General features: G+C 37.3%; 6 protein-coding genes and 1 pseudogene across 6 annotated transcripts; 1 reads left to right on the top strand and 6 right to left on the bottom strand.

Moving 5' to 3' along the window:
* Window positions 1-3,568: 3,568 nt before the first annotated feature.
* LOC106547076 (olfactory receptor 14I1-like) lies at window positions 3,569-4,495 on the bottom strand. Its single transcript, XM_014064112.2, has one exon. It carries the CDS (start codon window positions 4,487-4,489, stop codon window positions 3,569-3,571), a length of 921 nt encoding a protein of 306 aa, XP_013919587.2. The 5' UTR covers window positions 4,490-4,495.
* A 5,499-nt stretch (window positions 4,496-9,994) lies between these two features.
* LOC148046167 (olfactory receptor 14A2-like) lies at window positions 9,995-10,933 on the bottom strand. Its single transcript, XM_087714563.1, has one exon. The coding sequence runs from the start codon at window positions 10,928-10,930 to the stop codon at window positions 9,995-9,997; it is 936 nt and encodes a 311-aa protein (XP_087570689.1). The 5' UTR covers window positions 10,931-10,933.
* A 4,439-nt stretch (window positions 10,934-15,372) lies between these two features.
* On the bottom strand, window positions 15,373-18,336 carry LOC148046168 (olfactory receptor 14A16-like). Its single transcript, XM_087714564.1, has 2 exons — window positions 17,438-18,336; window positions 15,373-15,475 (listed from the first exon to the last, which is right to left on the bottom strand). The coding sequence occupies exons 1-2, from the start codon at window positions 18,331-18,333 to the stop codon at window positions 15,373-15,375; spliced, it is 999 nt and encodes a 332-aa protein (XP_087570690.1). The 5' UTR covers window positions 18,334-18,336.
* A 5,072-nt stretch (window positions 18,337-23,408) lies between these two features.
* Window positions 23,409-30,756, bottom strand: LOC106547075 (olfactory receptor 14A2-like; annotated as a pseudogene).
* Window positions 30,757-33,832: 3,076 nt separating this feature from the next.
* On the bottom strand, window positions 33,833-34,774 carry LOC148046169 (olfactory receptor 14C36-like). The gene has a single exon (XM_087714565.1). It carries the CDS (start codon window positions 34,772-34,774, stop codon window positions 33,833-33,835), a length of 942 nt encoding a protein of 313 aa, XP_087570691.1.
* Window positions 34,775-53,358: 18,584 nt separating this feature from the next.
* LOC106547074 (olfactory receptor 14A16-like) lies at window positions 53,359-54,291 on the bottom strand. Its single transcript, XM_014064110.2, has one exon. The coding sequence runs from the start codon at window positions 54,289-54,291 to the stop codon at window positions 53,359-53,361; it is 933 nt and encodes a 310-aa protein (XP_013919585.2).
* Window positions 54,292-65,843: 11,552 nt separating this feature from the next.
* LOC148046170 (olfactory receptor 14C36-like) lies at window positions 65,844-66,761 on the top strand. Its single transcript, XM_087711915.1, has one exon. The coding sequence runs from the start codon at window positions 65,856-65,858 to the stop codon at window positions 66,759-66,761; it is 906 nt and encodes a 301-aa protein (XP_087568041.1). The 5' UTR covers window positions 65,844-65,855.
* Window positions 66,762-72,089: the final 5,328 nt, after the last annotated feature.

Consider the following 72,089-nt stretch of genomic DNA (forward strand, 5'->3'; position numbering starts at 1 on the left):
ACTATAACTATAACTATAACTATAACTATAACTATAACTATAACTATAACTATAACTATAACTATAACTATAACTATAACCATAACCATAACCATAACCATAACCATAACTATAACTATAACTATAACTATAACTAACTATATATAGTTAGTTAGTTAGTTAGTTAGTTAGTTATATCTAGTTATATAGTTATGTATATCTTCCATGTATGTTTGTGATGATGGGTGAAAGGGGTGATCCCATGGGTGCTCCTTCTATCTGTTTATATCTTTGTCCATTATGGATGAAGTATGTATTGGTTAGGCAGTGGTTGGTAAGGTCCAGGATGTGTTTAGGGGGGTTGTGGGTTGTGTTTATCTGAATAGCTGTCAAGGCGTCTTTTATAGGCACTTGGATGAAGAGGGATATGACATCGAAACTCATGAGTAGGTCGCTGGGTTGTAGGTTTTGTTTCTTTATTGTTTCTATGAAGTGGAGTGAGTTTTGTACCTGTGAGGTAATGGATTCTGGGTAGGGTTGGAGTTATTTGGCAAGGAATTTGGCAAGATTCTGTAGAGGTGAGCCTATGGAGCTGACTATGGGTCTGAGTGGTGTTCCTTCTTTGTGTATCTTGGGGCAAACCTATGCATGGAACATTTTGGAATTAACGCCTTAGATAAATCTGAACCAAACTCAAACTCTGACTTAAATATGTTGATAACACTTTCATGATTTGGCCACACAGGAAAGAAAATTGGACAACTTCCTCACACATCTTAACAGCCTACACCCCAAAATACAATTCATTATGGAAATAGAAGCAAACAACCATCTTCCCTTTCTGGATGTCCTAATCTACAAAAAACCCAATGGCTCCCTAGGACACACCATCTACTGGGAAAAAAAACACACCAACCACTATTCAAATGCACAATCCCATCACCATTCAGTACAGATCAACTCTGTAGCCAAGACCCTCATCTCCAGAACAAAATGCCTAGCCAATAAAGACCACCTGAAAATCGAATTACACACTCTCACAAATGTATTAGTCTCCAACAGATTCCAAAGAAAAACAATTACCAACCTAATCCAAAGGGAGACTCCCCCCAAAAACCAAGACACAGAACAGGACAACTGCATCGCCCTCCTCCCTTACATCAAAGGCACCACAGATAAAATCAGCAATATTCTCCACAAACACAATATCAAGACAGCCTACAACATTGACCAAAAAATACCCAACATTTTAAGAAGCCCCAAAGACAAAATCCAACTAGAAAACCAAGGAGTCTACAAAATACCATGCAACATACATAGGCAAATGAACAGGAGAATAAATGCACACATTGCAGAACACAAGAACGCAGTAAGAAAAAAAAGAAAAAAACTTCCTCCCTTTCCCAGCACTTTAAAACTACAAAATTAATGAAATTAATTTTGAAAGAACCAGGTTAATCTCCAAAACAGAACACTTCAACAAGAGAATAATTATGAAATAGAGAAACACCGTCACAACATGAATAAACGTGACAATACCTTACCAGACATCTGGAAACCAGACCTAGTCAACAAACGAGCCCCACCACCACCCAGGCCGTTACAACACAAAACAACAATGACACACAGCCAGCACCACTCAGCACCAATCTACCAATCATGATACAACCACATGACCAATCATTCCACTTATTGAAACAAAGCCAGCACTCCACAGACACACACCAAGATTTATAGAAAGACAGCAGCTCCAATCAAACTTTAAGCCCAAAACCCAGCCTGAAGATGGCAAGTCAGATCTCATCAGTGGTGGGTTTCAATTTTTTTAGAACTTGTTCTATAGGTGTGGCCTGCTTTGTGGGAGTGGCTTGCTGGCCATGCGACTGGGTGGGAGTGGCTTGCCAGCTATGTGACTGGGTGGGAGTGGCTTGCCAGCCATGTGAATGGGTGGGAGTGGCTTGCCAGCCATGTGACTCAGTGGGCCTGGCCAACTGTAAAATGTGGTGAAACTCACTTAACAACCTTCTTGCTTAGCAACCACAATGTTGGCTCAGAAACTCTGGCATTTGAAACAAGTATTAAAGCTTTCAAGTTACAAGATCCTTGCACCTCTAACCCTTTAGAAAAAAAAACCCAGGGGTGTTCAAACTTGACATCTTTAAGACTTGTGGACTTCAACTCCCAGAATTCCTCCTTTCACTCTTCATCTTGATGATGTGTGGACGGACGGGGGGAGGGAGTTGGAACCAGTTCTAAACAGCACTGTAGATTTGTGGAACCTCTTCTATAGAAGAGGTTAGAACTGGCAGAACCCACCCCTGGACCTCGCTGAAATGTTGCCAAGACAATCTCAATCTTAAAAGGAAGGGAAAAGACCCAAATACAATAAGACCAGCACACACACACACATGTATACGTATACGTATACGTATATGTATGTATATGTATGTATATGTATGTATATGTATGCATATGTATGCATATGTATGCATATGTATGCATATGTATGTATATGTGTGTGTGTGTGTGTTTGTGTGTGTGTGTGTGTGTGTGTGTGTGTGTGTACGCACGCACACACACACACACACATGCACACAACTTTATCAATAATATTTGAGATAGAAAATTATATGGTAGTAAATGTTAGATGTGCCAGAAAACAGAAATAACATTCTATCAGATATGCCGGATATGTGGGGAAAAAAGCCCTCAAAAGTATTGAAAAGAAATCTAAAGTATAATACAGAAATATTAGAAACTAAATTTGAAAGGAAACCATAATTTTTCTCACTAAGAAAATTTTTGGAAAAATGCATCAAGAAGTATAATATTTTAATAAGGTATATCCTTACAATAGCAACCGTAAAATTTTGTTCACTGTTGGAATTCCAATAAATTCAATCTTTCTGTTAGAAAGCTCTAATAATCTGTGGATTTCCTTCTACAGTCATTCACTATGGATTCAGCTATATAGATCAATCCAAAGCACACTGTAAATGTTTCCTCAAATGGGAACATAACATTTGCAACCAAATCATCAGGCTCAGAGCTCAAACCAACAATATAAATACCAACCCAAGCTACTAATATTCAAAGACATTTTACAGTTGATTATATATAAAGCACTTGTTTGGAACAGTTGAAAACAGCTATGTCTTTTCTAAGTTTCTGATATTTTTTATGTTCAGCTAAATGATCCCAGGAAAATATGCAATTGTTTGAAGAATTGCTGACCAGTGTTTCTTGATTGCCCCATATATTCTGAAATATTCTAAAAATGAATCAATAAAAAAATAGAAAGCACAATGTGACAATGTAATCCACTCCTACATTGAAATGTAGGAATACACATTGAAGAGTGTATTCCTACATTTGTTTTCTTACTTGTAAAGTAATATGTAGAAGGGAAAAAATAAGGTTTTATTTGTTTTATTACAAAAATGAAAAGTAATATTCAATTTGCTTTATTGTCAAATTTTATTATCATAACTTTCCAACTTAGTACAACAAGCTGTGACAGTATGGGATGGCATTTACCTAATCCTATGCTTCAATTTTATATTCTAAATATGCTCCTAATATTTCCCATTTATATAAGTGACCTCAGAGCAAAAATTCTTGAGAGAGCAATATTAATGTCATTGTTTCTCAAGCTATAGATTAATGGATTCATCATGGGTGGAATAATGGAATACATTACTGTAATGGCAAAATCAGAGTGTTGTGGTTTCTCTGATATAGGACGCAGATAAGCAAAGCAGCCAGTAAACAAAAAAATGGAAAAGACGATTAGGTGTGGCAGGCAAGTAGACAAAGCCTTTTTTCTTCCTTGGACAGAAGGAATTCTTAGGACAGCAAGGAAGATCTCCACATAAGTAAAAACAATGAAGACAAAACAACCAAATGCTAATGTAATGCTAAATACTACAACTCCAATTTCAGTTGTGTATAAATCTGAACATGCAATCTTCAGTAAATGTGGGATTTCACAATAAAACTGATTGATAATATTAGAGCAGAAAGGAGTAAGAAAAGTCCCAGTGGTGTTTAATATAGCATTGAACAGGCTGGCAATCCACACGCTGCCAATCATTTGGGTGCAGGCCTTCCTGTTCATTATCATTTCATATTGTAAAGGATTACAGATAGCAACATACCGATCAAATGCCATGACAGTAAGAAGAGAAATATCAGAGTCTACAAAGAATAAAAATAAAAGAACTTGAGTTACACACTCAGAATAAGAAATCCATCGTCGGTTCATAAATGAATTGAAAATGGACTTGGGAATAATAACTGAAACTGAACCAATGTTCTGCAGGGCTAAATTCATTAGGAAGAGGTACATTGGTGTGTGAAGGTGAGAATCAAAAATGATTGCAGAGATAATCAGGAAGTTCCCAGTTAGTGTAATTAAATACAAAATCAAAAATACAGAGGCATAAATAATCTGAAATTCCCGAATGTTTGATAATTCCAGGAGAAGAAATATAGATGTGTTGTTATCCATTTTTGGTCACAAATATCACAACCTTAAAAGAAGAAAAAACACTGTTAAGATATTTTCCATTCATTTTCATTTGGAGAAGTTTTGTATGATTTCATTTGTATGATTTCAATGAAGATCAAAATAAATGTTGATCTTTCCAGTTTGGATAAGTGTTTTTAAGCATAAATATAACATCCATATTACTTCAATTTTCTTGTATTAATTTAAAGTTCCAGGGTATGGTATCAGTTGTGACTCTTCAGTAAGGAAACATGCCTTATGATTGCAATCAAGATAATCATAGTTAGGCTAAAATGTGTTTTAGTAATTAGAATCTTTTTTTAAAAAAAATCACATTTATACATGTGAAATGAATTTACAAGACATTAAAATAACAGTGAGACAGAAAAATAAAAGAAATATTTGTACGGTTGGTTGAACAGTCAGCCAGATACCTATTGAATCCTTCCAAGGACTTGGTATGATGATAATGATGATAATTAATGAAACATTGTATCTCCTGCATGGGATTTGTATTTAAATTGCCTTCTGATCGAACATGGTTAAAATGTATGCATCTCAATACATGTAAGCAGCTTTCTTTTTTCTGCCTGTCATCTCAAAAAGTAGATATATATTCTTTTGCTATAATACATAGCAAAAATAAAAGGTGGGGTGGAAAAATTGAGAAAGACACAGGAATAAATGGATAAACATATTTAGAATATGAAGGATGGATAAACAGCAAAATGGAGGAGATCATTGCTTACTTTCTTCATTAATTCTCATTTTAGATTTGTTAGGTATTTATCTGTTGCTTGAAGTTCTTTTATTTCTCGCATGAAACTTTATAGAGTTTTCTGATAGCTTTACCAAGTCTTCTTTAGCTTTGCAGAAACTTGTTTAGTCCCCAGGAGTCATTCACTGCTTATGAGAAGAACCTCTAAGGTCTTCTCACTTCCCCTTGACTTTTGATTTTGTTTCCCTAATTAACTTAATAAACTAAAAAAAAACCACTACAACCCATATAATTTAGGAAATAGTTATGCCTGTCTAAAGATTAAATTGGAGATTTTTTTAAATTGAAAGTTAAACATATCTTTATTATCTCTATATATTTTCATATACCACAGGAACTATTGTTTAATGACATGTATGTTTGGAGAAAGAAAAATGAAATCAGTCCTTTAAAGTTCTCCATATTCTGAAAGTCACATCTCCTTAGCAGAGTAAATTTCCAGTACAATATAATGTAAGTTGCTTGAAAATATAACTCCAAAATGTGAGGTGTCTATGCAATCTAACCATAAGCAAATAGAGATGGATCTTCTCCAGTGTGCTTTAATGCCCTTACATTAGATCTACTGGTATGAAGATTTCATGGGGCTCTTTATTTGCAGAGATGTTGGCCTTGTACATATAGGGTAGTAGAAACACCCGCTCATACAGTGTCCTTTTTATGATGTCCCAAGATCTGATCTTCTCTCCCAATCATTTCCAAATTTGAGAGTCATACTGATAAACTATATGTTTATTACTTTTTAAAGGATTCTAACTCCAGATTCATGTATCAGGTGGCCAATACCTACATCACATTATGTAACTGTGCAAAAAATATAATTAGACATGTCATTTTATTGTTGTATCATTCCCCCCCCAGTAATAAATTGTTATATTAAATTATATGGACAGGCCTTTTTCAGTGACCCCAATACAACTATAATGATATTGGCCTTTTAAAAGATTAACAAATTAACTAAAACTTGTGAAGTTTATTTTAATTATTATATGACTAATCTTCATAGTCAGAAATTGGTAAAAAAAAATATCATTCAAGTCCTAAGCAATGACTTAGGAATTATTAAGGCAAAATTTCAGGATATAAGCAATTTTTAAAAAAGGATATTTTTTTGTAAAATTAGATGGTTCAAGTCTGATAAATTCAAAATGTCCAAATATCAAGGTTTTTTTTTAAGCTATCGCTTAGGATACTAATTGCAACTGGTTCAATAATTATTTTCTTTTGAATTGAATAATATTTTTATCCAAATAATTTTGGAATTTCCAGTTTACATTTTCTTTTCCTTTTAAATATATTTTTATTGTTTTTGTATTTAAAATAGTGCAGCACAGCAAAGCCATTATGGCCATACAAACACAGTACATACACATAATCTCATCTATTTGTTGTCAATCTACATTATCCATCTTTCTATCCAATCATTATTTACAATTTGTTCCAGTCTTGTCACCTTGTCTTATACCAATAATAAAATCTGTTCCAAACTTCATAATATTCCAAATCTCCTTTATTTTTTAATTCTAGGGTAAGCCAATCTGCTTCCACACAGGCCAGTATTTTTCTAGTTATGTTTAACTCTGTTGGGATACTTTCTTTTTTCCAATACTGCATGTAGTATTCACGCTGCAGTAAATACATGGATAACTAAATAAAACACATCCTTCTTATACCCTTCTGGTATTATGCCTAAGAGGAAAATTTCTGGTTTGAACAGAATTTGCTCTCCCACCATTTGTTCCAGCCATAATTGTATCATTCTTCAATATCTTTTTGCCTCGCTGCATGTCCACCACATGTGGAAAAAAAATGCCTGGTGGTTTTTTTTTTTTTTTTTTTTTTGCACTTCCAACAATTTGGAGCCAAACTTTTAAACATTTTGGAGAGCCGTGTTATGGGAAGATGCAGTTTACATTTTCTGAAGTACATATTTCCTTACTGTTATCAGAAACTGATAATAGCATGTGTTGCATTGGACGTAGGAAAAAGTGAAATAATGAACTGTTCAGTCATTGAAATTATTAGGAATATAATTCTAATGGTTGGGTTGGCAATATATAAATCATGTAACAATGGTGTAACTGATTCTTTAAAGCATACTGTAAAATGTGATTGGGTGCTGTTTTTCCTCAACCGGCCATAAGAGGGAGCCAGAACAACTGTTAGCTCTCTCTCTGTGTTTGTTAGATGCTGGGCTGATCTGATCTGAGTGCCATGAGCTATTGTAAGTTTTGCAACTGTTAGCAAACTTTGGTTACCAGACTGATTATATGTTACTGGACTATATTATTTGATTATCCCTTAACTGAAAGACATTGATGACTGACTGACTTATCCGTGTATGACTTGGACTGTTTGATGGACTCTGATACCTCTATTTAAAAGCCTATTTAAACTGCAATGTCTCGGTATGCTGGTTTGTCTTCTCCAACACAACTCTCACAACACTTCGCTGAACGTACTCGCTCTCCCAACAGGGAGCTTACCTGACAGAAATCTCTTTTAACTTTCTTGAGATATAATCAGATTAGATGAGGGTGTCAAACTCAATTTCATTGAGGTCTGCATCAGGGTTGTGTTTGATCTCAGGGGTCTAGGGTGTGGGTGGCCATGGTGACCATGGCCAGCTCTATATCATTCATGTTGTAGGGGCACAGCCCACCCGAGCTCCATTTTCAATGGCAAGGCACTGCGGGCTGGTCCTTCACTGTTTCCAGAGGGACACTGAGAGCCTGTGGGCTGGATTTGGATTGCAGGCCTTGTGTTTGACATCCCTGCATTAGATTATAATATATGTTGTTTGGCTGACATGTATCAAGGATATTCAGTGTTAGACATTAGAAATATATGTGGGTCAGTATTAATAATTTATGCAAAAACCAGGAGAAAGAGCTTGACTTTTGAAATAATAATGTACAGACATTTGGATTCCAAGGAGAGGAAAGTGGTTTTGATACCCTTCATCATGTATGTAGCCTCTATGGGAAAAACAAACAGACTAGATCATTATACAAAATACAGAAAAACTTGTAATCTATTTGTTTGTTTTCCTTGAAGAAAACCTCATGAGAGACAGGATTTCTGGTGTGGCTGTTGATTGTTTTTTAAAATTGTGGTGTTGTGTTGTCCATTGTCTTTCTCTGTCCCCCCCCCCCCCGACTTGGTTTGTGAGCCACCCAGAGTCCCTCTGGGAATAGGGTGGCATAGAAATACAATAAAATCGAAATCGAAATCGAATTCATTTCCATAAATATCTTAAATAAGCTTCCTAGTTTAAAATAATGAGTTATGAGCTGTAGGGACAGAGGGGAGGAAAGCTAAGAACATACACACAGAGTGAAAAGACAGTGCAAAGTGTATTTATAAGACTTGAAGTGTATAAATATTTTTATACATAAACATTTGTGTTTCTCTCTGCATATGTATGTCTACTAAATATAAATATGTATGCTAATGCTTTCTTTAATTTAAGGATTAGAATTTAATTAAATAACTTAATTATTACTACTGACTACTACTACTACTACTACACACACACATCAATGAGCTTATGACTGAACTACTGCTGCTGCTGCTGCTACAACAACAACAACAACAACAACAACAACAACAAAAGGATAAAAATTGAATAATATGTCTGTCCAAATAATTTTGGGATTTTAAGTTTACTTTTTCTCAGATGCATATTTCCCAATCTATTACTGGAAACTAAAAATGACATTATTTGTACTGGACATAGAAAGAAGCATTATGAAATTAATGATTTATGTAGAACGCTTGAGGTTCAGAATAATAATGTGCAATATTTGGGTCCAAAAAGGAAAAAAAAACTGTTTCTACACTTGCTCATGTATATAGGTCCTATTGAATATACACAGAATATACATAGAATTGAACACATATGCACAAAGCTAATAAGTGAAAAATCCTGTTTATTACTATACATAGTACAAAATATATTTGTAAGAATTTGTCTGTACAAATACTTGTATACATCTACATATGTAATGTATATAAAACCATTTATCTGGGTGTGTGCTTTGTGTATGTGTGTGTGCGTGCGCGTGCTCGTGTACATGTATGTATGTGGTAAATATAACATCAATATTGAGAATTTAATTAACATTCTAACAGTTTGTTTATGATACAAAAAAGGTTCACTGCTAATTTCTTCCTCCATATTACTTACCAATAGTCTTAGGAATGTTAACAATCTCTCCATTATTACCAGGACCTAAATGGAACTTGCTCTACCACCTTCTAGAATTGAGAGTCACATGTCTTTCTACTGGCTGTTCTTTGGCTCTTTTTTTCATTTCAGGGAGGAAGATCCTTAGGGATCTTCTTGCTTCTTCTCATTGACAATTGATCTTTTGGTTTCTATATCACCAGCCATGGCTTCCTCTGCTGTAACCTTTCTCCATTCACTTCTCATTCCAACAGCATCTCTTGCCACATTTAGAAGACTCCTGTCCTATTTCTTTGTTTACCTGCTATAGCTTATTTTATAATTTTCTTTAGAAATGCCAGCTGCATGCCAGTTTATAGGGATTCTAATTTAAATTTTGCTTCCCATTTTCTTTAAATGTCTATCTGGACAGCTGAATAACCTCCAACCTTGACGGTTGCATATAACATTCTTTCAATATGAAGACACTTCAATCAACTCACAATATGAAACTATGAGATAGGCTTCATTTTATACTGAACTCTTCATATGTCTGCTCCTAATTCTTGCTAATTAAAATATGGGTCCTCAGACCAAAATGTCTTGAAAGAGCAATTTTGATATCCTTATTTCTAAAGCTGTATATTAATGGATTTAACATAGGTGGAACAATAGAATACATGATGGTAATTGCAAAATCAAACTGTGATGGGGTATCAGATGGAGTTCTCAGGTAAGCAAATGAAGAAGTAAATATAAATAAGGAGAAAACTGTGAGATGTGGGAAACAAGTGGAGAAGGCTTTTTTTCTTCCCTGAACAGATGGGATTTTTGAAACAGCAGTAAAGATCTCTATGTAAGTAACAAAGATAAAAGCAAAACAACCAAATGCTAATGTAAAACTGAATATTATGCCAGCAATTTCAATTACAAATGCATCTGAGCAGGCAAGCTTAAGTAACTGAGGGATTTCACAGTAAAACTGATTAATCGCATTAGAACAGAAATGAGTAGTAAAAGTTCCAATTGTGTTTAATACAGCATTGAGAAAGCTAGCAATCCATACACTGCCAATCATTTTGATGCAAGCCTTCCTGTTCATTATCATTTCATATCTTAAAGGATTGCAAATGGCAACAAATCGATCATATGCCATGACAGTAAGAAGAGAAATATCACAATCTATGAAGAAGACAAACAAGAGGACTTGGGCGACACATCCAGAATATGAAATATATCGTGCATTAATAATGGAATTGATAATAGATTTGGGGACAATGAGTGAAACAGAACCAATGTCTTGTAGGGCTAAGTTCACCAGAAAGAAGTACATGGGGGTGTGAAGGCGGGATTCAAAAACAATTGCAGAGATAATGAGGATGTTCCCTATTAGGGTCATTAAATACAGAATCAGAAATATAGCTGTGTACATAACCTGTAGTTCCCTAATCGTTGAGAATTCCAGTAGAAGAAATACAGATGTGTCATTATCCATTGTTTTGTCATAAATATCAGAAACCTATAGTAGAAGAGAGTGATTGATTAAAATGTTTCTCTTGCGAACATTTGAATAGCAAATTCCATACATTCAGGGAATATTTAACAAAACATGCTTTTCCAAAAACCTATAAACAGTCCAAAACATATGCATCTTTGTTTTACTACTTAGTTGTCTTACACTAATTTAAAGTCTAGGGTTTTGGAGTCTATTAATTTTATCAAATAATATTCATGTCTCATGTCAGCACTTATAATTCTGAATTCAGTGACATTGGAGAAACTCATTTAAATAATAAGTAAGATAACTAAAAATGAAAAGCTATAGGAATAAATTATTTCTCACCTGGTTATGTATAAATTAATGAAATTAATAAATCACATCATCTTAATAATCTTCAACATTTCTCCATAAACAGTTTTGAAAAGACTTCAGAGAAAGAAAATGGTGTTTTTTTATTTCTCTGCATCTGATTCATAGGATAATGAAACATTTATAAAAATATGTAGATTCAGATTTAATAAAATCCATATCCCACTGGAGTTCCTAATATATAAAACAGAAAATATCTCTAAAGAGAATAAATATATAATGTATGTAATCTAATAATACAGACAGATAGACAGACAGCCATAGAATATGAATATATGAAGAAGGAAAGGAGACAAAGGGGAAAAAGAAATCAGCTTACTTTCCTATTCTAATTTGATTTTCAGTTATTAGGTATTCATTTTGATATGTTCCTGGAAACTCTTATATGTACTTTCCACCTTTAAATATCTCTTTTAAATAATTTTCTGAATCAGGATAGTTTTATCAGGTCTTCTGTGCCTAATCAGAGTTTAACTCCCCAGGGATCCTGCACAGCTGATTAAAATAACCTCTAGGGGCATTTTTCCTTCACTTTTCATTTTTCATTGTTTTTCCTAATTAATATAATACAGTAGAATCAATATAATTCTAGAAATAGTTCTTCAAGTTATAATTAGGATTTAGCCAATTCAGTCAGGAAACTATTGTATCTTCCTGAAGGCTAAGCAATTGCCTGCCATTTTATTTACTATTTAAATGACAGCACTATAGAAGCACGGAGATCTAAACAGTGGAATATTTTACAACTTTTGCTGAAACACACACACACACACAGACACATTTACAAGGCTATTCTAGGAAACAGTGAAGATGGGTGAAGGCTCCTCTTTGGTTACAAGCTTCCCCCCCACTCCAATTTGGAAATTCCTTTAGTTCTTTTTTTTCTTTTGATATTACCCAAAACCTTGAGTATTCTCCTTAGTTTCTATTCAATTGGAAATTGAAATTACTCTATTCCAACCTGCCAACAGAAACCAATTTTCATAAGAAAATTCTATTATAGGTAGTCCACTACTTGTCACTGATTTCTTTATGCTTTTTTTGAAGTTACGATGGCCATGGAATTAAAGCTCTATGACCTTATGGATGGTTTTAAAAAACAGATCATCTTATATGTTTATCCTGACCCTCCATTATATGACTGTGTTTGGGTGGGTCAGTTTTACTACTAGTAGAGTGGATTGTTCCTGGTTCAACCCAGATTGGGTGAACTGGTAGTATTGGTGGCAGGAGGCTCCGCCCACCTGCCTGTATGCATCTGTGCCAGAGGTGGGTTCCTACCAGTTCGCACCAGTTCGGTAGAACCGGTTCATCAAATCTACCGAACCAGTTAGAAGTTTCAATGGACCCAGAAAGCAGGCCACACCTACAGAAGAGGTTCCAAATTTTTTTGAAACCCACCACTCATGCACACACACACACACAAACACACACACACACACACACACACAGACTCACACAGAGAGAGAAAGAGAAAGAGAAAGGAAGGAAGGAAGAAAGAAAGAAAAAAGAAAGAAAAAGTGAGAGAGATGAAAGAAAAAAGGGAAAAAGGGACAGAGAGACAAAAGGAAGGAAAGAGAGAGAAAAAGAGAGAGAGAGAGAGGGAGAGAGAGAGAGAACACATGGCAGGCAAGCCACTTCCACCAGGTCACATGGCCAGCAAGCCACTCCCACAAAGGAGGCCACACCCACAGAGTAGTTTCAAAAAAATTTTGAAACCCACCATTGGTCTGTGCATGCAAAGAAGCATCGCACGTAAGAGAGAGTGCACCTAAACCAGTAATAAAAAAATCACAATCCACCACTGACTACTAGTCACAGGTTTTCATAGTTATGTGACCATGATTTCCAATATTTTTCTGCCATTTTGTAAAATGTACATCAGCTGACAAAATTGGTATTTGAAATAAAAGCAACAAAATTCTCAGTAAAATATTCATTTTTATAACTGAAATGTTGAGGAAAAAATAGCAATTGTAATATGTGCCACCTCATTAAATCTCCTTTTAATTCATTAAATGTTTTAACATTAATTACTCTGAAACAACATACAATTTTTATTAGTCACTCTAATTCTCCTTTCCTTTCAATTTTAAAACCAGTCTTTATCATCAACAGCTCTGGAACTTATGCATTCATTTTTGTGACCAACAACTTAGTCTTCTGTTTATTAATCTTAGAAACAGTCATTCTGCCAAATTCCATCACTTTTTATTAGATGATTCATAAAATTTATAGGATAGCAATAGCACTTAGACTTACAGTATATATCACTTTATAGCCCTCAGTAAATGGTTTAAAGAGCCAGCATATTGCCCCTAACAATTTGGGTCCTCATTTTACCCACTTCGGAAGGATGGAAGGCTGAGTCAACCTTGAGCCTGGTGAGATTTAAACTTCCAAATTGCAGGCAGCCGGAAGGCAGCAAAAGTAGCCTGTAGTACTGCACTCTAACTACTGAGCCGCCACACCTCTAAAACCAAAATTACTAAAACCAAATTCTCAGTATCAAAAACACTTTATAGCTCTCTTTTTTAATCAGTCACTTAAGGAACCCCTTAATTTTGTCAACTTGTTTATTATCTCTATCTAATATTTCCAAAATTAAACTACAAAGCAAAGATGATTAACGGAAAACTATATTGCACAATATTAAGTTAGATTACCATTAATGATGATATTAGCTTTCTTTAATATACAAGTATAAATATAATTTTTATTATCATTGTACTTAAATACAACCAAATTGGTTTTAACCTCACTGGTGCAAAATTATAGCAGAAATGAAAAAAGAAAGAAAGAAAAACTAGCATGTACATGGAGCGATTGTGGTTGTATTTAAAACTCTGACAGCCCAAGGATAGAAACTTTAAACCTACTTTTTCGGCTGGCTATACTTTGATGTTCTTCTGCCGATGCTAGAAGTGCAAAGAGACACTGACCAGGATGTGAATCATCTCTGAATATCTTCCTTACTCTGCTAAAGCAGCGAGATCTGGCGATGTCATCCAGTCGTTTCAGAGGGCAACCAATGGTTTCTTGTGCTGAATTGATCACTCTCTCTAGTGCCTTCCTGTCCGCAGCTGAACCAGCATACCATACTGTAATGCAATTACATATATTGTAAATGAATAAAATCCCTTCTAAAGAAAAATCAGCCAAACACTTGAAGGCCTTTTATATGGCTTTAAAAATATGACTATGTCACCAAGGACACAAATTGTTGTTGTATTCGTGTCTTTTCCCATATAAGATTGAGATTGTCTTGGCAACATTTCAGCGAGGTCCCATTCACCATACCATCTTCAGGCTGGTGTTTTCAGCTTCATGCTTGTACGATTAAGGCATGGTACGAGCTGTCGTCTTTCTATAAATCTTGGTGGAAGTGTGTAGAGTGTTGGCTTTGTTGCTGTAAGTGGGTTGATTGGCTGTTTGTTTGTTGATTAGGGCTGCTTTCCAGATGTCTGGTAGGTGAGAGGTATCATCACATTTATTCATGTTGTGGGGATGTTTCTCTATTTTGATGACTTCCATAATTATTCTCTTGTTGAAGTGTTCTGTTTTGGAGATTAATTTGGTTCCTTCAAAATCAATTTTATGTCCTGTAGCTTTAAGGTGCTGGAAAAGGAAGGAAGGTTTTTTTTTCTTTTTTCCGGCTGCGTTCTTGTGTTTTGCGATGCATGCATTTATTCTCCTATTAGTTTGTCCAATGCATGTGGCAGGGCAGAGATACTAGCTGTGTGCCAATTAATCTTTTGTGTTGTAATGACCTGGGTAATGGGCTGTGTGATGACATCCTGAGCTCTAGTGTAGTGATATCCTGACTCCTGTGCTGCAACATCCTGGGAAGTTGGCTGTGTTGTATCATCCTAAGTCTTTGCATTGTAATGTCCTGAGTTCTGTGATGAAATGTCCTGAGCAGATGGCTGTGATGTAATATCCCGGGATTTGGTTTGGCTCTGAGTTTGCGGTCTGGCCATGTGTTCATGGTGTGTGTCAGTTTGCTTTGTGTGACATACTTTGCATTAGACATGGGAAGAAAAATCTTTAATTCCATTAAGTTCCATTTAAGTCTCTTTTAAAATATTTGCAATAAAATCAGGTTCAGAGGTGGTGCACCAGTTTGTGTGAACCAGTAGTGGAGATTTACTGTTGGTCACCAAACTGATAGTGACTGCTGGTGGGCCATGCCCCTGAACTGGTCACCTGGTTGATGCTCATTAACCAGCCCACCAGCTTGATGCTCTCTCACCCCATCCACCGACTAAATGCTCACTTGCTTCGTTCACCCGTTCGATGTTCATTTACCCTGCCTGCCATTCCCCAGCTCCAGCCTTGACCTGGATCTGGGGCCAGCCACCACAGCTGGGAAGTGGCTAACAAAGAAGCCTCCCAGGTTCCGCCTCTTTGAGAGCTGCTTTGTGGCTGTGGTGGCTGGCTGCAGGCCACTGAAATCTATGGAGGTCACTGAAAAACCTGCTGCCAGCGCTGCCCTGTTCTTTGCACATGCACATCCCATTGCCTGCTGCATTTCTCCACTCAGACTTGCAAAGCAATGGGATGTTCATGTGTGAAGAACAGGGTGGCAATGGCAGTGGCTTTTCCAGTGACCTCAGGTATTTTTCAGTGGCCTGCAGCCAGCCACCACAGCCACAAAGCAGCTCTCAAAGAAGCGATGTCTGGAAGGATTCTTTGTCAGCCGTATCCCAGCAACAGCAGCTGGCTGGGGGCCACCGAAAACTATCATTTGTCTTCCAGAGTCTGGAGAAGCCACCAGGGGAGTAAGGTAAGCAGCCCAAACAAGGAAGCAGTGGTACCAGAGGAAGCAGGGATATGGCAGGGGCCACTAAACAGGGGAAATGGGGTGATGTCTGCAACTGACAAAGGGGAGGCAAGGCAGCATGCTAGTAGACAGGTTGAAATTCAAAAAAAAATCCTACCTTTTTTGTGGCCATGGCTTGGTGGTGCGGTCATGTGACTGAGTGGGCATGGTCATGAGTGATGTCACGTTGCCCATGTCCACTCAGTCACATGCCATTCCCCCAGAAAAAGGTAGGAAAATTTTTGAAACCCACCACTGATCAGATTAGATTATAATATTACTTTGACAGATATTTATCAAGGATAAATGCTATTAGATTTTTAAAATAAATATGGCTCAGTGTCATTAATTTATATATATAGAAGAATATAAAGAATTTGAATTTCAGAATAATAAAGTGTAGCCATTCAGATCCAAGGGGGAATTGGTGATTTATGATATAATTAATCATGTGTGTAGCTTCTGTTGAAAAAACAAATCCCCAAAAATTACTAAAATGAATTCACTAAATTGGAACAATATGAATTATCAGATTGTAGAAATGGATAGGAACATAGCCAAACATATACATACAAAGCCAGCAAGTGAAGTCATTGTTATTTATTACTATATAAACTTAGTACAAGTTTATTCATGAGACTTTACATATGCAAATGATTCTATACATCAATCAACATCTCTCTCTCTCTCTTTCTTTCTCTCTCTCTCTCTTCCTCTCTCTCTCTCTCTTCATGCATGTGTTTGTCTGTGAGTATAGTAACCAAACATAAATATGTATACCAATATCAAACAGTATGAAACTTAGAATTTAATTAAATCACTTAAAATTACTTTGTTTGTAATAATAATAAAAAGTTTCATTGCTTGTTTCTTCCTCCATATTTACAAATTTAAATCTGTTAATCAACAGATCTTTCGACAGATTTAGTAATGCACATAGCTTCTCTTCTTAATACTCACTGGACCACTTATCCAGCACCAGAGCCATGTAAAACTAGTTGTACCATCATCTATAATGCAAGACTATATATTATTCTTCTAGCTGTTTTCTGCAGACTCTTCTTTTGCTTCAGTGATCTTAGGGACCTTCATCCTTCTTGTCATATCCATGGATCCTTTGGATTTTGGAACTCCAGCCATGGCTTCCAGTCCCTTGGCAGTTGCATGTAACATTCTTTCAGTTTCAGGAGAATTCAATCTCTCCCTCCCCTCCCATGATAAACTATGAAATAGGATTCACATTATGCCTAATTCTTTATATATCTGCTCCTAATTCTTGCTAATTAAAATGAAAATCCTCAGGTAAAAAAAGCTTTGAAAGAGCAATTTTGATGTCTTTGTTTCTCAAGCTGTATATTAATGGATTTAACATGGGTGGAATAATAGAATACATGATGGTAACTGCAAAATCAAAGTGTGATGGGGTATCAGATGGAGTCTTCAGGTAAGCAAATGAAGAAGTAAACAAAAATAAGGAGAAAACTGTGAGGTGTGGGAAGCAAGTGGAGAATGCCTTTTTCCTTCCCCGAACAGAAGGGATTTTTGAAACAGCAATAAATATTTGAATGTAAGAAATAATGAGGAAGGCAAAACAACCAAACGCCAAGGTAAAACTAAATATTACAACTCCAGTTTCAATTAAATAAAAATCTGAACAGGCAAGCTTAAGTAACTGTGGGATATCACAGAAAAACTGATTGATCATGTTGGAACAAAAATGTGTAGTAAAAGTTACAATTGTATTTAAGACAGAATTGAGGAAACTGGCAATCCACACACTGCCAATCATTTTGGTGCAAGCCTTCCTGTTCATTATCATCTCATATCGTAAAGGATAGCAAATGGCAACAAATCGATCATAGGCCATGACAGTAAGAAGAGAAATATCACAATTTACAAAGAAGACAAAGAAGAAGACTTGAGCAACACATCCAGGATAAGAAATATGCCGTGCATTAATAATGGAATTGATAACAGATTTGGGGACAATGAGTGAAACAGAACCAATGTCTTGTAGGGCTAAGTTCATCAGAAAGAAGTACATGGGGGTGTGAAGGCGGGAGTCAAAGGCAATTGCAGAGATAATGAGGATGTTCCCTATTAGGGTCATTAAATACAGAATCAGAAATATAGCCGTGTACATAACCTGTAGTTCTCTAATCGTTGAGAATTCCAGTAGAAGAAATATAGATGTGTCATTATCCATTGTTTTGTCACAAATATCAGAAACCTAGAGAATGGTAATTGGTTAAAGACATTTAAATAGCAAATTCTATGTCTTTATGTGAAGATTAAACTAAAATTAGTGTTTCCAAATACTAATAAGCAATTCCAAATGTAAGTATTGTTTTCTTAATTTACATGAAGTGTTAAGTCAAATACTTTTATCTAACAGTAATCATGTCTTATGTCAGCATTTATAGTTCTGAATTCAAAGACAGTGGAGAACCTCATTTTTAATTCTCTTAAGTAAGAATTATTTAGCAAGTAAGATTACTGCAAACATCCATAGCTGTAGAATGGAAATGAAGGCAATATTTCAGAGAAGAAACTAAATCTAACAATTTTGAATCTTTAGCTAATGATAATTTTCTTTGGAATCTTGATTGTTTACTACCTGAATGAGGGTCTTTCTTCCACCATCTCCTTCTCAACATCCACCTTGCAGAAAGATATAATGTGTTCCCCTTCAGTTCCATTTGAATTATATATTAAAAATAATTTGTGCTACAATCTATAATTTTCTTCAAAAAACAAAAGAACAAGAATTGATGAAAGAGAAATTTTCAAATGTATCCTAAATGGAAGATTTATATTTGAAGAGACATGAATGTTTATAAATTCCATCATATTCAGAATTTAATGTTTGTGTGTGTAGGAACAAATTATTTTCCCCAGATTGTGGGAAACTGCATGAAATTAATTAATCACATCAACTTAATCATTAATAATCAAACAGATTTATAAAAATCTGTATAACTCAGGTTTAACATAATCCATATCCCATTGGAGTTCCTACTGCACAGAACAGAAAGTTGCTCTAAAGAAAAAAAGAGGAAAATTTATTTATATGAATTTAACTTTTCTACAATTTGAATACCATAATTCATCTTGTAATTGGAAGAGATGTACGAATATATTAAAATCTGAATAGGTTCTGATGCTAGCAGCCTCTAAATTGGAAGAGAAGTGGAAATATTTGAATTGAGAGTATGAAAGAGGAAGACTTCACAATCCACAAAATGTGAAAATCTCTCATCCCACCCCAACAGTTTTTTCTGGTTGTCACATCAAAAATTTAAATATGTAGGGTTTTTTTTTAGCAGGAAGAAAAGGAAAAATGTGGGGAATGTATAAATAAATGCTGAATGAATAGATTTATAGAAAGCAGTACTGTAGAATATGAATATATGAAGAAGAAAAGGTGATAAAATGGAAAATAAATCAGCTTACTTTCCTAATCTGATTTTCACTAATTAGGTACTCATTTTCCTGTCCCTGGAAGATTCCTTCTTTGAACTGATCATTGTGTATCTACTTTGCACCTATAAATATGGGTTATAATTATTTTTCTTCATTAGTATAGTTTAATCACGTCTTCTGTTTGTAATCATTGTTTAATTCCTGGGGGGTCCTGAACAGCTGATTAGAACAACCTCTAAGGTCATTTTCCCCTTCTTCACATTTGTTTTTGCTTTGCTTTTCCTAATTAACATTATAAGCTCTAGAACAATGTAATTCAGAAGTTTGTTATTCAAGTAAATAAACCTAGCATTTAGCCAATAGTTCGGGAGACTACTGTATCTTTTTCTATTTTCTTTCTAGGGAACATATTTCCTGAAGCACTATTACAGGGCGGGGCATAACCTTTTCCTAGGGGGTCACAGCAACACTTGTAATAACAACACAAATAATTCATACACCATTCGAAAGCCCATCAAAAACTGAGTTTATTGACACGATTTAATAGTCAGTATGACCACCATTAGCCCTTCGAACAGCATTCAAACGAGGTGGATAAGAACACAACAAATCTTCAAACAGTTCCGTTCGATTTTCCAGATTTTCCAGAGGGCGGGGCATAACCTTTTCCTAGGGGGTCACAGCAAGATCGACAGCAGTTTACAACTTCCGCGACACCTCATTTTAAAGCCCATAAAAAACTGAATTGAATGAGCTATTAAATGTTAAATTTGTTTCGGTTGAAACTTTGAGAATGAATTTGGAAACTGTGTTGAAAAATCTGGAAAATCGAACGGAACTGTTTGAAGATTTGTTGTGTTCTTATCCACCTCGTTTGAATGCTGTTCGAAGGGCTAATGGTGGTCATACTGACTATTAAATCGTGTCAATAAACTCAGTTTTTGATGGGCTTTTGAATGGTGTATGAATTATTTGTGTTGTTATTACAAGTGTTGCTGTGACCCCCTAGGAAAAGGTTATGCCCCGCCCTGTAGATGCTTATTAGCACATAGATCTACAGCCAAGATGGTATTCAGTCAGTCCTGACAGGTTCTGGAGAACCGGTAGCAGAAATTTTGAGAGTGGGGAGGGAATGAGGATTTTGCAGTATCCTTCTGCTGCAATGCCCACAAAGCTACGCACACAGAACCGGTAGCAAAAATATTTGAATCTTACCACTACAGATATATTGAAGATGGAATCAGGCATATTTGAATAGCTCAATCATCAAAAACTATTTCTATCCTCTTCTATTGGAATCAAACTGGACTTAAATGTATCTATATTGACTTACATATACCAAAGAAAATCACTGTTAGACATAAAGTCACACTTTTAAAGTCCCACTATATAGCAATATTTGAGGAAAGACAGTTGGAATAGACTGTACCGTGATTCTGAACCTATGGCACCTGAACTTCCAGTTAGGTCATTTTTCACCATCCCCATGCTCCGGAGGCTTTCTTGAAGTCTGGGGAGGGCAAAAAATGGCCCAACGGGAAAACTTCCGGTTGACCTGTTGGGCTTGTTTTTTGCCCTCCCCAAGTTATGAAGGCTTTCCTGAAGCCTGGGGAGGGCAAACTGTGTCCCAATGGGCAAACCAGAAGTTCCTTCCCAAACTTCTAGTAGGGCTGTTGGGCCATTGGGCCATTTTTCACCCTCCCAGGCTTCATGAAAGCACCTGGAGCCTGGAGAGGGTGAAAACTCCCCCCAGGAGAGGGCACAGTGGGAGATTGTGCACACATGAACTGGTGGGTGAGCACATATATGCGTGCAAATAGCACATGTACACACAATTTTGACATTTAGAAAAAGGTTAACACAATGGAATTGACAGAAAACCTCAAGAAAAGCTAGTTCTCATATAGCCCTTTGAGGCCCTCTGCAATGATGGACTTTAAAAGTGAACCCTGAATCACACATTAATAAGAGGTAGTTGTGCAGCTTACACAACAGCACTGTAATATTGACAGTATTGATCAGAACTGTATATAGTACTGCATTCTAGACCAGCTATAATTTCCAGATGGTCTTCAAGATAAGCTCCATATAGAACACATTGCAAAGTCAATGTTGAAGGAAATCACCAAGCCACAATTGAGAGAGAGCAAGTCCTACAGGTCCAGGAATACAAACAATTTATTCTACAAAGAAAAATATATATGTACAAATATGAATTTATGAAAATCCCTCTCTAGTCTCAACTGTCTCCCAAGTCCAGGAGGATCACCACATTTTGTATCTTATCTGTTATATCTTATTGATAGATAAATATATCACATCACTACATCCAAAGCCAAAGCCATCCATTTTGCCAAGGTTGAGCTGAATGTGTTTCCTTACTATACATAATCTCAAGCCTCTAAACATTGGGACACCATCAAAACAGCATCCCTACATGGTCAGGAGTTTAAATGTATAACTAGGAATCATCAGTATACCTCAGCACAAGATGACAAACAACCCAAGTCAATGGATTTATGTAGATATTAAAAAGGTGTAATGAAAGATCTGAGCCCTGATGTAACCCAGATTTTTGGGCCCTAAATTTACATCACTTTCCCCCAAAAAATATTGGCCATGGAAGAAAGACAATAGCAAAAAGGTGACCTCACTGCCCATACAAAATTGTCCAGAACCAAAGATATTACAGTGAATTGTAGCAAAAGCCACCAATGGGTGCAAGACACACAGTATTATCTCATAATACAAAAAAGCATTAAATTCCTTAACCCAGCCACATGATACCTCCCAGAAGGCTCTGACCAATCAAGAGAAGTATGGTTTCAGGACAAACTTTGTTTTGTTATAACCTAGCCTTATCTTGTAAAACAAAAGTCTCCTCAAGCACTGAGAGGAAAAATAAAAATAGGTTTTCCAGGTTCCTGTGCTTTTCTGGTTGTATTAAGTCTGGGTCAATTCTGGTTAGTTAAGATTAAAGGAATCTTTGAAAAGTTTGATTATAAAAAGATTGCTTCATATTGAAGGGAGATGTTCATATCAACAATGGTTCAGGCTTCCCTACAGAGCAAAATCATGGTCCTAGATTAAGTCATTAGGCACTTCTTCAAGGTCTTGTGAATGCTGGAAATAGAAGTTTCATAGTACATCTTTGTTTCATAAGGAAAGTGGCATATATAGATAGACAGTCCTGTAGAAATGTTTTGGGAGCATTAAATAAATCCCTTTAGTCAAAGCTATGAATTAGCAAATACTAATGATAAATTAACCCCTAAATAACCACCTTGGTAATTAGAATTAATATTAAAATTATAAGTGATTGAGTTCAAAGAGAAGACTAGCAGAGTAGAAGTAACTACTACAACCTAATTCAAAGCAAAGGTAGAGAAGGAAGAGATCCAAGCGGGAAAATGAGATTTTCACCAGCCATTAAGGTTTAATAGAAGAAGTAGAGCATAAAAAAGAAAATGTTGTGAAGAATATGGTTAAAACATGAGGAAAAATCAAGAGGAAAAGTATTCTCAAGTCAGAGGTTAATATTAGGGAAATCCAGAATATACAGTAGATTTTCCTTTACAACCATATTTTGCCTACAATTATTCGGGGGGGGGGAGTCCTATTTTTTTGTATGCACAATATGAAATAAACATTTGAAAACGAAAACTCGACAAACATATACAAAAGTGCAGACATAGGATTTTACATATTTATTGTTACGTTTTTATTTAAGAATAAAAAGTTAACATCCATTCTTTTGTTTTCTAGTAGTAAAACAAGCATTTAAATTAATAGGACTATGAAACTAGATAGTAGAATTCACATTAAACCTCTATTTCACATGGTTTGCAATTACATTGTTCATTTTCTAATTCCCATAGAGAAAATTTTTGAAAGAGCAATTTTAATGTCCTTGTTTCTCATGCTGTAGATTAATGGGTTCAACATGGGTGGAATAATGGAATAGGTTATTATAAGTGTGATGGTTTGTCAGATCGTGGGATCAGGTAAGCAAATGAAGAGGCAACCAAAAATATGGAGAAAACTGTGATATGAGGAAAACAAGTAGAGAGGCCTTTTTCCTTCCCTGAACAAAAGGGATTCTTGAAACAATAGAGAAGATCTATCCATAAATAACAGTGATGAAGATAAAAGCAACCAAATACTAATATCATAATAAATATTATATATCCAATTTCAATTACATATATACTTGAGCAGGCTAATTTAAGCAACTGTGGGATTTCACAATAGAACTGATTAATTGCATTAGAGCAGAAATGATTAGTGAAAGTGCCAATAGTGTTCCATACAGCATTGATGAGGCTCACAAGCCACACACTTCAAACAATTTTAGTACAGACTTTTCTGTTCATTATCATTTCATATTGCAAAGGATGGCAAATGGCAACAAACTGATCATATGCCATGACAGTAAGGCGGCCCACATCAGAGCCCAGGAAGAAGAGAAGCAGGAGGACTTGAACAACACATCCTGAATAGGAAATACATCTTTTATTCACTACTAAATTAAAAACAGCTTTGGGAATGATGACTGAAACAGAGCCAATATCTTGCAGAGCTAAGTTCATCAGGACAAGGTACATGGAAGTATAAAGGTGGGAGTCCAAAGCAATTGCAGAGATGATCAAAAGGTTTCCTGTTATCGTCATTAAATACAATAGCAGGAAGAACGTTGGATACATAATCTTAATTTCCCATATCTTTGAGAATTCCAAGAGAAGAAACACAGTTGTGTAATTTTCTATTTCTGGCCGCATTTCTGAGAGTCCTGGAAGTAAAGTGGAAGCTATGAAAATATTTCCAATTCATTTCAAAATACCCTTCAAAGCTATCCAAGTTACATTCCTGCCATAATTTCCATATAAAATGAAACATACCTTGTTTAAATCAAAGCAGGAAGAACTTTCAACATGAAAATAAATTAAGCCTGGAAGCATAGGAGGCATCTCAGCTTGAATTCCTAGAATTACAATGGGAGAGATGTTCATCTTGAAGTCTGACCATCAAGACTTAAGTCTGCTAAAGGTGACAAACTGTCCATTGCTTTTCTTGCTTTTATTTACAAGGCAAATAAACTCTTCACCACCAGAATTCAAGAGTTTCTTAGCAAGTAAGGAAAGAAAAAGAAAAAGGAGGCTCTAAATAAAGTACTTTAAAGAAGGGAGAAGACATGTTCAGTTGGCAGCTACTTAGAGTTTGGAAACAGAATGTTTCTCAGGATCAATTTCAAATATGATGCTGCTAGATTTATTTAAAAGAATCATGTATATTTCTTAAATGTTATCTGCCTTAATATGTTGTTGTTGAATTGATTAGGTATAAATTAAACCAAAGCATTCTAGTGAAATCAATTTCATGCATTTTGAATGGATTTAGATATTTAAACAATGTAGATATGTAGAAATTATTTTGACCATCAATTCTATTTGACTGCTTAACACATCAGCCCAATTTGAGAAGCAATTATAGTTGGATTTAATTTAATTATTAAAGAAAAGAAGAAGAAATATAGAATTTACCTTAAATTAACTGGATTACAGAGTTGGAAGGGACTTTGTAGTCTTCTAGTCCAATTCCTGTTCAAGCAAGATACACTATGCCATTTCAGACAAATGATTGTCCAATGAATTCTTAAAAACCTTTATTTAATTTAACTCATTAATTTAATGCAGACTTATTAAATTCAAATGGTAAAAGGTAAGGATTCAATCTGAGAAATAAAACCCTATAGAATGGCAAGGAATACAAATTAGTAGTACATAATGGCAAAAACAAACAATAATAACTCTTTTCTTTACTCCATAGATCAGTTTGTAACATGGAGGTCTCATTCTTTATAAAGATATTTATTCAGTATAAAAGTAATTTATTAGGGGGAGGAGAAATGACATTTTGAAATGTTAAGGTTTCCTTATCTGATTATTGATCCATGTTTCCAAAAAAGAAGGAAAAAAAACCTAATAGCCACTGCCACTCTAGCCTTTCAGGCCTTTTGTTGTTGTTGTTGTTAACTTGAACACAAGTTCTTTTATGCTCTTCAAAGGAGACGTGTTCTGTTTCTCTCCCCTGCCAAAATAGTTCTCAAAGGCACCTGCGAAAACAATTCATGCCCTTGGCTCTTTATCAGTTTCTACAAACAAGTTGCAAATCCTTCAGCTGAAAAGTCAGTGAAATCAAAGAAGGAAAGAGAAGAGATACGTTGTTTCAAAAAGTCCAGCCTCTGACCTCCAAGTGGCAGTGTTGATATTTTTCACCTTGTAATATTTATCTCTGGCTTATGGGAAACAAAATTATTTAGATTTCTTTTAATGAAATTTAATAACAAGTAATAGGAAGAATTGTTAAAATAAAAAGGAAGGTTTTAATCCAGGAGTCAAAAAATAAACCAATGAAAAGCAGAAGAAAAAAAATCAATCTGTTCTCTTTAAGAGGAGAAATAAGAAATGTTGCGAGTACTTCAATCCACAAGTATAGTTACAAAGAAAAAAAAGCTTTCCAAAGTAATCCAATATGAATTAGTTTTGCCGCTTAATTCTTTTGCTTAAGGATCTATTTTGGCTTTGAAGAAAAATTTATTTGGGCAGTCTTTCACAAAATAGAAAAAATACCTTACCAGATGGACTCACTTTTTCTTTTCATGTCCTTCCTTCCGGAGCTGTCTCGACTTCACCAGCTTGGGGGCTGCCTGTTTACCGCCGGCTTGAAGCACTTCCCTTGTGTTGATCAGAGACTTTTGATGTCCCTGAAACCAGCAAGGCTTTGTCTTCCTGATCACCATCTCTGCGGGATGGTTTAGGTCACAATGGACCATCCAGCAGCAAAAGTGTCAATGGTGGTCTTGGAGTATCGAGACCACACGTTGTGACATCATGACATTGGCTCCTCCTAGTCTGGTGTGAGTGTTCATCTTGAGGTCTGACCATTAGAATTAATAATGAGAACTGCATATATTCTCCTTGGCTTTTCTTGCTTTCAAATTACAAGGAATACTTAAGTATTTTCTTCAAAGAGTACAAGAAAACAAAAGAAGCCCTAACTAAAGTACTTCAAATTTAAAGAATGGCGGAGAAAGAATTAGGTAGTTAGTTGGTTCTTCAGGCCACCAAAAGCCTCCTTTCTTAATGAAAGAATGAGAATCTTCTCCAAATGATCTGCTTTTCTCAGATATACCTTAGAAACAGACTAGACATTCTGAAGATGGGTTTCAAATTTGAATCTCAATGTTTCATTTATAACAATAATATATTTCTTATATTTTATCTGGTTTAAAGCATTGAATAAAATGGTAAAAGATGAGAGGTTAAATCTGAGAAGACATGTTTGGGGGTATATCACAAATGGATGAAACAAAAACAGCAAAACATACAACAACCAGTTGCTTATTCCATAGATCATCTCTTTAAGACAGAGAACTCATTCCACATAAGGTCAATTGTTGTCATTCTATATAGAGACAGTTTTGAAAGTGGAATGTTGGTTGTCTTATCTACAAACATGTGAATTTTAATAAGTCTTAGGAAAGGCTGGAATAAAAATGAAGAATGACATTTTGAAGAAAAAGATAAATGAATTAAAAGAAAATTTTAGAAAAGGGGAATGAGAATGATAGAAAAACAAAACAAAAAATTTACTTGCTGTGCTGATGCACTGTGCTGTCTGAATTTTATGCCATCAGGTATAGATTTTCATCTATTATTCCTCCTTTATTTTTTGAAAAGTTTTTTTTGTTTTTATTGAACAAAAACACAAAAAAAGAATCATCCTTCATTACATCTTGTAGAAAGTGTGTCAATTGGTTATAAATACATTTCGTGTGTTTCTTCCACAATCATTGCTTATACTTCATTCATATTGAATTGTACATTTTAAATAAAAAATCTTTATGTATTTTACTATCAATTTATCCCAATTCTCATTTAACTTCAATTATTTAAACATGCTTTTATCATTTGTATTTAAAGACACAACCACCTACTGGCATTCATTCACAATTTCAATAAACCTCCAATAACATTACACCTTTATAACATATTCTGGAAAAAAATCAATTAATAAGATATCTAAGCATTCCCCCCCCCCTTTTCCCCTCCAACTCACTATTTAAAGCTTGTATCCAATTTGCTTTTACCAATACAACACATGTATATATCATTAATCATTATCCATTAACATTTCCTTATTATTGTTGTAGTTAGCTAAATATTATTTACTATTTATATCACATCTCCCCTCATCAGACCCCCCCAAAATTACACCTTTATAACAAGATTTAAACAAAGATTTATTAATAAAATTTATAGGTCTTTTCCCCAAGTCCCAATTTACAATTTATATCCAAGTTACTTTTACTAGTTAAGGTTATCATTTCATTATTGTTATCATAGTTAATTATATGTTAATGAATAAACATTTATTAACAATCTAAAACAATCTACAAATACTAAAATTCCTACTTATTAATCACCAAAAAATAACTAACTTTTTGTTAATTTAACTAACTTTAATTATCAACCTGTGTCTTTCCAGTGGCAAAACAGTCTTATCTCTCTTGCAAGTTGTTGTGTCAATTCTCTTTTTAACTCCTTTATAATGTTTTTATAAACTTCTCTCTGCACTTTATTGCTTGAAAGATCTCTCAGATAATCTCATTGCCCTTGAATTGTTATTGAAATTAGCTTGTCTTTGGTTGTCAGACTTATTTCTGAAAAAGTTTCTCTTCTTAACTCCATCATTATCACACTTTTTATCTCCTGTATCTTGAAATCTGGGATAAAGCTCCAAATTGTCAAATTCACTTTTCCATCTTCCCTTCTTTCCACTTTCACCCATGTTTGCTCCATTAATAAGTTCATCTATTGTCTTATCTTTATCTTCTATATTTTCATTCTCTTCTTTAATTTTTGGGGCTCCAACCCCATCATCTTTTGCTGTGAGAAACAATAATCTATCCAACTTCTTCTCAAATTTCTCAAATCCTTCCAATATATTTTGAATTCCATCCAAGATCTCTCTCTCTCTCTCTCTCTCTCCCTCTCTCTCTCTCTCTCTCTGTGTGTGTGTGTGTGTGTGTGTGTGTGTGGTGTGTGGTGCATTAGTGCTGATAAATAAATAAAGGGAGACTAGTATAGATCTATTTCAAGCTATTTAGCTCTCATCAGCTCGCCATACCCTTACTGGGATTTGAACCTGTGCTGTATTAAATATTAGGCTGTTGTATTAGCCACTAAGCCACAGGTTCTCCTCCTTTATCATATATATATATATAGTTGACTTAAGCACAAGTTCTCTTGAAGGATTCTATCTTTTTCTTTCCTTTTCCTTTCCTTGCCAAAATATTTTCCAAAAGTACCTGCAAAAACAATTCGTGCCCTTGGCTCTTTATCAGATTTTGTAAGCAAGTTGCAAACCCTTCAGTTACAAAGTCAGTGAGATCAAAGAAGAAAGAACAAATGATACATTGTTTAAAAAAAACCTCCAGACTGACTTCCGAGTGGCAGATTCCACTTTCTCATACTTGTCTCAAGCTTATGGAAAACAAAGATCTTTAATTGTCTTTAATGGAATTTAATAACAAATGGTAGGAAGAATTGTTAAAATAAAAAAGAAAGTTTTAGATCAAGCCAAAAAATGAGGTGACAAGGTTAGAGGAAAAAAAATCAATCCGTTCACTTTAAGAGGAGAAACAGGAAACAGCAGTCTTGTGCAGTCGAGACCGCACGTTGTATTGTCATGACGTTGGCTCATCCCTCTATTATTCCTCCTTTAGAACATGCCATTATGTGTGAGGTTTCAACCATTGCTACTATATTTAAATGGTTTTCTGAATGAAAATACTACTTGATCATCAAATGATATCTCAGAGACTTGTTCAATTCTCAGGAGTCCTACATAGATAATGAGATTTAAATAAAAAGGCTCAGAGATTGTTTTTTTTTTTAAATAATCTGCATGTTTGCTTTTCTTTTTCTAATAGACATAAGATGATAACAATGACTCTTACGTATAGAATTCAGAAGATTTTTGTGCCTTTCTAAAATTTGTATACTAGATTCAGTGGTACATTCTTGAGATAATTGAGCTAATCATACCTCTGTTACATACATAGCAATAGAGAGGACCATTTGGCTTGAAAAAGGAGTAAAATAATCAATCGATGATAATATTAACCCCCCCCCTCTCTCAACAGACTGTGGTGGGGAATATTGAAGGAGGAAGAATAATTGGAATGTTTGCTGCTTTGAATTACTTATAAAAAGAATGATGAAATATAAATAAAGAAATAAATAATTTTTCTGGAGGATGGTTTTTTGCTTTGTGGTATCAGCTCCCAATTTTTTAAAAAGTTTAAAAATATTTAGAAGAATATATAAATACAGGAGTAGATAAATTGCCAAGCAACTTGCAAAGTATGTACAGACATACATTGATTTTCTGGGTAGTACAAATGAAGACCCCAGGCCTCAGATAATTGGTAGAGTATATAGATCAGTCATTAAATCACAATTCTCTGTCTTCTTTTTTAATACTGCAAATCCATCCTTCTCAGAGGACCCTTTTTGCAAATTTAAAGAGCCTATCAAAATAATTAATATAAACAGTTTGGAAAAGTTATCACATGAGCTCATTTAAATATTTGGAAAATACAGTACAAAATACTTGTATAAAAGGATGCAATATTTTTATTTTCATAAAGCATTGTCACCAAAAATAGTTGTTTCAATTCTAAGGTACTTCTAACATACTGCCATTAAATTCCTTTTGCTCTCAATCACCAAAAATGAATACTTCCAAAATTTTCCAAGGCCTTAATTCCAACAGTTAAAATCTATAGGATTGTTAGGACATATAATCAATTCTAACTACAATGTGCAAGGCTTTCAAAGGTCCCTTACATTATTTTCTAAGCTATGAAAAAATCTTCCTTTCCCTGCTCACCATTCTCACCTTTCTCAACCATCCTGGGGCCAAAATCCCTGAAAGTGACCACCTTACCTGCTAAGCTGTTGTAAGACTTTGCCAGGCTGGTAGCTCCCATAAAGCAGGCATTCGAAGTGGTGCCCTCAGAGTCTTCCTGGGCCAGCAACAGTCCCTTCAGCTCCAGCAATGCACTGTGATACTTGCCAATGGCTTCCTGGCACTTCTTCTCCTTGTAGCACTGAGCTCCTTGGCTTTTGAAATCCAGCATTCTTGGATCAGCTGCTTGGGCTTGGTAGCTGGAGAAGAACCACCAGATTTCAAAAGCCAAGGAACTCAGTGCTGTAAGGAGAAGAAGTGCCGGGAAGCCATTGGCAAGAGGCCTGGGAGGCGGTGAGGAGGCACATTCAGCCAGCATTCAGAGGCAAGTGGGAAACAGTGGGAAATGGTGGGAAATAACAGGAAACAGTGCGGATTAGAGGTCTGCCTCCCAGAGAGAGAGGCAAGCAAGAAACAGTGGGAAATGGCATGGGCAAAGGAAAGGCCACATATGGCTGGGCACTCTTGGTGCAAGGAGGAGGCTCATTGCAATGGAGCTGTTTTTCTGCCACTGATGGAGCCACCAACCAACTGACCAACCTGATCAAAGCTGAGCACTTGCGGGGTTAGTTTGGCCAGGCAAATTTGACCCCCATGCTATCAAAGTGGAGCCTGGGCACTGTGCTGCAATGTAGGTTGGTGGTGGATGGGGAAAGCTCTGTGGCATGGTGCGGCACTGCAATGGTTAAATGGGAAATGGAGCAGCCAGTATGAGGGAAGGAGGAGAAGAGAGGAAAAGTGGCCTCCTCCTTACTTCACTCTGGCTGCTCCATTGCCCATTTTGGCATTGCAGTGCCATGCCATGGAGCTTTCCCCATCCACCACCACCCTGATGCCCTAACTTTTTCCAAGCATTTCTTTGCCTACCTGATTTCCAGCTTCATTGCATTTTTGCCATTATGTGCAGGGAAACAGAAGTTTGTGGGTCTAAAATTCACCCAATCAATTCCAACTTTGTGAGATATTTTTTTTCCATTAGAAGTTGGAATTGATTGATTGAACTTTTTTTAATCCTACAAGCTTTAATTTTCCTGCACATGTGTATGAAAAATGCAATCGATCTGGAAATAGCAATAGCAATAGCAATAGCAGTTAGACTTATATACCGCTTCATAGAACTTTCAGCCCTCTCTAAGTGGTTTACAGAGTCAGCATATTGCCCCCAACAATCCGGGTCCTCATTTTACCCACCTCGGAAGGATGGAAGGCTGAGTCAACCCTGAGCCGGTGAGATTTGAACAGCCGAACTGCAGAACTGCAGCCAGCTGAAGTAGCCTGCAGTGCTGCATTTAACCACTGTGCCACCTTGGCTCAGGTAGGCAAATCAGGTAGGCAAAGAAATACTTGGGACATTTGGAGAAAACAAGTGCATCTGGGTGGTGGTGGGTGGGGAAAACTCTTCTGCCCACAAAAACCTTGTCTTTCACAGCTGAGAGGCAGAGCAAGAGCTGCCTGTAAGAAGCAAGTCATCCCAGGAATCAGGAATACCCTTTCTCTCTTTCCCCACTCTTCTCTACCTGCCACAATCTCAAATTGCATCCAAAAAGGGGCAGGGGGCTAAGTGAGGAGCAGGAAACCCTGTCATGCTTGGCAATGGGGGAAGAGGAGAAGAGATGGCAAGAGGAGCTCTGTCGTGCTCCACATGCCCCAGTGAAAGGCAGCCCAACCACTTCTCTTTCCCATGGAAAGGCAAGCAAGCAGGCTGGGCCACGGGGACCATGTGGGAAGCAGCTGGGCAAGTAGTGAAGGAAGACTCGTGACCCGTCAAAAGCGCGGACGGCAAAAGCGCGATCGACAAAATCGCGCCTTTGACGTCATCACAGCGCGACGAAAAAGATCGAAAAATTCAAATAAAAATTAATAAAAATTAAATTAAAGCAAGCCGATTCACATAAAGGTAAGGGTTAGGGTTAGGGTAAGGGTTAGGGTTAGGTTAAGGGTTAGGGTTAGCTTTAGAGCGTTAGCGTTAGCGTTAGGGTTAGGTTAAGGGTTAGCGTTAGGTTTTTCGTTACTTTAACGGTTAGGTTTAGGGTTAGGTTTAGGGTTAGGTTAAGAGTTAGGTTTAGGGTTAGGTTTAGGGTTAGGTTTGGGGGGCTTAGGGTAAGATTTTCGCTTTATTTTTACATTTTTTGAACTTTTTCGTCGCGCTGTGATGACGTCACAGCGCGCTTTTGTCGAGCGCGCTTTTGTCCTACGCGCTTTTGTGGGTGGAACCGGAAGACTCACCAGGCAGAGATCATCTGGACCACATGGCTGATCAAATGAGGGAAGCAGCAGCTATGCCTTGGGCATAACTCTAGGGACTGGCCAATGGAGTGACTGGGAGGAGTTGGCAGGCAGGGTGGGTGGGGCCTACCAGTAGTGAGATTAGCCACTTGTTTGAACTGCACAAAATCTTAACAACTGGTTCACCTGAACCGATCTGAACCAGTTGAATCCCACCTCTGCTTAAATCCCTCTTATCTGACAGTTCACTTGATAGTGACGCTTCATCCTGTTCTTCCAGGCCATTTCCTATGCTTTTTATATATACATGGTTTCTACTTGATAATGAAATATACTTCACACAAAGTATGTTTGTACATAATTTAAAGAATGAATGAATGAATGAATGAATGAATGAACGAAAGAAAGAAAGAAAGAAGGACAGACAGAAGCACCTTTGTTCCAACTCTTTTAATTACTAAAGAAAATTATATTATTTTAAAATGACTTGTAAAATAAGATCATTTGAACCAAATAAATAACCAAAATTCATTTAGAACCAATTTCTTCAGTTGACAAACAAAATTAGATTAGATTCAACTTAGTTTAACTTATATAATAAATGACAATCTGTTTTATGGACTAACATTACCAATGCATAATGTTCAAGGTTGAAAGATGCACTATTCAAATGATAGGTATTATGTATCCTTTTCTTATATTTGTGAAGTTAACTATTATAAGCCATCATTGAATAACCATCTATTAAAGAAATTAAAGAAATTTTTACATGAGCAGTTTTTGGAGAAACATTCTTTAAATCCTACAAAACAAGTAAAATCAAAAATTTTAATATATACTTCCATCTTAAACACAAGAAATGAAACTTGCTTGGAAGCTAAATATCTTGAGCCCAGGAGTCAAAATATCTAAAATAAGCTTCTTAACATAAAACAAAAATGTGTGGAAAATATGTGGAAAAGAGTGTAAAAAATATGTGAAAGTGTGAAAAAGAAGGTGGGAATTCATATCAACAATAAAATTCATATGCAATATTTGGAATTACATCTTAAATTACTTTTCACCAGAATTCTTGAAAGAGAAACCTTAATATCCTTGTTTCTCATGCTATAGATTACTGGATTCAACATAGGTGGAATAATGCAGTACATTATTGTAACAATGATATCAAAGTTTGATTGTTTCTCAGACTGAGGCCTCAGATAAGCGAGTGAGGCTGTAAATAAAAATAAAGAAAAAACTATAAGGTGAGGGAAGCAAGTGGAGAAGGCCTTTTTTCTTCCCTGATCAGAAGGGATTTTTGAAACAGCAGCAAAGACCTGAATGTAAGTAACAATGATAAAAGCAAAACAACCAAATGTTATTGTAAAAACAAATCCTACAATTCCAGTTTCAATTACATATAAATCTGAGCAGGCAAGTTTAAGTAGAGGTGGGATTTCACAGTAAAACTGATTGACCATATTAGAACAAAAAGGAGTAATGAAAGTTCCCACCGTGTTTAATACAGCATTGAGAAAGCTGACAATCCAAACACTAATAATTATCTTGGTACAAACCTCCCTATTCATTATCATCTCATATTGTAAAGGATTGCAAATGGCAACATACCGATCAAATGCCATGACAGTAAGAAGAGAAATATCAGAGTCTACAAAGAATACAAACAAAAACACTTGGATTATACATTCGGGATAAGAAATACTATTGATGTTCATTACTGAATTGAAAACAGCTTTGGGGACAATGACTGAAATAGAACCAATGTCCTGAATGGCTAAATTTGTCAGAAAGAAGTACATGGGGATATGAAGACAGGAGTCCAAAACAACTGCAGAAATAATGAGTAAGTTTCCTGCTAATGCAATCAAATATAAGAACAAAAGTACCATTGCATACAGAAGCTGTAGTTCCCATATATTTGAAAATTCCAAGAGAAAAAACACTGTAGTATCATTATCCATTCCTGGCCACAGATATGAAAACCTAGAAGTAAAGGGAGAATGTTAATATATTTCCTATACATTTCCATTTAATTTAATTTATCTATCTATCTATGAATAAATTATGTAATTATGTAATTGTTTATGTCATGTAACAAATATCAACATCATTTCCCATCAAGGGGTATGAACCTAGTATATGAAATCATCACAGGATTTGAGAGGATGATAATAATTTTAACAACAGCAATATCTTTCTGCATTGTTCAGCACTATTATAATATGACAATTTGCATTATGTTAATTACTATGAAAATGAACATTATAATGAGTTGATTTTGGAATTTGACAGATTCAGAGGTACAATAGGTATAGGGGGGAAGCAAAAGATGGATGGATAAGAGCTCATATTAAGAGCATGGGAGCAAGAATGATGAAAAGAAGATGTTAAACAATGAACTTACTTTCCAATAAATTCCACTCAGCACTATTTTTAATTTCAGTGTTTCATGAAGAAATTAGCCATTTTGTTCACTAAGGACTTTCTTTGAAAGCTTGCATGTCTCATATACAGCTTTTCCTCATCAATGAGGGATTTAAAAGGATTTCCTATGTATGAAGCAAATTTCATCAAGTCTGCTTTGGATTCTCAGAGACTTCTTCCATTCCCCTGAGTCCATCATACATAATTAGAAATGGATCCTCATTTTGTTTTGTTTTTACTGGATCTATACTTTGCAGTGAGAAGAAAGTGATTAAAAAGTTGGAACTAAATATTCTCGGGGATCTTTTTTCTTATCCTGTAACTGATGACATATTATCAGTGAATATTCAGTGAAGAATTATTTGCCCTCGTTCATGGTCATCTTAAATTAATATTATTTTTATATTGTAATCCTAGAACAAAGAATTCAGAGCCAACTACAGCAATCTTTTTTTTTAAAGTAATCTTTATTAGTTATACATTTTTTAAGAGTAAAACATACAAATACAAATACAATTTTAAACATACAACCCCCCTCCCCTCCCCCCCCTGCAGTGACAGTCATTCACAGCCCAAATTTTTTCTTTCCTTCCTCATTGTTAGGTCTCTAAGCCACATCTTCTCATTACAAAATTCAGGGATCTATTACAATACGCATGTTCACTTTTAACTTTCCCCATTTTAAGTCCCTGCTGTTCTCCTTGTTGCCCACATATACCATAAGTTCCAGCTAAGGTAATGTTCCCTTTCTCCTTTGTCCCTCAGCCAACCCATCATTCTGTCCATTTCTGCACATTCATAGATCTTTTTAATTATAGCATCTTCCGACGGTATGGTAGTGGATTTCCAAAATTGTGCATAAGTTATTCTTGCGGCCACAATTATATGTAGGCTCAAATGTCATATTGAACTGCTCATGTTTTCTGGTTTAATGCTTAGTAGAAGGTTCTCGGGTCTCCATTCCATGTTTGCCCTGGTAACCTCTTTTAGCCATTTTTTAATCCTTTTCAAGTATTTCGTGGCCTCAGTACAGGACCACCAAATGTGGTAGAATGTGCCATCCTTTCTTCCACATTTCCAACACAATGGAGATAACCCAGGAAACATCTTGGCTAACCACGTTGGGGGAAAGTACCACCTATAAACCATCTTGTATATGTTTTCTTTGAATGCTGTAGATATTGTAAGTTTAATGGTCTTACTCCATAGATCCCACCATTTGCCCATTTCAATCATATAGCCAAAGTTTCTCTCCCATGCTATTAGAAGGCTTTTATCCATCTCTTCATTAGCACCTTGGCAGGTCAAAAATTGATAAATCTTCGATAACATTTTCTTGTCTCCACCAAACAAAATCTTATCTAGCCCCTGAGGGTTTGGGTGGATCCCAAACCATACCTTATCGCTTTTAAACCTGTTTCTAAGCTGTAAATATTCCCACCATTCCAGATTCCTGCCCTGCTGCTCTAATTCCATCTTTGTTTTCATGTTGCCATCTTCTGTCATGATGTCTTTATATGTTATGTCTCTTGTCCAATTAAATACACTGGGATGCGTTAAGGCCTCTAATGGTGCCAACCAGCACGGAACCCTAAGATAGTATTTTTTCCTCATCTTTTCCCAGACCCCCATCAAAATCTTCCGAATATAATGTCCCATGAAGTACCTATGGCGGGTGTCTCTTTCTTGCCAGAGGGAGGCATGCCATCCCTGAGGGAGGTCATGTCCCTCTATAGCCAATAGGCGCCTTCTACTCAACATCACCCAATCCTTCACCCATGTCATAATTGCTGCATTATAATATACTTCCCAGTTGGGTACTCCGAAGCCTCCCAGTTCTCTACGTTTTTGCAATATTTGGGCTTTAATTCGTGCTTTCTTGCCTTGCCATATAAATCGAGCCACTATTGTCTCCAAAGATTTTTAAAAAAAATTGTCCAATTTAGTTGGTGCAGTTTGAAACAGAAACAAAAATTTTGGTAATACATATGTCTTGACTGTTGCAATCCTGCCCATCAAAGACAGTTCTTTACCACTCCAATTAGTCATATCTTTAGATACCTGCTACAGCAATCTTTAGTTTCAGGTGTTTGGAATAGAATAGAATGTAAAAAAAAAAGACATGGATCCTCTCACAAAAAAAAAACAAACCATAGAAATATGATGAAGTTATGAAGCAATAAAGGAACAGAATAATATTGAATGTCTTTGTTTTTAAAGGAATATTTTACTTTATATGAACTTGAGACAGGAAGACCAAAGAAATGTGAAATATTTTAAGTCAATGGGGAAACCAGATTCACTTAACAATCATTTATTAATTTAAGAATTGCAGTGTTTCACTTTAAAAATGTAGTGAGAAATGTAAAATGGGGCAACATGCATTTTGAGCTCAGTTGTGGTCATAAGCTGAACACCATATGTATAGCTTACTGTTGTGACTCAGCAGCAGTCTTCTGTGAGTCTTTTTGGGATGCAAGATTAACTATGCATCTGGAGCTCGTTAGGGGCATCTTCTGGGGATAAAAGGAGAGGTGAAGGCCTCGCCGTGCATTCCAGGAGACCACCAGCATGCCAGTTCAGCAAGGGACTGCAGTGGACTGGGAGGAGCCCATGGAGTTGGGTGCTGTTAAACCTCGAGTGTCACAGACAGAGATGGACAAATGATGTGCTGAGGGATTGTGCTTCTACTGTGGGGATCTTGGACATCTTGCAGGGAGTTGCCCCAAGAAGAACAGAAGGGTTGCATGGACTGCAGCCGTCCCTCAGTAACGCACTATCATGTCGGACAACCAGCACATTTGTGCGGCTGTGATACCCCGTTTGCACAAGGTAGCATGCGTTCGGGGGGTGTGGAGTCCCAGGGTGGATGCCCTGCTGAGTAAAGTAGAGAACTCTGACCCTGCGAACTCGCTTCCACCTTGGACTGTTCTACCTGTTGCATCCTGCGCTGCCTTTTGTCATCCCGTGAGCATGCAGTCTCTGATACGGGATACGCAGCGGGGTGACGACTGGGTGGAGCGACGAAAGGTGGAAGTGGGGCCAGTGTCCCCATGGACTTTGGAAGGGGATCTTTTGAAGTGTCAGGACCGGTTCTATGTTCCCGCAGGGCACATCCATCGACGGGTGCTCTCGCAGATTCTTTGCGCGTCTGCATCAAGACATTGGGGGTTTGTTCGGATGTTGCGCCTGGCATCCTGTCAATTTTGGTGGCCCCATCTGAGAAATGACATATGGAGGTGCATGGAGTCATGTGCCCAGTGCCAGTGGGCCAGGTCTGCAAGGAGAACTCCGCCAAGATTCCAGCCTTGGAATCTTGTTCCAAGTTTGTGATTCAAGTGAAATATAGGTCTGCTTTTGTTCGTAGAATCATGAGCAAATATAGTATTTTTTCCTCCTGTGGCTTAACCCCAGAGACATTAAGTCCCCTCTTTTTAAATTTAATTTGTTATTGAGAATTCATTCTCAAATAAATGTGCCTTACCCAGTATATGTGTGTGTGTGCGTGCGTGCGTGCGTGCGTGCATGCATGCATGTAAAAAGCCAAGATCACAAACTTAAATCACAGGCCATCTCATTGTTTATGTATACTTTCTTTATTTTAAACTTTCCTCATTTTTCACATATATCTTGTTTGTGTAATGACAATGATAAAGCAATATCAAGTTCAACAAGGCATAGAAAAGCAGGAAAACTTTGGGGAGTAATGCTGAACAATAAAAGTAGGTTTTTATATATTTCACATTGCATTGGTCTTCCTACCCCAAATCCACATAAGCAATGTCATTCCATTCACAAGCAAGGACACACTGCAATTTTCTGGTCCTGCATTGCTTCAGAGATTTCAGTTTGTTTCTACAGTGTTCCTTCCAGTGTTGACACCTAAGCAACAGGATTCTTGAATTAGCCATAAGGCATTGCACTGTTGTACACACAGAGCAAAAAGCATTACAACTTAGCTGAATGTAATATCAGTCCACATATAAGGTCCTATATCATGTAAGGCTTTAATGACTAGCAGCATTAATCTTACCTGGAAGTAAACTGATAATCAGTGCAGCTTGTAAGAATTGGTCACTACAGATGGATCAGTTCAAGCTTGTGGATTGTTTTCCAAGACAGACTCATGTATACTACAACACAACACAACATAACTATAATCTAATATATAGATCTTTTTTTAATGATTCATGAACAGCACAAACCAAAGTAGATTTTGGAGACAGTTTAACAAATTAACAGAGTTGGGAGGGACATTGTAGGTCTTTTAGTCAAACCTCTCATCCAAGCAGGAGACCCTATACCATTTCTGATAAAGGGCAGTCCAGTCTCTTTTTGAAAGTTTCCAGTGATGAAGCTTCCACAACCTCTGAAGACAACTTCTGTTCCATTGGTTGATTGTTCTCACTGTCAGAAATGTTTTCCTTATTTCTAGGTTAAATCTCTCCTTGATCAGTTTCCATTCATTATTCCTTGTTTGGTCTTTGGGTGCTTTGGAAAATAGCTTGACCCTCTCCTTTCTGTGGTAGCCCCTCAAATATTGGAACATTGTTATCATGTCCTTCTCTTCATTAGACTAGCCATGCCAACTACTTTCAAATGTTCGTTGTATGTTTTAGACTTTGATATCTCTATCATTACATTATATTCTATACTATATACTGTACATTACAGAAAATATGGGGACATCATTTCAATGAAAGCTAGTCAAAGAAACTATAATATAAATGATCAAATAAAGAAGAATAGAAATGACTTATCCCAAATTCAATATCAAACATCCTATTTATGCTTTCAAAAATGAGAAATGTTTTCCCAAGCAAACACTCATTAGTATATCTCCTTTACATATATATTAAACTGATCTCAATTGAAAAAATGTTTATAGGATGAGTGTAGATCCTTCATATGAGACATGGCCTATTGTATGGTACTGTATTTATTGTTGGCAATAGTAAAATATATTGTACTTTGTTCACATGAAATTCTGAAATTAATTAGAGCTTATTGATGATCATTGGCATGGCTATGCTTATCCTTGAGAAATAAGAGGAATTGGATATCCTAAATGTCAAGCAATGAAATATTCCATCCATGTTTATGTTTATTTTAATTAAAGTTTTTTTTTCATTTTCATAACATATAATCAAATGTGTACTATTACATAACAAACATCATATTGTATTATTAAATGTTTACATCAATTCATCTTACCAACAACTCCTCCCCCAAAAAACAATTATTGGCTCTTCTGCTCTCCATATACCATATTTGTACCTTATCCATCACTTTTTTCTTCCTCTCTCCTCCCCCTTTCTACCTCCTTTCTTCCTTCTGTCATCCTTCCCTTCACAACTTCCCCTTCTCTCTCCTTCTCCTCCGTCCCCTTACCACTCCTCATTTCTCTCCTCCTCTTCTTCCCCTTTCCCTCTCTCCTATCCCTCTCTTCTTTCCTTACATTTCTCCTCTACTTCCCACTCTTCATCTCATTTACTTGGTGTATTTCAGCTTCTGATTGAGCTCCATTTTATGTTGATGGTATTTATAATTCCTTTTCAATATACATATTTAATTTTTCTGCTCCTTTTTAGTAAAAACAAATGATATAACAGAAAAGTATAAATGTATAGTCATTATGCTTTTAGCTGCCCCATCCCCAATCTCATTTTGGTCAACCAATTTGTGATTCTTTTTATCAGTTTATCATCAATAGTTTCCCATTGTAGGTATATTTTATGTTCCCTCTCAATTTTTCCATACTTTGGATTAGATTACCCTTATTTGTCTCTAGATGGCAATCTTTGCTGTTCAATGTTCATTACACTTCCCTAAATGTATTATATAGAATAACAAGCAGTAAACCTCTCACTTTATTCATCATCTTAAAAGTTCTACATATGTCCATGTTTCATATATTATGACCCATGCTTAATTGTCCTTCTATTGTCATATTCACTCAATTCGCAACTCAATTTAATTATGATGTTAAAAAGGTGGATCACAAACCTCTGCTTTACAAGCTCCCCATGTCAGTTTCATATTTATCCATATTTCATATATTTTAACCTTTATTTAGCTATCTTTCCATTATCATACTCAACCAGTTAGCAACTCCATTTTATTATCATATTTAGGAATAAAGCCCTTATTTATCTCAACTTTATATTTTCTCATATAATAGTTTCTTGTTATCTGGGTTTTTTTCTTGGTAAGTCTTCTGTCCCACTTCTCTGTTCCTGTCTTCTCCCATTTCTTTATTTTGACACATCCACTCCTTTCAATTTTCCCGAGGTCACCATCAAAATAATATTTTATATTTCTCTTTGTTGGGGCATAATCTCATACTTCAATTTTCCTTATGCCACTAACAATCTCCAAAACCACTTTTGTCTGCTCCCCCCCCCCAATTTGTTGGGATACCTCTCCTTTTCACAATTTTCCCTAGACCACTGCCGGGTCTGCTTTTTATTTCCCTCCATTTCTACCCCTTCAATGTCTCGTCCCCCTTCTTCTTTGAGTTCTTCTTTAGCAATCTGCTTCTCTCAATTCAGAATTCTAATTGGGATTGATATTAATGTTTCGTGCATATATTTTATAATTTCACATAGTTCTTCAAATTCCCAATTTTCCATGATGTCCAGTTCCAAAGTTACAGTTAGTTATACTGTTATTCATTTCTTATTTCAGAATTCTGTTCCACCTTAAGTTTATTTGCTTCAGTTGCTGTGGGAAAAAAACTATGGGGGCCATCTTAATCTTTTGTTCTACCTTAATGTCCAGTTCCAAAATTGCAGTTAGTTATGCAAATCTTATTTTGAGATTCTGGTCCACCTTAAATTCAAACCAGAAGAGAAGCTGGGGCCATCTTAATCTTTTGCAGAGCGGGAAAAAAAAGAAAAAAAGTAAAACAAAAAAAACAAAAAAAACTTTGTATTTCCCAGTTTTTGATCTCATTATCATTCTGTTATTATTCTTTCCCTTACCAGGCCAGGTCGCTTGTAGCTGCTCATAATATATCACTTGGAACAAACTTGTGATCAGCCAGATTCAGGTATTCCTCTTTGCCTCATACTTTCCCAAGTTCTGATTTATGGCAGTTGGCTAATTAAAACTTCCCACACAGGCAAAGTTAGGTTATCAGTTATCAGTAAGAAGAAGTGTTTCTTTTTTTGGAGTTAAGATATACTAGCTGGAAAGAATTTAAACAGAATAAATACTTCAGTGTTTGGTTTCTACTTCAAATCCAAAACCAAGTTTAGAGTTTATATTTGAGTGGGTTTATCATTTCTCTGCTTTCTCCTTTCTGTCCAAAATTGTTTCATATAAAAAACTTTTGGGGGGGCTGGTGTTTCAACCCTTCTTTCTTTCTTTCTTTCTTTCTTTCTTTCTTTCTTTCTTTCTTTCTTTCTTTCTTTCTTTCTTTCTTTCTTTCTTTCTTTCTTTTTGAAAAAATCCTGATCTGACCATTAATATTATTTATAAGATTTCTTTGCCTTTTCCAGGTTTGATTTATGGCTGTGGGTTAGATAAATTTTCTTACCGGTCTTTCACCTCTTCCGTACCCACCTGTTCCTTTTGCTTTGACAAGAAGTCAGCATCTTGTCAGCCATATTGTAGACTGTCACCCTAACTCTGATTTAAAAGACAAATCTCCGACATGTAAGAGACCTGTTTCCTCTCTCTGTGTCTGATGAGAGGCTGCCTTCTTCACTCCCCCTCCTGGGGGGGGCTGATTAAAAAAAATCTTGGTATTGGTTTGTCAGACAGGTTTCATATAATGCTCTTGAGAGTCTACCCCCCCTGTCTGTTCAGCTGAAGAACTTCCTGTCAACTCCCCATCCATGTTTATGTTTGAATGTTCTTAATTCTTAGTCCCAGATCCATAGAAATATTGTGGGAGAAATAATCAAATTTCTTGACAAAACTAATAACAGAAACATTAAATCTTCAGATTAATTCCTAATGTATCTTCCTGCAGTAATCAAGCAGTACAAGATATCATTCAATATGGACAACATTTGACATTGTCTTTACTTTCCAAATTTAATGACTTTGAAGGAAAACATAAAGCAAATTCCATTTTCATCATACATTCAGTCTGAGGAAATATATAGTTTTGTACTCACTTTTATCAGTGAAACTGTGATACACTGTACATCAAATCACTTTGATATGTGCTTCAGTGAATAAACAGATGTTCATTGGAGCCAGTCTTCAAAAGTAAGTCAGTTCAACACTTTACCAGGCATTATCCAGAAAAGACAGACAGTTTATGATATTTTAAACGTTTCAGGAGTTATCCTATTTTGTAACCACAATCTGAAAGACTTTTGTGGTCATTTTGCAAATGTCCAAGAATTTCCACCCTACCTTAGTGTGGTAAACCCTTCTCTTCTTCTCTTCCAATGCAATTGGATGAGATTCAGTTCACTTTTCAACTCTTGAATAAACATAGTAAAAATAACGATGGAGGCACAGTGATTAGAATGCTGTAATGCAGGCTAATTCAGCCAATTACCAACAGTTCGATCTTGCTGGCTCAAAGCTGACTCAGTCTTCCATTCTTCTGAGTTCAGTGAAAATGAGGACCCAGCATATTGCTGGGGGCAATATGCTGACTCTGTAAACCACTTAGAGAAGGTGGTGAAAAGTACTATGAAGCACTATGAAGTAGTATATATCTATAAGTAGGTCCAAATGCTCCATTCTTCCATCCTCCCCTCCTCTCCTCTCCTCTCTCTTTTATTCTACTTTACAAATTAAATAGGATACTCTAGCTATGCCTACAAACAATTTGCATTATTTGACAATATCAGAGTTGGAAGGGACCTTGGAGGTCTTCTAGTCCAACTCCCTGCCTGGGTAGGAAACCCTATACCCTTTCAGACAAATGGCTATCCAACATCTTCTTAAAGACTTCCAGTGTTGGGGCATTCACAACCTCTGGAGACAAGCTGTTCCACTGATTAATTGTTCTAATTGTCAGGAAATTTCTCCTCAGTTCTAAGTTGCTTCTTTCCTTGATTAGTTTCCACCCATTGCTTCTTGTTCTACACTCGGGTGCCTTGGAGAATAGTTTGACTCCCTCTTCTTTGTGGAAACCTCTGAGATATGAAACACTGCTATCATGTCTCCCCTAATCCTTCTTTTCATTAAACTATATATACCCAGTTCCTGCAACCATTCTTCATATGTTTTAGTCTCCAGTCCCCTAATCATCTTTGTTGCTCTTCTCTGCACTCTTTCTAGAGTCTCCACATCTTTTCTACATTGTGGCAACCAAAACTGAATGCAATATTCCAAGTGTGGCCTTACCAAGGCATTATAAAGTGGTATTAATACTTCATGTGATCTTGATTCTATCCTTCTGTTTATGTAGCCTAGAACTGTGTTGGCTTTTTTGGCAGCTGCTGCACACTGCTGGCTCATATTTAAATGGTTGTACACTAGGACTCCAAAATCCCTCTCACAGTTACTACTGTTGAGCAAGGTACCACCTATACTGTACCTGTACATTTTGTTTTTCTTGCCTAAATGTAGAACCTTACTCTTTTCACCATTGAATTTCATTTTATTAGATAGTGCCCAATGTTCAACTTTGTCAAGATCCTTCTGTATCTTAAGCCTATCTTTTGGAGTGTTGGCTATTCCTGCCAGCTTTGTGTCATCTGCAAATTTGATGAGTTCCCCATTTATTCCCACATCCAAATTATTGATGAAGATGTTGAAGAGTACTAGGCCTAAAACAGAGCCTTGGGGTACTCCACTGCATACTTCCCTCCATGTACATGCAGTTCTATTGAGGACTACACATTGAGTGTGGTTGGTCAGCCATCTGATGGTGATGCTGTCTGACCCACATTCTTCTATTTTATCTAGTAGTAGGTTATGGTCTACCTTTAATATAATAGAATAAACAATGAAATATAATTGAATAATTTTATATGAAATACATATTTCATATTAAAATACAAATAATGCATTGAGAGTTCTTTTGAAAAAAAAACCTTTACATTCCCAATAATTTTTGAACAAATGTGGAAAGAGCATTAAATAGTAATCTAAAATTTAAGAACTTACATGAGACAAATTGAAACTCTTTATTTCTAATCTTGTAAATGAGTGACTTTATCATAGGAAAAACAATCAGATATAATGGCAAAAGCTAAGTTTAAATAAGATGAATTATTGCTGGGAAATCTAACATAGACAAAAAAGCAATTCAAATGTATGTACAATGAAACAACAGTGAGAGGTCTGAGGCAGGAGCAGAGGGCCTTTTGCTGCCCTTGTACAGAAGGGATTTGAAGTACAATTCTGAAGATCTGTACATAACTTGTAGAGATAAACAAAAAGCATCCCACCCCTAGGCTAGAACTCATTACAAGAAGAGCAACTTCAACTAGGTATAGGTATAGGTCAGAGCAAGAAAGTTTCAGTGGCTTAGGTATTTCACAGAAAAATTGGTCAATTTTTTTTAAACAGAAGGTTATCGAAAATGTACTGCTTGCGTGCAGTAGGGCATAAAGAAAGCCAACTATCCACACTAGGGCTACCATTTTAATATAGACTCCACTGTTTATTATTGCCCCAGAGTATAATAGATTGCAAATAGCAAAATGATGATAATGTGCTATTATTGTTAAGAGACAGGTCTCAGATTCATTGAAGAAAAAGAAAATCTGAATGACATATTTAGAATACAAAATGAAAGGTCTGCTCATGGGTGAATTCAACATAGATTTTGGTATAATGGATGGAATGGAAGTTACATCAATAATTGCTAATTTCATTAAGAAGAAGTAGAATGGTTTGTGCAGGAGATTGTCAAGGGCAATGTAAATGATTGTGAAAATATTTCCAAGCAATGTGATAATGTATATTGATAGAAAGAGGAAGAGATGTAAGATCTGTAACTCTTGAACTTGAGAAAATTCCACAAGCAGGAACTCAGAGTCATAGGTAAAATTTGGCATTCTGTGCTCTCTGTGGGAAGAAGAGCAAAACAGATTAGTAGAAGTTGATTGCTCTGATAATACAATATTCTTAGCTTGAATAATTTAATTTAGGTTGACTAATGAGTTGAAAAAATGTTGATGAAAAGAATGATTGGTGTTTAAATCAGTGTTATTTTCTTGGTAAAGGAATAGTATTTCATTCACCAGAAATTTCAACTCTAAATGTATTTGGCTACATTTTCATATAAGGGATTTCTGAACAATTGCCAATTGTCTAATGTGTTAAAAATATTAGTTCAGATTTGACACTAAGATAAATTACTACTTCAACACCATGATAAAAGAGAGTTGTTTGGCAGTACTTCCATTTTTCCATTTGTTGTTTTATTGATTCACAGTAGTTATTAATTTATTCCGATCATCTTTGAGACCTCAAAGTCTTTTAAAGAAATTGAAATTTTTAAGACTTTTGTATGTTAACTGGTGTCAAAGTTAAGAAGGCAAAGATACTAATAAAAACATGAACATAGAAGTTCAAACAGAATTGATAAATAAAATGGATTTTATGATTTTAAGATTGAGAAGAAGGTAAAAGGTCTGGGTATCACTATGACAATTATGACATACATATTATTTCAGAATAATTATGTTAAGACATTGAATCAAGTTACAAAGTTACAAAGAGATATTAAGATGGGAGAAACCACAAATCTCATTGCTGGGGAGAATTTTCATGCAATCAATCAGGATTTTAATTTCACTATTTGACAGCATGATTGTTTTCTAATAATCTTATCTTGTATCACAATAATGCACACAATATGCATTGTAATAATATGTACAATTGAGTGAAATTAACAAGGTAAGAAGAAACCAACAATACTCTACTTTTCCTAATATCCTCATCAGTGATGGCAAAATAGAAACAGAAATCTATCATAAAATTACTCACACCAACCAAGTGGTCCACTACACTAAAAAAATCCAACTTTACACAAAAGAATGTGATTTAAATGAATGAGCCCAAATACATTGAAGCAATCCTGAATATCAGAAAAATAAGAGTGTCAGGCTGGGATCATAAGTATAGCATCTTCCAACAAAATGGATACTTATGTAATGCTGCTGACACAGTATTGTTTGTTTGTTTGTTGGCTGCCGATCTTACCTTAAGGTAACTTTGACAAAGTAGAGTACAACCTACCTCTTAGTTAATGGAAAAATGTGGGGTAGACAGCATCACCATCAATTGAATTTATAACTGGTTAATGAACTATACTCAATGTGTAGTCTTCAATGGAAGTCTACATGGAGTACAGCATGCAGGGGTAACTCAAAATTTTCTCTCACGCTCAATACTCATGAACATGAGGTCGAGTGAGGGCGGCGGCGGCGGCGAGACGCGGATGGTAGGCGTCTTTAACATCTTGGTTTAACATCTTGGTTACCTGGGTGCCTTAGAAGCCCCTGGTGGTCGCCTGCCCTATCGAGTGAGCCCTGGTGAGCCCTGGTGAGCCCTGGTCCTGGAACGGTGGCAGCGGGAACTGGACAGACAATGGCTGCCTGAGCTTTTGCTCTTACGACTGCCCCCCCCCCGCTGTTTTTAGACCTAAGCAGCGCTGGGACTGGGAGAGGAACTCTGGATTTTTCATCTATAATCTGAAAAAGAACGATGACCTTGAGGGACTTGAAACTAGCTTGAAATTGGCCACTACCATCTTGATCATTACCATCATTACCATCACTATTGCGGTAAAGAGGAGGAAATTATTGTGGCTTGGGCGAGCGAATTAAGTGGCAATCTGCCACCACTATCATAGCTCGCCTGAACGCCCGCCCCTCCTCTATCCTGTATTTTAGTGCCTACTTCCCTCACCGTGGAGCCTCTCCTTTTATCCCTCCCGTGGCTTGGACAACTCGTTCTTTTCCTGTCTGCCCTGCTATTGCGGAGCCATGCTTGCCTGCCTATCTGTTCTTATTTAATTCGAGCTTTACTGCCTGGCCTGTGACCACCGACATTGGCCCGAAACAACTGCTCTTCCCCACCACTTGCTACCATTGCTACTTTGGAACATCTAATGTGAACAATGACCATCTGTTTAACACCTTGATATCTTATGATACATATACTTATGGTGCATTTGGTTTGGGGAAAGAAGTGATAGAGGATGGCAGTTTCAGGGACAGGAACTTGGCGTTTTACAAACTGGACACGAAGCTGGCACCCCCCCTTTCCCCCTTCTAACTGGTTCCAGTTATTTATAAACTTTGGACATATAGACTCTGGCCGCTCCAGGACTTCAGGAGAGGGGGAAGATAAGATACCCCCCTGCATACTACTGTTTTATTTCCTATGGACCGTTATTGTTTACTATTCCACGCTTTATCTGGACGTGGAGGGTGTGAGACTGCAAAGCTGGCTGGCTGATACCTGGGGCCTGTGCTTTGCCCCCCCTCCATCTACATTTACAACTATTTATAGAATACGGTTCTTGGACTTTGGCCTCGAAATTTTCTGGAACTGGAGGAAGGGAGGCTGGCTCTCCTGGAACTCATAATTTTAAATTCTGTGTTGCGCAATTTTTAAACGGGTATGTTGAGTGTGTGGGATTGAATGAGTTAGTATGAAAGACCCACTTTTAGTACTATATTGCTGTATTCTTTTTGTGTTTTAATTATATTGTGGGGACTGTCTGTGTGAGTGTCTGAGTATGCCTGATTCGGAGGACCTGGCGGGACAAGCGGGGGCCATTGGGGTGGTTGGGGGAATTATGCCCACGGGAGAGAGTCGGAGCATTGCGGTCATAACAGGGAGAGGCAGATATGGCGGGGACTTTAGGGCTGGCCATTATCGGGGAAGGAGGGTTCGCTATATCGCAGAGATCCCTCCTTCCGGCCCTATGAGTCCCACTCCAAGGTCAGATGGCGTGAGCGATCAGGACCCTGGTCTCAGGCTGCTGTCGCTAAATGCCAGGTCTGTTATTCATAAGGCTCCCCTCGTCCGGGACTTGATTGTAGACGAGAGGGCAGACCTGGCATGTATTACTGAAACATGGCTGGGCACGGAGGGAGGAGTCCCCCTCGTAGAGCTGTGCCCAGACGGGTTTCAGGTGCTTCATCAGCCGAGAGCTCAGGGAAGGGGTGGCGGTGTGGCTATTGTAGTCCGGGAGTCTTTAGCTCCTCGTAGGATCCCTGCTCCGGAGCTTGCCGGGTGTGAGTCCCTGCTAGTGAAGTTGGACCTCAAGGGTCAAGCGGGTTTGCTGCTAACGTACCTGCCTCCCAACTGCGTTACAGCGGCCCTCCCTGCGCTCCTCGAGTCAATAGCCGAGCTAGCAATTGAGTTCCCTAGACTAATGGTTCTGGGGGACTTCAATCTGCCTTCGCTCGGTGAACACTCTGATGGAGCGCAGGAGTTCATGGCTTCCATGACAGCCATGGGCCTGACCCAGGTAATTCGAGGCCCTACCCACTTGGCGGGACATACACTCGACCTCGTATTCCTCTCGGAGCAGTGGAGTTATGATCTTGGTCTGAGGGGAAATGAGACCATTCCCCTGTCGTGGTCAGACCACTACCTACTGAGGCTAGACTTCCGGAGGCCAAACCCCCACCGTGGGGAGGAGGAACCGACCAGGTGGTTCCGCCCCAGGCGACTGATGGACCCTGTTAGGTTCCAGACGGAGCTTGGGGTCATTCCAGATGCTCTCGCCCACAGTTCGGCGGAGACTATTGCTGCGGCCTGGCACTCGGCGGCATCAGAGTCTCTGGACCGAATTGCGCCACTACGGCCCCTCCGGGTCAGCGGCTCGCGGAGACCCCCTTGGTTTACCGAGGAGCTCCGTGAGATAAAGCGCCGGAGGAGACGCCTAGAGCACCTGTGGAGGTCCGATAGGTCCGCATCGAACCGAGCACTGTTGACAGCTTGCACCAAGGAGTATATTTGGGCATTGAGAACCGCCAAAAGATCACATATTGCCTCCTTGGTAGCGTCCGCCGAGTCTCGCCCAGCCGCCCTGTTCAGGATAACCCGCTCCCTCCTAAATAGGAGGGAGACGGGGAACCCCCTGCAGGGTAAGGCTGAGGAATATAGTCAGTTCTTGGCGGACAAAATTGCTCGGTTTCGATCGGAACTGGACTCCACCCCCGCAGATCCAGCCGGGACACAGGGGAACAACTTGGTAGATCATCTCTGGGTTGAGTTTCAGGATGTTGCCTCTGGGGATGTGGACAAGGCTATGCGAGCTGTGAGTTCCTCCACCTGTATACTGGACCCGTGTCCCTCCTGGCTGACTGCCAACAGCAGAGAGGTGACACGAGGCTGGATCCAGGCGGTTGTCACCGCCTCTCTTCGGGAGGGACACCTCCCCACCGCGCTTAAGGCGGCGGTGGTGAGGCCCCTCCTGAAGAAACCGTCCTTGGATCCAGCAATTCTTAACAACTATCGTCCAGTCTCCAACCTCCCCTCTCTGGGGAAGGTTGTTGAGAAGGTGGTGGCCTTACAGCTTCAGCGTACCTTGGAGGAAGCTAACTATCTTGACCCCTTCCAGTCTGGCTTCAGGCCCGGTTACAGCACTGAAACCGCTTTGGTCGCATTGACCGATGATCTCTGGAGCGCCAGAGATGGAGGCTATGCGTCCATCCTGGTTCTCCTCGACCTCTCAGCGGCTTTCGATACCATCGACCATGGTATCCTTCTGCGACGACTGCGGGAGGTGGGGGTGGGCGGCACTGTTTTACAGTGGTTCTCCTCCTACCTCTCAGACAGGTCGCAGTCGGTGTTAGTGGGGAGGGAGAGATCGTCCCCGAGGCCCCTAACCTGTGGGGTGCCGCAGGGCTCGGTTCTGTCCCCCCTGCTATTTAACATATACATGAAACCGCTGGGCGAGATCATTCGGAGGCACGGGATTAAGTACCATCAATATGCGGACGATACGCAGTTGTATCTGTCCGCCCCGTGCCAACTCAATGAAGCGGTGGACGTGATGAACCGGGGCCTTGAGGCTGTTAAAGACTGGATGAGAGCTAACAAACTGGTACTCAACCCGGAAAAGACCGAGTGGCTGTTGTGTTTTCCTCCCAAAAATTTGGCTGACGTTCCATCGATCAGGCTGGGGGGGCAAAATCTGTTCCCCTCAGACAGGGTCCGCAACTTGGGAGTCCTCCTGGACCCACAGCTGAGTTTTGACCACCACTTGTCGGCTGTGACCAGGGGGGCATTTGCCCAGGTTCGCCTGGTGCGCCAGTTGCGGCCCTACCTGAACCGGGAGGCTCTCACAACAGTCACTCGAGCCCTTGTGATCTCTAGGCTGGAATACTGCAATGTGCTCTACATGGGGCTGCCCTTGAAGAGCATCCGGCGACTTCAGCTAGTCCAGAACGCGGCCGCGCGAGTGATTATGGGCGCACCACGGTTCGCCCATATTACACCAATCCTCCGTGAGCTGCGCTGGCTACCTGTGGATCGTCGGGTGCACTTCAAGGTCTTACTTACTACCTATAAAGCGCTCCATGGTAGTGGATCTGACTATTTGAGAGACCGCCTCCTGCCAATCACCTCCCTGCGTCCCATCAGATCGCACAGAGTAGGCCTCCTCCGAATTCCATCCGCCAGTCAGTGCCGACTGGCGACTACGCGGAGGAGAGCCTTCTCTGTTGCAGCTCCGACATTATGGAACAACCTCCCCGTGGAGATCCGTACCCTCACCACAGTCCAGGCCTTCCGCACAGCCCTCAAGATCTGGCTATCCCGTCAGGCCTGGGGATAGGATTATTTCTCACCCCGCCCGAATGTTGAGTGAATGTTGTATTTTTATGGTTTAATTTCTTTTAATCACGATTCTTTTTTTTCAAGTCTTGTCTTGCACTCCCTTCCCTTCATTGTTGTAAGCCGCCCTGAGTCCCCTCAGGGAAAAGGGCGGCATATAAATCCTTAATAAAATACTAAAAAAAAAAATACTAAATACATCTTCATAATCAATTTAGATAGGGAACTCATCAAATTTTCAGATGACACCAACCTGGGGAGAATAGCTAACATTTTTAGAAGATAGACTCAAGATCCAGAAGGATTTTACAGTTTGAACACCTTGCCACATCCAATTAAATACAATTCAGTTATGAGTAAATAAGGTTTTACAATTAGGTAGGAATGCAAAGCTATTGAATAGGCAGTATGGAGTTCATCAACAGTAACTGTGAGAGGGACTAGGCATCCTGGTAGACAACCACTTAAATATGAGCAGCATGCGATGGCTGCCCCCCCCCAAAAAAAAAACACACATGACCCAATGGCAGCCCTAGGCTGCATTAACAGAGGGGAAAATCAAGATCATATGAACTATCACTACCATTTCATAATGCCTTGGTAAGATCACACTTGGAATATTGCAGCCAGTTTTGGTCACCACAATATAAAAAAAAGATGCTGAGACTCTAGCTGCAGGAACTAGGTGTGTTTATTCTAACAAAGGGAAGGAGTAAGGATAATATAATAGCAGTCTTCCAATATTAGAGGGACTGTTATTGAGAAGAGAGAATAAATCTATTCTTCAAAGCACCTGAGAGCAGGACAAAAAGTAACAGACAGGAACTTATTAAGGAGACATCCAACTTAGAACTAAGAAGAAATTTCCTAACAATGAGAATGATTCATCAATGGAACAACTTACATCCAGAAGTTGAGAGTCTTCCTTCACTGGAGATTTTTAAGATGAGATTGGTAAACTATTTGATTGGAATGGTATAGGGTATCCTACCTAAGCAAAGAGTTGGACTAGAAGACCTCCATTCCACTCAAAAAAAGAAATACAAGGAGTCATAATAAAACATATAGTGTAAAAACAGTAATAGCAACTAATGTAGACTAAACAAACAGACAATTAGAAGAGTGCATCCATCAACATCAACTAGTACTCAGAGTACTTCCAAATTTACATATATTAAAGATTCAGATTAATTCCTGATACATTTTCCTGCTGCAATCACACAGGACTGAAATAACTTTCAATTTGCAAATTCAATTTTGTTTTTAGTTTCCAAATTAAATGACTTTGAAGAAAAATATAAAATAAATCATCACATTAAACAAGAATTGGCAAAAATATGGAGAATTCCTTTACTTGGCAATAAATAGTGCCTCCAACATATTAAACAGAAAAATGACATTATTTCTTTTCTGAAGAAGGCTTGAGACCTAGTAGTTTTACTAAGGCCAGTCCAATGTCTTTGTTTCTCAAACCATAAATTATTGGGTTCAGTAGGGGAGGCATTAAAGAATATATAATTGTAAATAATAAATTCAGATGTGACTCAATGTTAGAGTTGGGCTTCAAATAAGCAAACATTGTAGTTGACACAAATACGGAAAATACAATGAGGTGTGGAAGACAAGTTGAGAGCACTTTTTTCCTCCCATGAACTGACGGAATTCTCAATACTATAATCAAAATCTTTGTATAAGAGAGAATGACAAAAGTAAAGCAAGCTAAAGCTAAACTGCAACTTAATAAAATAATTAAAATTTCATGAAAATACCAGTCTGAGCAGGAGAGGGTAAGCAAATGTGGTATTTCACAGAAAAATTGATTGACAACATTAGAGCAGAAAAAGTTTGCAAATGTGCCTGCAGTGTGTACTAATCCATAAAAAAACCCACTTATCCATGTGCTAGCAATGATTTGTTTGCAGACTGTCCTGCTCATTACCATCTCATAATGTAAAGGTTTGCAAATGGCAATATAGCGATCATATGCCATGACTGTGAGAAGAGAAAAATCAGACCCCATGAAAAAGATAAGGAAAAAAACCTGAGCAACACATCCAGAATAAGAAATGTATCTAGTATTTTTGAGAGAATTGATCATAGATTTGGGAATAATGACTGAAACTTGACCAATGTCTTGTATGGCCAAGTTCATCAGAAAGAAGTACATGGGGCGATGTAGGTGACTGTCAAAAATTACTGCAGAGATTATGAGAATATTTGCTATAACTATTCCCAAGTATAGTATCAGGAACATAACAAAATGCAATATCTGAAATTCTGAATTTGTTGTAAATTCAAGAAGGAGAAATCCAAAGACTGTTTGATTGCTCATTGCTTCATGAGATATTTTCTGTCCCTGGGAAGAAACAAAATGAAACTTTTTGAAATATAATTTTAACTATGACTATAATTTGAATTACATTAGTTTTGGGGAGTTTAAAAAATAATTTATACTATGTTCAAACTTCCTTAGCTTTTCAATGTCAAAGTCAAGTTATTCTAATACTTATAAAAGAGAATAAAAGAAACAAAAGTATTTTTATTGAGTCACTCTGTGGAGCATCTAGGGTAATATGGTTGCTCTTGATCAGAAATCCTTTCCTGGACTTGAAATTAGAGTATTTTCTATTACTTGAATAATTAAATTGTAATTTTGCCTACCATGATACTTTGATAAATCAAGTCTAAGAGTGTTTGGATTATTGGTAATGTTCATGAAATAAATTGTTATAACTATTGCTTTTTAAAGGTAAATGGCTTCATGTATTATTAAATATTGTGAAAAAGGTCAATACATTTGAGATGTAGTGGGAAAGAGCTGTTCTTTGTTCACACGCCCTTTTCAATATTTCAATATCCACAAACTAGAAGAAGGGACACTGAAACTAGAATTGTTCAATTCCAGTGTTGTGGCAGCCCCTTTATTTGTCTTTAATTTCCTTATTTATTGCATTTGCTTGGAGCCCATCTTTCCACAAGGTTTCTCTTATTATAATAAAGTATTAATTATTCTTTTTTAATGTAGGTTTTTTGGAAGCATTGGTTAAAATTATGATTAATTGGATTTAGATATGATATTAGATCTCAAATATGGTGATGTATCATGTAAACCAGATTAATTTATATATTATTGGATTTAATGACATTTAAATGATCCAATTAGTCTTGCAAAAAAAATGTGTAAGAATGACTTTGACAGAAATTTCTACCTCCAAAGATATATTTGTTTTAATTTCTTAAAGCTTGATTACTTTTATTATCTTGGTCTATTAATGAAAAATAACATTTTCATTTATCTGACTTTTTCAAATTTCTCACAGAAATTAGTAATCAAGCACCTACTTAATTTTGTATTTGAAGTATTTTCTAAATCATATCCCAGTATGTATTAGAGCAATTTGATATTAGAGCAGTCTGTGAGGTGTATCACTTTAAAAATATATCAGTAATGAATTATGATTAAATATATTTTGCAAACCTCTTATAAGGTAGCTAAATTTGTTTAAAATATGTCAGCTGCTTAAAAATAATCTGTTTGTCAATGGAAGAATTAAAAGTTTTCTTAAAGAAATAGTAATGATGCTGTTTCTATACTAATCACTATTACTACACTCATCAAAATGTTATACACATCAAACCAGGTGGAATTAGTATGGTAGGGATATTTTTCTAATAGATATATCATGATAATTCAAAACATGATGAAGAGATTATTTAATAAATCTGCAAAATACCTGTAGTATTTTAAGGATTTAAGAAATATTCCAGCGATATTATACAAGGAAAAGAAGAAATGTAGCAAGAGATTATTCCATACAAAAATATAGTATATCACTTACACATTAATTACAAGATGACACATGCATTTTTCCAGTAAAGTAAGAACAATGTATTTTTATCCATACTTTTCAAAGAGATGAAATATGTGCTGCAACATTTGACAGAAAATTATTACATCTTTGTAAATTTAATCTGAGTACTCCAAAAGTACATGACTATGGGAAACTAAATTATTTTCTGATTATAGTTCTATTATAATCCAACTAGAAGACTAAAGGACTGCAATTATTGATTTATAAATCAATAATAGTATTTGTATTCCAGATCCTACTTTAAATCCTTTTAAGATATCTTATTGAAATTGAATTGTGCTCAATTAATTTCAGTACTATTGAAGAATGGTTCCAACTTACAAAGCAAGAAAATCATTTTAGCAATTATCAGTATAAATTCATGGTTATCAAAGATGAAACTCACCTCTCTGTGATCTCAAAGGAAGATGCACTATATCTACCATTCCGATAGATGCTATTTCTAACTTTCTGCAATGTGATGAGAGTAGTTCCTCAAGTTAACACATTGAGTATAGTATGCAATGTGAAGGTCTATGAGTTCATTTCCTCATAAAGGATTGGAATCTGCAGGAACAGCAACTATATATGTTGAAGAATCCCAAATAAGATGAAACCATTCATCTTCCATGATCATTATACAAAAAACTCCTCCTATTGTTTAAGCCCTCTAGAAATATACATTTCCCTTTGATAATACCCCAAAGGCAATATGTTTCAAAATGTTGGAACTGAAACTTCAAGAACTCATTTATAGATTTGGAAAGCAGTAGACTGTGAAAGGCTACTGCATTGTATAATTAATTCATATACAGCAGTAACTTCAAGCAAAGGACACTGATCCATTGCCCATGTATGCTGAAAGTTTTTTATTTTTCAAATAACCCATGTATCAAGGGAATTTTAAAAAGATGTAGCACAACATAAAATCATGACAGAGAAAAGAGTGAATGGAATAAAACCACCAAAGTAAACTATGCTGGGAAACTACCAATCAATCTGAATTGCAATACAGGATGGTCCCATAGATATGAACTATATGGACTGGATGAAATAACAGAACAAAAATAAGGACATAGGTATATGAGGATACTGATAGCAATGGAATATTCATAATATGATCAATTCTTCTATTATTATAAATAAATATAATTGTTAATGAAAAATCATGTAAAATTGCTATTCTGTTTGACATTCTGTGTTGGCTAGAGGCTACTTATAATACCGTAGTAACCTGTATACCTGTATCATCGCCACCGTCGTCCTCCTCCTCTTCCTCTTTTTCCTCCTCCTCCTCCTCCTCCTCCTCCTCCTCCTCCTCCTCCTCCTCCTCCTCCTCCTCATCATCATCATCATCATCATCATCATCATCCCTTTATTCATTATCTATCCATTGCAGGATGAAGGACTCTTCCACATGTTTCCAACCTATTCAGTCCTAAGCTTTCTTTTGCCAATTGCGCCTGTAAAACTTTTGATGTTATTGATCCATCTTGTTTTAGGTCTCCTTCATGGATGTTTTTTATCAAGTGGAATCTATTTTGTAACTGCCTTGGTCCACCTGCCATCATTTCTTTTTGCTATGTGACCAGACCATTTCCATTTCAACTTTTTTACTCTCTTGATGATATTGTATACTTTCATTTGTTCTCTAATCCATGAATAGGCCTTTCAAACTTCTATTATAATATCAAAAATGTGTCTTTCCATGACTTTTTGAATCACTTGTGAGGTTAGTGTTTCATTGGCATTTGTTAGAGCAGATACCACACACTGATTTCTTCAGGTATAGAGGGAGATTTTTCCTGAAAATTATGCTGTGCTTGGTGAATGTCTGCCAACTACGTTTAATATTCTGTTCAATTTCTTTTATTGTATCATCTTCCATTAAGATCTGTTGGCCAAGATATATGTAGTGGTCTATTATGTCTAATTCTTCTCCAGATATTTTTTTTCTTTAGTGAATATATTAAACATAATCTAGTTTTTTTCAGGTTTATTTTTAAACAAAATGGTCATCCTGCTTCATGCAGCTTTTGTATGTGTCTTTGTAGCTTTTCCAGGAGAAGAGAACAGCATCTGCAAATCTTAAGTGATTTAAATAGTTGCCATGGCTTTTTATATTGGACATAGTGGCCAGGCTTTTGGACATAGCGGCAGGGCTTTTGTATGCCCCGGTGCTGTGTCCGCCATAGAGATGGGACACCGCGGACATAGCAGCAGGGTGCCTTTTGCCTCTAGCGCTGGGACGGCAGGGCAGCTTTTGCCCGTTTTCAAGAAAGCTCTGCTGCCCTGGCGCTAGAATCAAAAGCCACCCTGCTGCTATATCCATGGCGGACATAGCTTTGGGGCGGCAGGGCGGCTTTTGCCTCCTTTCAGGAATGCTTTCTTGAAAGCGGGCAAAAGCTGCCCTGCTGCTATATCCAACATAGAGGTGTCCCGTCTCTATGTTGGACATAGTGCCAGGGCAGCAGGGCAACTTTTGCCCGCTTGCCTCACCAGCCATAAACCTCACCACATGTCACTGCTATCTATCTCCTGTGTGCCACAGTTTTTGTGCCTTTGAGGGAGAGGAGAGTCAATGGAAGCTCCTGGGCATTGTAATATTGCATGAGTTCAAGCATCTGTTCTTCTTTTGCAGAGACTGGGTGCCTGAACTCTGACAAGATCACAGACCCCAGAAACTTTAATTCTGGGCATGAAACATGTTTGTGGTGCCTTTCTTCTGCTCCCACCCCCACGTTCTTTCTGCCACCACCAGAACACTTTCACCCAGAAAAGTGAAAAGCCATGTGCTCCATTTTTAAGCACCCCTTTTGTGAAGAAACGAAGCTTCCAGCTCGTGTCGGTTCTGTGTCTGGGCAAAAAAGTGCTTAGGTGCCTATAGAATGCTTGGACATGGAGCAGTTGGATCCATTTCTAAGCATCCCATAGGTGCCCAAACACTTTTCACTGAATGGAGAACTGACACAGATTGGAAACTTCAATTCCTTGCAAAATGGGCACTTAAAAACAGAACTTCAATTGACTTTCCTCTCCCTCAAAGGCAGAGAAACCAGAAGGAGGAGCCAATTTCATGATGATACGGATGTGCAGTCTTGATGTTCTGAGACTGCTGCCAATACTTTTGCTGTAGATGGTCCAATCGGACCTAAACCTTCCCGTAGAGATGGTGAACAGGAAGAATACATCTTGCTGATCTCAGAGACACTGCAACGTCCCTGATCGATCCAAGAGAAGTTCTTTAAGCTGGCAACAAAACGTCCAGCCCCAGGCTCATGAAGTTGAAATGGCTCTGGAACAGAAGGGAAGCGGGAGAGGAAACTTTATTGTTTTAGAAAAGACTGCTCTTTTTTAAAAAAAAAGTTAAATTAAATCCAAAAGCAGAAGAAAATAAGTGGCAAGATTAACCTATATTGGATTGCTTTGGATACTCTGTTTAATTTTACTTTATGGATTGAAGTGCTTGCAACTTTTTTTTAAAGAGAACAGATCAGTTTTTCTTCTATTTTTTATTTTTATTTTTTAACCTATGGATTAAAGTCCTCTTTATTTCAACAAGGACTTTTATTACTTGCTTTTAATTCCATTTAAGAACTCTGTTTCTTTTAAGTTTCAAAAAACATTAGAGAGTGGGAAGCAATACTGTCATTTGGAGGCTGGAGGGTTGAGTTTTTGAAACAATGCACTTTCCCTTTTCCTTTTGATCTCACTGACTTTGTATCTTGAGGCTTGGCGACTTGTTTATAGAAAGTGATAAGGAGCAAGGGCATGAATTGTTTTTACAGGTGCATTTTGAGAGTCTTACTGGCAGTGGAAGAGAAAAAGAAACAGAACCTTCTTTGACTATACCCCTTGTCATTTCATTGTTTTTATTATAATTGTTATTTATTAATAAAAATTCATTTACTAATTATATCAGGTTTCCTCTCATCAAACCAACACATGTATGTACCTTGTTATCCTTATCAATTATTTATTTAACATATCACTCTAAAGATTACTAAATTTCTAATCACTAATCATATTGTAGAAGTGTGTCGATTGGTTACAAATAACTTTCATGAATCTCTTCAACAGTCATTACTTATAATTCAAATCACATTATATATTTTAAATCAAAAATCTTTATATATCTTACTATCAACATACCACACTTCTCATTTGACTGTGGTTGTTTTAACATCCTTTTGCATGAAATAGTTCAAAATTAAAAACACAACCACATAGTAGCATTTCATTAATTATTTCTAATTATTTCTAATATAATCCAATATAATTACCCCTTTATAGCATGTTCTAAGTAAAAATTAATAATGTTTGATAACAAGGTTTCTAATCCCCCTTTCCAAATCACTGTTTACAATTTATATCCCAATTCCTTTTATTAAATCAGTACATATATATATATATATATATATATATATATATATATATATATATATGTATGTATGTATGTATGTATGTATGTATGTATGTATGTATGTATGTATGTGTATATATATATATATATATATATATATATATATATATATATATATATATATATATATATATATATATATATATATATATATATATATATATTGTTCACTATATCTCTTGTCATTTCATTGTTATTGTTATAGTTATTATTTATTAACAGAAATTCATTTGCTAATTATATCAAATTTCCTGTCATCAAACCAACACATGTATGTACCTTATTATCAATTATTTACTTAATATAGCACTCGAGAGATTACTAAATTACTAATCACTAATTACTAAAATTAACTAATTTTTATTATCAACTTTCATATATTAGCCTGTATCCTTCTAGTAATAATACAGTCTTATTTCTTTTGTCATTTGTGGAATTGGTCTTCTATTTATTTTCTTAATAAAATTTTTATGGTCTTCTCTCCGCACCTTGTTGCTTATAGCATCACTTAAGTAATCTCAATGCCTTCCATCTGCTATTTTAATCAGCTTATCTTTGACTGTCAGTTGTGGTTCTGATAAGTTTTCTCTTCTTAAATTCATCGTTTTTTCTCTTTTTTCTTCTTCCATGCCTTGAAATCCAGGATAGAGTTCCTGTCGATCTAATTCCCTTTTCCATACACCCCTTTTCCCACTTTCAACCACAATCACTCCACTGGTAAAATAATCAGTTGCCTTATTTTTATAACCATTTTCCCCTACAATTTTTGGGATTCTGACCCCATCATTTTTTGCTGTTATAAACTCTAATTTACCATCTTCTTCTCAATTCTCTCTGTTATTTCTAATAAATTTTGAATTTCAGCCAGGATGTTTTGCAAAGTTAATGTTTCTTTTGAATATTGTGCCATTTTGGCAAGCTGGTAGATACTGCCACTCTGGCTTTCAAGGCTTTTTATATTAAATTAGCTTAAACGCACATTCATTTATGATCTTCAAAAAAGAAGGTTCTGTTTCTTTTTCTCTCCCACTGCCAGTAAGACTCACAAAGTGCACGGGAATAAACAATTTGTGTCCTTGCTTCTTATAACTTTCTATAAACAAGTTGCAAAGCCTCGAGATAAAAAGTCAATGAGATAAAAAGGAAAAGGAAAAGTGCATTTTTTCAAAAACTCAAGTCTCCAGCCTCCAAGTGGCAGTATTGCTTCCACTCTCTAATGTTATTTCAAAATTAAAAGAAACAAATAATTAACTTTTATATAACTAAATCATGTACATCTCCTGAAGCTAGGAAGTCTTATATGAGAGCTTCTATTACCTGAGTTTTGCAAAACAGAAAATATTGTTGACCAATGTCATATGGTAATCCTATATTTATTCTAAGTACACTGGGCAAAAAAGATTGTCAAACCTGAAGTTTTCATGGGGTTAGCCATTTTATTTAGCTCTCTATTATACTAATTTATTCCTTTTTCTTTCTCTTTACTACATAAAGGGTCTTTTTTTTTTTGACTCGCCACATTCTTAAGGTTGGGGGGAAGGAGTGAATAGATAGTGAGGATTGTTTTGGTTAGGTGACCTTCTTTTCTGTGGGAACAGAAGCTGCTCCTGCTGAGAATGGAGGTGGAGTTTGAAGACACTGGGCAATCTGGATTAAGTGTTTATTGGAGAATGTTATTTTTGAGGGATTTTTCTAACTTACAACATTATATGGTGTAATTGTGGTTTTTGTCAGATTTGGAATTACAACAGATTTTGCCAATTTTATGTCTACCTAAATAAAAGAAATTTGTTTTCAAAGATGGACTTTGCACATTTCTTTTTTGAATGGGTTTCATCACTTGGAAACCTGACAAAGATTTTGCTCTATAAACTTTTTTGGGTGTATATGGTAGTGCAATGGTTAGAATGAAGTATTCAGGCTTATTCTGCTGACTGCCAACTGCCAGCAGTTTGGCAGTTCGAATCCCACTGGCTCAAATTAACTCAGCTTTCCATCCTTGTGAGATAAAAGGAGGACCTACTTTGTTGGAGGCAATATGCTGACTTTGTAAACCACTTACTGTAAAGCACTGTGAAGTGGTATATAAATTGAAGTGCTATCGCTATTTTATAAGTTTTTAGATGCATTGTTGCAACCATGTTAGCCAATAACCTATCACATTTTATGTTATCTTTTTTAAAAACAATGGTAATTGTTAATGCTCTAATACCCGTTGACTATACTTAACACATAAAAAACATGAAAATGTGGAACTGCTGTGGCAGTTATGTAAGATAATCACATCACATTAAAAGGAAATGTTTCTTGGAAACGTATGTCTCACATAATGAAAATCTTCACCTTTCTTATTTTATCACTTTCACAATTTTTTTCACTAGTCCATGTTTTATGTGAAATAAAGACAAAAATAACTTTGTCAAGTCAGCAAGTAGTTAATTTAAAACTAAATTACTGGAGTTGTCATTTCCTTTTAAAGTAATGTGGGCTACATTTCTGAGCTCCATGTTAAGGACTCCATTTTTTTTACAATTACTGTTAACTGGTTAATGATCTTGGCTACTGTGTATATTTAACAAGTTTGGAAGTTTTCTTTTTATTGTTTTATTTGTTTTTACAGTTTTGGAATTGTGAGCCACCCAGAGTTGTTGAATGAAATGGGAATCTATAAAAATCAAATAAAGAAATAAATTGTTGATAAGAAAAACAAAATATCTAGATAATAGAAGAGAACGAATGAGAGAAAAATCACAAAATACAAAGAATTGCAAATAGAAGTAGAATGTCTGGCAGGAAAAAACAAAACAAAGTGCCAATAATAATAAGTGCTTGGGTGCAATCCCAAATTAAATGGAGCATCACTTGAACATAATCAGCATTGACAAGCTCACCATCAGTCTATTGACAAAGATTGCTTTAATTGGAATGGCTTACATCCTGTGACAATATCTTTAACATCATCAAATAACTATCCTATCTAGGTTTTGAGAAGTATTCAATATAAATGCCAAATGTAGTATAAATATATGGCTGACTCTGTGACCAACCATAAAAATAAAATTTTGAACATTTGAAGTACATTTTTTCATAAGTAGAGTATTATCTTAATTTAAACCTAAGAAAGGGATTTTACTAATGTTATAATTATAAATTATATAAATGCCAAATGTAGTATAAATATATGGCTGACTCTGTGACCAACCATAAAAATAAAATTTTGAACATTTGAAATACATTTTTCTACTTTTTATTTTAGAGTTAAATTTTGCTTTGTTTAAAATCCATTAGATTTGTGTCCTTTATAATGTCTATAGTTTAAAAAACAGTTTAAAATAGCATTTATCTGTTTTGTTCTTGTTATATTATTAAAAGGTAGAACTATTCATTAAAATCTGGACATTTTCCAGGACATTTTCAAAGCAGAGAACTAGCATACTGTGATTGTTTTCTTAACTCCTTAATGTTATCATGAAACCACACACAGAAATTAAAAAAGAAATTTTCATTTGAAAAGCAGGAATATTTTCTTAGACAATTATATTTCCTTACAGGATCTTATTTTAAACCTTGGTACAAATTGTTGATTTAAACAAACTAAACCTCTGTTGGATGAGTAGAAATTACCCAAGAGACGGGAGATATTAATAAATTCATTTCTTTTGTAACTTTTCTTGTCTGAGACATTTTAGCAACATTCTTTAAGATGGGATGAGTAGTTAATGCTGGGAATTGAAAGGTATCATGCATAAATAAAATCCTGCTTGGAACAGAAATATGTAAGCTTTCTGTAAATTTATTGAATAAACGGTAGAACTATTACTGGCTTCCTCAAAAAAGAAAAATAAACATTAGAATTCTAAATATATACTTAAGAATGTATTTATCTGTGTTATAATTCTCTCCCTTTGTGTATATGTTTAATATTTATAAATATGGGGAAATATCTAAAAGGTTTTTTTTTAAGTTTAAATCTTTATTTAGCATTAGAACTAACATGTCTGTCAGTTCTGTTAATTAATCAAGGTTATAAATATAATATCCATTGTGAACCAAGATTAATGTTATCATAATTTCTGTTTACACTGAAAATTATTCCCTTATTTATAAACATATAAGTAGGTTTATATGTTAGCACTTTATGTTGGGAGACCCCTGATTTTGGCTGTTGTACAAGTCCATTTCTGAAAATATAATTCAGGAATCTTCAAGTAAATATAACTGCTTGTTTGAATTTTGTTTATTCAAATGTGAAGTTAATTTTGGCACGGAGGTACAGTCCAACAACTGAATTTTCCATTCTTGGAGGTTGTTTATAAATTCATTATTCTGGTAAACTGCAAATATGGGTTTAGCTTGGGATTTATGGGTTTAGCTATGGGTTTAGCTCTTTTAAATGTATATTTTATTGGTCCTCAAATAAAATAAATAAGTAAATATTTGCTCTACTGAGTGAATAGTTGACATTATAACTAATTAACTAAACATTAATAGAATTTAATGAACTGATCATTGAAAATGAACCTGAATCAAATCCATTTCAAAATAGGAAATTGCATATTTAATTAAGCTTTTCATTTAAAAAAATATTAAATAAATTTTCATGTACTTTTAAAGAATTTTGCATGAATTAATCTGCCCCAGTTCTTACTACTATATGAGGATCTGTACTTCTACACTGTTTTTTAAACTCAAGCTTATTTATTGTTGCAATGATCCTTTGTAGGCTTCTGGTGGAGATCTTGTGAAAACAACCTGGTATAACCAAAAATCTTACCATTTATTCATTTTGAGTATTTGTCTGTTTATATTTATTTAATCAAGTTTATTTATTATGATGAGATGTGACATAGTATGAAAATGGTTTCAGCATGAAAAAATAACTTGTTGCTAATTTTAATTGGGATGTGAGTTGCTATTTGAGACTTTATATTGACTCCTGAAGTTTAATAACAACTCCAAAATTAAACTTGTGTGAAAATAACACAAGGTAGCTTTTTTAAAATGCTGCATTGTTTTTGGGGGACAACAAAGAAATGAATCCCAATCTTTCTAGTTCTTCCCAAAATGCATTTGCTTGGTATGGATAATTTAAAAACATTACTATCTATTTCTGAGACATTGTGATTCCCCTTATCTTAACCAAACTTCATAGCATTTTTTTTTTACAAAATACGTATTTAAAAAGCCACACATAAGTAGAGTATTATCTTAATTTAAACCTCAGAAAGGGATTTTACTAATGTTATAATTTATAGATATACAATGAAGTACACTATATCCATTGTTTTGGAGGGAAAAAAATCTTTTTTTTAAATAATAGAGAATGAAGACTCATAGCTACAAAGCAAATGGGTGGAAATATATCAGATAACAAGATGGGAAAAATTCTGAAAAAAATCATTGTTGAAATTTGCCAAAAACAACACCAAAAACTATCATCTGGCACTTCACCATTATTTCCCCTTATCTTTTCCTGAATATTTAAAGGAATAAAAATTAGCAAATCTATACAGATTAAATAAAAGTATAAATCAGATAATTAAAATTTTAGGATGATATTCAAATACAATAACTGTCCTTCTATTCTTTTTTCTAGAAATACCATGTGCCATGTTGTAAACCATGGATAATCAATCCTTTATATCTGAATTTATGCTTTTTGACTTCACAGAGAAAGAAGAATTGCAGATGTTTTACTTCTTTATTTTCACCGTGTTGTACTTGGCAATTCTGACAGGGAATCTCCTCATCATTTCTGCAATAATTTGTGACTATCATCTACACAATCCCATGTACTTCTTCCTGATGAACTTGGCCATACAAGACCTTGGTGCCATTTCTGTCATTGTCCCTAAATCCATAGCCAATATACTCATGAACACAAGACAGATTTCTTATTTTGGATGTGTTTGTCAAGTTTTCTTTCTTGCTTTTTTTATGGGTTCTGATTTTTGGATCCTCACAGTCATGGCTTATGATCGCTATGTTGCGATTTGCAATCCATTACACTATGAAACAATAATGAACAAACAAACCAGCATTTACATGATTCTTGCTGTGTGGGTCAGCAGCTTTCTTAATGCATTGTTGAATACTTGTTTTACCTTTGCAACTCCTTTTTGTTCCAATACCGTCAATCAGATTTTCTGTGAAATCCCACAGTTACTTAAACTCTCCTGCATGGATTTAAATCAAAATGAAATCAAATTAATTGTTGCAAGTTGTATCTTGGGCATAGGTTGTTTTGTCTACATTCTTATTAGTTATGCTTCTGTTTTCAATGCTGTTCTGAAAATTCCCTCAAAGGAAGGAAGGAAAAAAGCCTTCTCCACTTGTTTACCCCATCTGTTTGTTGTTTCAATATTTCTTCTATCTGCATTGATTGCATATATGAAGCCACCCTCCAGTGTACAGGATTTAGCAACAACTGTACTGTATTGTTTTATTCCCCCTTTATTGAATCCTCTCATCTATAGCATGAGAAACAAGGACATCAGGTTTGCCCTGTTGAAACTGTTAAAAATGTGAAACCTTTCCTAGAAAATAGCTAGTGGGTTTTTGTTTTTTTTGTAAGCCTATTTTTTTTTCCATTCTGAGGAATGGCAATGTATCCAGATAGCCCAATATGAAGTTGCACCAAACAAAAGTAACATTTCTCATGACAATTTAGATTAGTTCAAAGTGTCTTAGATTATGTGTTTATATTTTTATTTATTTAGTTTTATATTACATTCTTATTAATGTGTACTGTAATATACACATTAATAAGATTTTAATGTACACCATTTTATATTTTGATATGATTTATAGCTTTTCAGCAATAATTGCTATTGCCATCGCATACCAAAAAAAGCTGCTATTGTACAGGAATATCGCATGAAACTTTTTGTTACATTTGCAACCAAAAGGTTACAGAATAAGAGATGGAAATGAAAAACATTATAGAAAGCATTGCAATGAGTCATTGGGAACTTTGGGTTACCTTGCAGACTGTAGTTGCAGCCAAGTCTAGATATGCAACCCACAGTAGACACCAATGCCCATGAATGTTCTGTAAGCCATCTCATAAAAAACAAAATTATACTCAAGAACTTGAGTGCAGGTAGTCCTTTACTTACAACCAGTCATTATAAGTATCAGCCTACATAGAAAAAAAGAGTTCTAAAATTTTAACAATTGCCACCCCCCACCTCCCCACGGCCATGTGACTTTACTTTGGATGCTTGATAACATGACATTATCTCATTTACAGTTGTTTGAGGCATCCCTTAATTATATGAGTGAGTTTTACAATAGTTTAACTGAAAAACCACAACTTAGCAGTAATGGTTGGTTTAATATTTAATTAGCAATTGCTGCCAAAAAAAGGTTGTGAATTTGAGTTGGTTACATGACTGATTTACAGTCATCATGACATACAACCATAATGAAAAACATCATTACAATCATAAGACTGTCAGGCACAAGGAAACAGAATGACACTAAAAGTTGATCAGAGTGTTTTGTTTATTGCTATTCTCTTATTTACAAGAATCTACAGTAGACTAACTACTGTACACATATTATAGAATAACTAGGTAATCACTGCAAGGTTTAGAAAGGGTTTGCTTTCCACCGCTTTCTGCGCATGTGCAAGTTGTGAATGGTCATCAGCCTTCTTTGCTCTGGCTGGGTAGGTGGAAAAAATGCTGAAAATATTACTGTTTTAGCTACGAGTCCATGCGGGAAGGGGCCCCAGTGGTGGAGTGTGACCCAGGGGACCTGAGTAGGCGGTCAGCTAGGGGGTCGGCACTTTTGGGTTGCTCCCAGCCCGTGCGGTCACCCTCGGCAGTTCTCATTTTGTCTGGTGGCAAAGATGGCGGCATTGCACTGACGGCGCCGTTCCTGGCGGTCTCCAACAACTCTGGCGTCCTTTGGTCTCATTATCTTGACCCGGGAGAGCCTTGGACTTGCATTACATACCATCATGCCAGAGAGGGGGTGGCTGGTCCGGGATGGTGCTGAACGAGATCGGGCGGCTGGCTTTGTTACTGCCGCTGCAGCCCTCCCAAGCACCCCCCCTCATCGCTCCATCAGCTTGCAATGGTCCTGGCGGCTTTTGCCCTTGTTTTCATGACTGGGAGGAGCCCTCGGAATTACACCAGTCTGTCATCGTCCCAGAGAGTGGGGTGGTTGATTTGCTATGGCACAGGATGGAAGCGGGCAGCTGGATTTGTTTGTCATCATCGCGGCCCTTTTGGGTGCCCCCGCTCCACTCCATTTGACCCGGCCTTCTCTGCAGTGTGGCCTCTCCTCTGCTTTATCCTTGCAGCTGCGAGGCCTCCACTCCTTACCATCCTTACCATCTGGCTCTCTCTGTTCACGGACTTTGGACTTCCGGACTTACGACCTCACCTCATCTGTTGCGACCACTGCTGCCCACCGCTGCCCCAGGGATGCCACCTCAACCACTCCAGACTTTTGGCGTCCTTTTCCACGCTGTTTTGGGAGGGAAGATGAGTCACTCCCTCTATATCATTGCTAGTTTGCCATCTACTTGAATTTTATGTCTCCGCCTACAAACTTTATGAACCCACTTGCAAAATATTAATTCTAATATCTGCGCAAACTTTTCTGTATGTGGAGTGTGTGTGTATGCTTGTAATTGAATGGTCCCACATTTTTAAATTAGCTTAATTTATTCTTTTTACTGTATTATTGTATGCTTTTAACTCTATAGTGGGGTATGTATGTGGAGAATGCCTGGCCGGTGCGTATGAGGGGATTGGGAGTGCGGCATGGAGCCCCCTCCACTGAGTGCAGAAGCAGAAGTGGATGGGTGCCCGGATCCACCTCTCATCCCAGAGTGTTTGGTATGAATGGCCTGCCGAGAAGAACAGGGGCCTTGGGAGGGAGGGGGGTCTAGGGGATGGGGACAGGCCAGAGCATCGCGGTTATGACTAGGAGGGTCAGGTATGATGGGAGCTACAGGGCTAACCATTACCGGGGAAGGAGGATTCGCTATGTCACAGCGATCCCTTGTTCCGGCCCTGAAAGCTCAACTCTAGGACCAGGTGACATGGGAAGTCAGGGCCCTGGTCTCAGGATGCTGTTGCTAAATGCCAGGTCTGTGATTCATAAAGCTCCCCTTGTCTGGGACTTAATATTAGACGAGGGGGCAGACCTGGCATGTATTACTGAAACCTGGCTGGGCCACGAGGGAGGAGTCCCCCTCTCAGAAATGTGCCCAGAAGGGTTTCAGGTGCTCTACCAACCATGACCCCAGCGAAGGGGTGGAGAAGTCACAGTCATTATCCAGGAGTCATTAGCTCCTCGCAGGATCCCTGCTCCAGAGACTGTCGGGTGTGAGTCCCTCCTTGTGAAGTTGGACCTAGGGGGTCAAATGGGCTTGTTTTTGATGTACCTACCTCCCAGCTGCGTCACAATAGCCCTGCCTGCGCTCCTAGAGTCAGTAGCCTTATAGTACTGGGGGATTTCAACCTGCCATCTCTTGGCGAATGCTCTGATGGGGCCCAGGAGTTCATGGCCTCCATGACAAACATGGACTTGACCCAGGTAATTCAGGGTCTGACTCATGTGGCGGGACACACACTCGACCTTGTGTTTCTCTTGGGGCAGTGGAGACGTGATCTGAAACTAAAGGGGATAGAGCTCTCGCCCTTGTCATGGTCAGATCAGTTCATGCTGAGGCTTGATTTTTGGAAGCTACTCCCCCATTGCAGGGAGGTGGATCCGATTAAATGGTTCCGCCCAAGGTGCCTGATGGACCCATTGGGATTTCAGATGGAGCTTGGGGAGATACCTGACTCCCTTGCCCACAATCCAACTGAGTCCTTGGTAGCTGCCTGGAATACAGTGGTGGCTGAGACATTAGATCAGATTGTGCCTTTGTGGCCTCTCCACGGCAGTGGATCCAGGAGAGCACCTTGGTTTACCGAGGAACTCCGGGAGATGAAGCGCCAAAAGAGATGCCTAGAGCGACACTGGAGGGCTAGTAACTCTGAATCCGACCGAACACTACTAAGAGCCTTTATTAGAACTTACTTAGTGGTGATACGGGCGGCGAAATATATGCATTTTTCTGCTCTTATTGCATCCGCAGAATCTCGCCCGGCCACCCTGTTTAGGATAACTTGCTGCCTCCTGAAAGGAAGGGATGCGGGGGAACCCTTACAGGGAAGAGCTGAGGAATTTGTTCAATTTCTGACAGACAAAGTCACTCAGATTCGGACAGACCTGGACTCCACTTGGACAGTTCTAGCAGAGATGCCGATGGAGGGCCATGATCAAATTTTGTGGAGTGAGTTCCAGCTTGTCACTCCTGAGGAAGTGGATAAGACCATGGGAGCGATGAGTGCCACCACCTGTTTGCTGGACCCATGTCCCTCCTGGTTGGTTTCGACCAGCAGAGAGGTGACACAAGGCTGGATCCAGAGGATTGTGAACACTTCTCTTCAGGAGGGATCTTTCCCGCAACCCTTGAAGGAAGCGGTGGTGAGACCCCCTCCTTAAGAAGCCTTCTCTGGACCCAGCTGCCCTTAAAAACTATCATCCAGTCTCCAACCTCCCTTTCTTAGGGAAGGTTGTTGAGAAGGTGGTGGCCTTCCAACTCTAATGGACCTTGGATGAAGCGGATTATCTAGATCCCTTTCAGTGTAGTTTCAGGCCTGGTTACTGCACCAAAACCACTTTGGTCGCGCTGACCGATGATCTCTGGCAAGCCAGGGATAGAGGACACTCCTCTATCCTGGTGCTCCTTGACCTCTCAGTGACCTTCGATACCATCGACCATGGTATCCTTCTGCAGCAGCTGGAAGAGGTGGGAGTGGGAGGCACCATTGTACGGTGGTTCTCCTCTTACCTCTCTGGCAGGTCGCAGTCGGTGTTGGTCGGAGGACAGAAGTCGACCCCTAGGCCCCTTAAATACGGGGTGCCACAGGGCTCGATCCTGTCCCCCCTCCTATTTAATATCTACATGAAGCTGCTGGGTGAGATCATTCTCCGGCATGGGATTAAATACCATCAGTACGTGGACGATACCCAGCTGTATCTATCCGCCCCATGCCAACTCAGTGAAGCAGTGTAAGTGATGTGCAAGTGCCTGGAAGCTGTCAGGGTCTGGATGGGAATGAACAAGCTTGCACTCAATTCTGACAAGACCGAGTGGCTATGGATGTTGCCCCCACAAGGATAGTCCAGATACTCCATCTTTAAGCCTGGGGGGTGAAATCTTACACCCCTCAGAGAACTTGGCTGTCCTCCTGGATCTGCAGCTGACACTAAAACACCATTTGTCAGCTGTGACCAGGGGAGCTTTTGCCCAGGTTCGCCTGGTGCACCAGTTGCGGCCCTACCTGGACCGGGAGGCATTCCAAATGGTCCCTCATGCCCTCGTCACCTCAAGACTTACACCTATCCTCCGTGAGCTCCGTGAGCTGCACTGGCTTCCTATCGGTCTCCGAATGCGCTTCAAGGTGCTGGTTATAACCTTTAAAGCCCTACATAGCCTAGGACCTGGATATCTACGAGACCGTCTCCTGCCACATACCTCCCAGCGTCCGATAAGATCTCACAGGATGGGCCTTCTCCGGTGCCGTCGACTAGACAATGTCATCTGGTGGCTCCTCGGGGAGGGCCTTCTCTGTCGCTGCCCCGGCCCTATGGAATGATTTACCCCCAGAGATCCAGACCCTCCCCACTCTCTCGGCCTTCCGAAAGTCTACTAAGATCTGGCTATTCCAGCAGGCCTGGGGCTGTTGACCCTTGATTGAGTTCCAGCCCCACTAAGGTTGAGTGCATGTTGTGTCCTTTTAACTTGCTTTGTCTTTGTATTTTATTTTATTTATTTATTTTAGT

The sequence above is a fragment of the Thamnophis sirtalis genome, unplaced genomic scaffold (genome assembly GCF_051295495.1).
Source record: "Thamnophis sirtalis isolate CommonGarterSnake01/CBP01778 unplaced genomic scaffold, rThaSir2_p1.2 scaffold_4, whole genome shotgun sequence".
In the NCBI taxonomy this organism is placed as follows: Eukaryota; Metazoa; Chordata; class Lepidosauria; order Squamata; family Natricidae; genus Thamnophis; species Thamnophis sirtalis.

Excerpts from the sequence above, each read along its gene's own strand:
- LOC106547074 (XM_014064110.2), bottom strand. The coding sequence starts at position 54,291 with ATGAGCAATCAAACAGTCTTTGGATTTCTCCTTCTTGAATTTACAACA.
- LOC106547076 (XM_014064112.2), bottom strand. The coding sequence starts at position 4,489 with ATGGATAACAACACATCTATATTTCTTCTCCTGGAATTATCAAACATT.
- LOC148046169 (XM_087714565.1), bottom strand. The coding sequence starts at position 34,774 with ATGGATAATGATACTACAGTGTTTTTTCTCTTGGAATTTTCAAATATA.
- LOC148046170 (XM_087711915.1), top strand. The coding sequence starts at position 65,856 with ATGGATAATCAATCCTTTATATCTGAATTTATGCTTTTTGACTTCACA.
- LOC148046167 (XM_087714563.1), bottom strand. The coding sequence starts at position 10,930 with ATGGATAATGACACATCTGTATTTCTTCTACTGGAATTCTCAACGATT.
- LOC148046168 (XM_087714564.1), bottom strand. The coding sequence starts at position 18,333 with ATGGATAATGACACATCTATATTTCTTCTACTGGAATTCTCAACGATT. Across the intron at positions 15,476-17,437 it reads AAAATTGCTCTTTCAAAGCT|TATCAGTTTGGTGACCAACA; the intron begins TTTTTTACCTGA and ends ACCAGCAGTCAC.